Source organism: Cannabis sativa, chromosome 8, assembly GCF_029168945.1.
Source record: "Cannabis sativa cultivar Pink pepper isolate KNU-18-1 chromosome 8, ASM2916894v1, whole genome shotgun sequence".
NCBI lineage: Eukaryota > Viridiplantae > Streptophyta > Magnoliopsida > Rosales > Cannabaceae > Cannabis > Cannabis sativa.
In genome coordinates this window covers 9,181,426-9,244,033 of record NC_083608.1, presented here as the reverse complement: position 1 = coordinate 9,244,033, position 62,608 = coordinate 9,181,426, and the positions used below count along the sequence as shown (strand labels likewise).

The window sequence follows — 62,608 nt, the reverse complement described above, 5'->3', positions numbered from 1 at the left end:
GTCATTTATCAAATTTATTAATTGAACCATACAAAGTATCATAATTAACAAATATGCCCCTAAAACTCTTTCTTTACAATTTCGCACTTACTTAGTGAAAAATTCACAAATAGACATAGTCTAATTTGAGAATTATAATTGATTAATCAAAACCAATTACATGAGTCTTACAAGCAATATTATCTCAACTAGTGCGGGGACCATGGGTCTATATAACCGAGCTTCCAATAAGTAGATCAAGAATTTAGCACTAAAATTCACTAACTTATTAATTCTTCGTTGAATCCACGCATAGAACTTAGAATTGCACTCTCAGTATATAGAATGCTCTATATGTTCCACCATATAGACACATCATTAGTTATCCATTGTTATAATCCTAATTTGATCACTGATCCTCTATATGAATGATCTACACTGTAAAGGGATTAGATTACCGTTACACCCTACAATGTATTTATTCCTTAAAACACTTGACCCCGTATAAATGATATTTCAGCTTATGTGAAATGAGTACTCCACCATTTATGTTCGTTTGGTCAAGCTCGAAGGAGATCATCCTTTGCTTACTATTCGCCAGATAGAAGCTATAGATTCCATGTTTATGTTAGCACTCCCACTCAATTGCACTACCGTGTTCCCAAAATGTACGTATCACCCTGACCTAAAAGTAGGCTTAACTAACAAATCAAAGAACACGAATAGCCTTTCAAGATTGAGCCTAATCATAACAGGATTAAGAACATTTGATCTAGGATCAACTAGGCGATATTGACTTGAATAGATATTACGGTAAGTTTAATAAATCTAAGTCAAAGTTCAATATCGGTCCCTTCCGATGCATACTCCATGCATCCAACCTGAGCTTTACTTTAACCAATGCTCTGGAAAGAACATAGCACTTCTCCAAATGCAAGTAAACTCTGTTGTAGATTATCATATCAGTAAAACCCTGTGTCTGATAAATCTAGGAAACTTTATTCACATAGTCATGTTTACTTTCCAATGTGTTGACGGCACAATAAACAGGATCAAGTATGTGAAAAGGGTTTCAGATGAATTTATACATTATGTACATATAAACATGAAATAAATCATGTGAACCATGCAACATTAAATGTTATTTCTGATATATATTAATAAGTAAATCTGATTATATTGAAATGAGTTTTATTTAGGGCATAAAACCCAACAAACTCCCACTTGCACTAATATAAAACTAAAAGTGCGTTTCAAATAATCTCAACACCTTGATATACAAATCAAGTGTAGTAGTAGTAAACTCCTCGTAATAGGATCTGAAAGGTTGAATTAAACACAACCTTTTCTCCACCATTACTCTTCCTTTAATCACAAAATCATTGATAATGTGAAATTCCTCTCTATATGTCTACTCTCTTGGGATACTGGATTCTATATCTTTGGCAACTACTTTTGGTTAATCAGGAAATTAACACTAGTAGTTTAAGGCAATTTGGAATGATGCCAAAAATGTATAGAACTTTCCTTAGACTGAATAAGTACCTTTCCTGCAACCTTAACATTCAGTCCCTCTCTGGTAGACCTAGAGACTTCAGATAGGTTTTTACACTTCTCCAAAATCACTATTCCACCCCCAGAGTAATCACCATCTTATCAGAAAGATTTACTAGCACAAAGGCAAATTTCGAAATCTGATATGGTGTAGTCTAAGAGTTTTAAACACACCCTTATAGACTAACATATAGTTCCTCTTCTTTATCTTAAGATTTACTTGATTGTCTTCCAATGTTCTTCTCCTGGATTAATCTGATACCTACTCATTACTCCCACTCAACAGCAGGTGTCTGGTCTAAGGCATACAAAAGCATATCTAAGACCTCTCACTGTTGATTTAAGAAATTCTTTCATGGCTTTATCTTTTCTGGAATAGTTGAGACTTTTCCTTAGATAAATAAAATTTTATGTCTAAGAAGTTGTGAAGCTTCTATAGATTGCCATTAGAAAGAAAATGCTTCAGCATCTTACTAAAGTAAGTTGCTTGCATTAGAGTAAGTAATTACCAGGTATACCACAAGCCATAGGTTTAGATAAACTCAAATGTAACACCCTAACTATCTTAGGCGTATTACGTGATTTTTAAACGTACTGTGCAGCTCGTTGCTAATCAACGAGGTTTATGGAAAAACGTGATTAATTAAAATTTTGCTTTTTCATTAAACTTATAAACCATTTTACCAAAAAGTCTCGGGATCCCGATTTATAAAAATATTTACAAACGTTTTCACTGTTTAACTTTTACATCAAAAGAAAGTCGTCTAACGACATTTACAAAATCTCAGCTGTGCTGTCCCGAGGATCGTACGCTCCAGGCCTAACCGCCCCGACATGTACAATCCCATAAGCTCGCTCACGGTCCATCAGCAACTGCCTTGCCTTTACCTACACATGTAACGTAAACTGTGAGTCGACAGACTCAGTAAGAAAAGCATAATAATACTCATACATAATACTAACTGCCGTGTCCAACACGATACTGAGTCCCGCTACTGCCATGTCCAACATGGTACTGAGCCACTACTGCCATGTCCAACATGGTACTGAGTTCTGAACGTTCAGGGGACGGCACTATTGACAAGTATCCTCCTGATCGGTCGAACCGGTCATACTCCGGCTGCTGGTCATACTCCAGCCTGTACCGACGGGATAGGTCAATAGATCGAACCACCAACCAGTGTCAGCCTGATCGGTCGAACCGGTCATACTCCGGCTGCTGGTCATACTCCAGCCTGTACCGACGTGATAGGGTTGGGTGGTTCGAAGCCTAAATACATATCTAATGTAAACTAACAGGCTTCCTACATGCACGCTAAACATGTAAACTACATATGCATACTGTTATACTAATCTTACCTGGATTCCGATTTCGTGTGTGCGTCAACCCGACATTTGGAACCGAAGCCGAACGGCGGACATCGGCTCCTAAACCATAAAAATCACAACGCTATAAGTGACACGCTAAATCACTTCCCGGGGACTAAAAACTCGAAACTAAAAGTTTCCCTATCAATAAAAAGCATGGCAATACCCCTAAAAACCCAAAAACGAGGAAAACTCGGGTTCTGAAAAATCCCCCATCCGGAAGTCCGGTTGCCCAACCGGAATTCCGGTTCTGGGAAAATCTGAACCCCATCCGGAATTCCGGATGCTCAACCGGAATTCCGGTTCCTCGCAGGCAGCAACCAAAAATTCCCATAACTTGACCAATTCGAACCCAATTGATCCCAAACTTTCCAGACCTCCTCAATAGGTCCCAAATAACAATTCTAGAGCATCAAAGCTACCCAGAAATCCCACATGCAAAATCCACCATTGGAGCTCAAGCTTTGAGTTCCAAACTCAAGCTTGAGCAAACCACCAAAACAAGCATGCAAACCAACTAAAATCAACCTAAACTAGCATAATATAACCTCTGAAAACAAACAACAACCTCCAGCAATTCACAGAAACAAAACATGGCAATTTCCCCTCAAAATCACAATTTTCACATATAATTTAAAAGCTTGAACAATCTAGCTACTCATGCTTCACACAACTCATTTAACATCAAAAATCATGCTTTGAACAACATTAATCAACAACAAAACACAGCAGAAACAACTCTCAAAAATCACATGCATTATCATCCATTTTCATCATTTTTCTTCAAGAATTTAAAGAGAAAGTGCCTAGGAAATACATACCACACAAGAGATCAAACAAGTTGCAAGTTAGGGCTAGAATCACCAAAGAAAATCCAGCTTTTTGAACCTCCAAGCCTCAGCCGAAAGAGAGGAAAAAGAAAGAGAGAGTTTTTTCTATTTTCTTTAAAATTTGCCTAAGTGTTGAAATTTTGAGAAAAAGGATTTATAACATATTACTCATTTAATAAATCATATAAGACAAAACATTAATGGGGCAAAAAGACCATTTTGCCCCTCCACCATAAAATCATGCAAAACATACTAAAGGGGTATTTTTGGGACATTCTAAATTCCCGGCCATTCCCGACATTCCCAATGTCTAAAACCCGTCCCCAAAATACTAATATACTAAGTTGTGATTTCTACTGAGCCAAACGCCGCGTTCCAAAATACCGGACACCGGAAATGCGAAATATAAAAACAGCTGATAACATACTCATGCATATCTGAATTCCATAAATATCCATAATCAATTATTTAAATGGCTATAAATAATCTCCTGATTAACATAAATAACTGCTAATTTCCAAATTAACTAAGCGGGCTTTACAACTATCCCCCCCTTAAAAGGATTTCGTCCCCGAAATCTAACCTGAATAACTCTGGATATTGAGCTCGCATATCTGATTCTAGCTCCCAGGTGGCTTCTTCCACCTTACCGTTTTTCTCAGAGAACCTTGACCAACGCTATGGTCTTATTCGAAGGACTTTATCCTTTCTATCCGGGATCCGCACCGTCGTTCCTCATAGGACATATCTGACTGAAGCTGAAGGCTCTCATAACTGATTATATGAGAGGGGTCTGAAACGTATTTTCTCAACATTGAGACATGAAATACGTTGTGCCTTTGTGATAAAGGCTGGAGGCAATGCTAACCGATATGCCACTTGACCTATCTTCTCGAGAATCTCGAAAGGTCCTGTAAATCTAGGGCATAACTTGCCTCTTTTCCCGAAACGTTTAATCCCCTTCATCGGAGATACTCGTAAAAACACATGGTCCCCTACTCGGAACTCAACGTCTCGACGTTTCGGATCTGCGTAACTCTTCTGTCTGCTCTGGGAGGCAAGCATTCTAGCTTTAATCTTCTCTATTGCCTCGTTGGTCCGCTGAACTGACTCCGGACCTAGGTATTTCTTCTCCCCTGTCTCATCCCAGTGGATAGGGGATCTGCACTTCCTACCGTACAACAGTTCATAGGGTGCCATCCCTATCGTACTCTGATAACTGTTGTTGTACGAAAACTCTATTAACGGTAGGTATTTATTCCATGAACCCTCAAAGTCCATAACACAGGCTCTCAGCATATCCTCCAATATCTGAATTGTCCTTTCGGACTGACCATCTGTCTGAGGATGAAATGCTGTACTGAATTTTAGCTTCGTACCCATTGCCCGTTGCAAACTCTGCCAAAATTTGGAGGTGAATTTCGGATCCCTGTCCGAAACAATAGACTTCGGTACCCGTGAAGTCTCACTATTTCCACGACGTACGGCTACGCCAACCGATCCACTTTGAAAATGTTGTTACGGCCGTGAGAAAATGAGCAGATTTCGTAAATCGGTCCACCACTACCCAGATGGAATCATACATACCCGTGGTCCTAGGTAACCCGACCACAAAATCCATCGTAATGTCCTCCCATTTCCACTCTGGTAGGGTTAGAGGCTGCAACAACCCTGCTGGTCTCTGATGTTCAGCCTTAATCTGCTGACAAGTGAGGCATCTCGATACGAATTCTACCAAATTCTTCTTCATACCGTTCCACCAGAAGTACGGTTTCAAATCTTGGTACATCTTGGTGGTGCCGGGATGCAGAGAATACGGGGTAGAATGAGCCTCCTCAAAGATCTCGTTTCTCAAGTCCACACTGCTCGGGACACAAACCCTGGCTTTATACAAAAGCATTCCACTTTCTGACACTGAAAAGTCTTTGGCTTGACCAGCCAATACCTCATCTCGGATCTTCACTAACTCCGGATCTGTCGTCTGAGCAACCTTTATTCTTTCCAACAGATCAGATTGTAGCGTTAAGTTGTGAAGTTGACCTACCACAAACTCAATGCTGGATCTAACCATATCCTCTGCTAGCTGGGGTGAGATCTGAACCATGCTAGCTACCTGCCCGGGACCTTTTCTGCTCAGGGCATCAGCCACTACATTGGCTTTTCCGGGATGATAGAGGATCTCGCAATCGTAATCCTTCACTAATTCCAACCAACGCCTTTGTCTCATGTTCAAATCTTTCTGAGTAAAGAAATACTTGAGACTTTTATGGTCGGTATAGATCTCGCACTTCTCCCCATAAAGGTAATGCCGCCAAATCTTCAGTGCAAAAACTACTGCGGCCAATTCTAAATCATGAGTCGGGTATCGCTGTTCATAATCCTTTAACTGACGGGAGGCATAAGCGATAACCCGATCGGCTTGCATCAATACGCACCCCAAACCCTGTTTGGATGCGTCACAGTAGACTACAAACTTCTCCTTGTCCGAAGGCAAAGCTAGCACCGGAGCAGTAATCAACCTCTGTTTCAGCTCCTGAAAACTAGCTTCGCATTTATCTGACCAGATAAATCGCTGATTCTTCTTTGTAAGCTCGGTTAGGGGCATTGAAATTTTGGAGAACCCCTCCACGAACCTACGGTAGTACCCAGCTAATCCCAAGAAGCTTCTGATCTCTGTCACTGTCTTCGGTCTCGGCCAATCCCTGACGGATTCGATCTTCCCGGGATCCACCTTGATCCCATCTTTACTCACTATGTGCCCTAGGAAGGACACCTGAGACAACCAGAACTCACATTTCTTGAACTTGGCGTAGAGTCTATGTTCTCGATGTCGTTGCAGTACCATCTGAAGATGTAACTCATGCTCCTCTTCTGACTGAGAGTACACGAGGATGTCGTCGATAAACACAATCACACAGATATCGAGGAAATCCTTGAATACTCTATTCATCAGGTCCATGAATGCTGCAGGAGCGTTGGTTAGTCCGAATGACATAACCAGGAACTCGTAGTGTCCATACCTAGTGCGGAAAGCCGTCTTTGGAATGTCCTCCTCTCGGATCCTCAGGCGATGATAACCGAACGGAGATCAATCTTAGAAAAGACCGTCTTCCACGAAGCCGATCGAACAAGTCATCGATCCTAGGTAATGGATATTTATTCTTCACCGTCAACTTGTTCAGCTCTCTGTAGTCGATGCACATCCTCATAGATCCATCCTTCTTCTTGACGAACAAAACCGGGGCTCCCCAGGGTGACACACTGGGCCGAATGAACCCTATGTCAAGCAACCCTTGGAGCTGAATCTTTAGTTCCTTAAGTTCAGCTGGAGCCATCCTATACGGGGCTTTAGAAACCGGATCCACCCCTGGTGCCAAGTCAATCACAAAGTCAATCTCCCGATGAGGTGGTAACCCTGGAAGTTCCTCGGGAAAAACGTCCAAAAATTCCCGAACCACGCTGATGTCCTCTGGCCGAATGGTGTCTGGCCGAGTGGTGTCCACCACCACGGCCAGAAACCCTAAGCACCCACCGTGCAATAATTCTCTCGCTGACATAGCCGAGATCACCGGGATCCGAGATCCCTGAACTGAACCCACAAAAACGAACGGTTCTTCACTTTCTGGTTGGAAGACCACCATCTTCCTCTTGCAATCAATGCTCGCCGAATATTTAGATAGGAAATCCATTCCTAAAATAATATCGAATTCGACTAAGCTCATCTCTATCAGATCAGCGCTTAACTCTCTACCATCTATCCTGATCGGCATAGACCTAATCCACCTATTGGAGATAACCAATTCTCCGCCAGGTAACAGGGTTCCAAACCCTGATTCATATCTATCAAAGGGTCTACCCAACTTACTAAAGACTCTGGCCGCCACATAAGAACGTGTAGCCCCAGAATCAAACAGCACTGAATAAAGCGAGTCGTTAATAAGAATCTGACCTGTAACAACTGATGGGCTGGCATCTGCATCAGCCTGCGTGATCGCGAATACCCTGGCTGGAGTGGGCATCGCTGGAGCTCTCGGTGCCTCCGGCCGGAGCTGGGGACATTCCCTCTTGAAGTGCCCGGGCATGCCACAATGAAAGCATCCCTGCCCCTTGCATTCTCCCCGATGATGCCTCTTGCAGATAGGGCACTCGGGATAGGAGAAGCGAGTCTCATTACCACCAGGACGACTCCCTCTGTTCTGGTTCCCCCGGAACATCTTGTTCTGACTCGAGCCGCCGGAAGCAGTGGGTGCCCTCTTCCTCTGATCAATGGCCGAACCACTACTCCCCCTGCTAAAGCCTGATGCAGGAGGGGTAGGAGCTCCGCCACCAACCGGAGTACTGGCTGAATCTGACATACATCCCACTGCGCCCTCAGCTCGCAGTGCCTTCTCCACCATCTGAGCGTAGGTGGTGCTGTCGTCAGTGGTAATCATCAGGTCATGCCTGATCTTGGGATTCAACCCGTCCAGATACTTCTCCTTTCTGCTGAAGTCGGTCGGCACAATACCCGAGGCTAACCTCGCCAACCGGTCAAACTGAGTAGTATACTCAGTGACACTCATGTTCTCCCGCTGGGTCAGGTGAACGAATTCCTTTCTCTTGGCGCTTCTAACCGCCTCATTGTAGTACTTCGCGTTGAAAAGTTCTTGGAATCTCTCCCAAGTCATGGTGGTGACGTCGTGAATCTGAGACACCATGTCCCACCATACCAGGGCATCCTCCTGGAACTGGAATGTGGCGCACACCACTCTGTCGTTGCCGGTGACACCCATAAAGTTCAGAATTCTGGTGATCACCGTAAGCCACTGCTCGGCTTTCGACACATCTGGACCTCCCAGGAATACCGGAGGTGCTTGCTTCCGGAACCGCTCATATAAAGGTTCCAATCTGTGGGCCGCCACTACCATCTCGGCCTGGGCAGCAGGGGCAGGTGCCGCTGGAACTACCGGCACTGGAACTGCAGGAGCACCCTGCTGTCTCAACCTCTGAATCTCGAGGTCTTGTTCTTCGATCCTGGCTTGCATCTCCGCAAACCGCAACTCCCAGTTCGGGGCTCCCTGATCGGCTGGGGGAGCCTGGGCAGCCTGTGGCGGGTTCTCATCACCCCGACCACGAGCCCTGCCTCGGGGACCTCTGCCTCGGCCCCTAGCAGGTGGGGGAAACTGAGCTCCCTGTCCCTGATTCGACCCTACGGAGTTGCCCTGACTCCTCGTGGTCCGCCTGGCGTCCATCTAGCTAGAACCGCCTGCGAAACCAAGAGTTGGCATATCAGGTCGTATTCAGGGCGAGCTTACTAATGCCGCTTAATTTGGAAATTAGAAATGAAACATGCGCCTATTCTACTATCAGGCTACTAACATGCTTCCTAACAGGCTTTTCTTTTTTCATAACTGAATAAAAATAAACTACTAAAGCAATAAAGGCTTACTGAACCGTGAACCGAGCTAACTGCTGATGATGATTGTACATGTCGTGACGATCTTCGGAAGACAACCTGGCGGCTCTGATACCAAATTGTAACACCCTAACTATCTTAGGCGTATTACGTGATTTTTAAACGTACTGTGCAGCTCGTTGCTAATCAACGAGGTTTATGGAAAAACGTGATTAATTAAAATTTTGCTTTTTCATTAAACTTATAAACCATTTTACCAAAAAGTCTCGGGATCCCGATTTATAAAAATATTTACAAACGTTTTCACTGTTTAACTTTTTACATCAAAAAGAAAGTCGTCTAACGACATTTACAAAATCTCAGCCGTGCTGTCCCGAGGATCGTACGCTCCAGGCCTAACCGCCCCGACATGTACAATCCCATAAGCTCGCTCACGGTCCATCAGCAACTGCCTTGCCTTTACCTACACATGTAACGTAAACTGTGAGTCGACAGACTCAGTAAGAAAAGCATAATAATACTCATACATAATACTAACTGCCGTGTCCAACACGATACTGAGTCCCGCTACTGCCATGTCCAACATGGTACTGAGCCACTACTGCCATGTCCAACATGGTACTGAGTTCTGAACGTTCAGGGGACGGCACTATTGACAAGTATCCTCCTGATCGGTCGAACCGGTCATACTCCGGCTGCTGGTCATACTCCAGCCTGTACCGACGGGATAGGTCAATAGCACTGAACCACCAACCAGTGTCAGCCTGATCGGTCGAACCGGTCATACTCCGGCTGCTGGTCATACTCCAGCCTGTACCGACGTGACAGGGTTGGGTGGTTCGAAGCCTAAATACATATCTAATGTAAACTAACAGGCTTCCTACATGCACGCTAAACATGTAAACTACATATGCATACTGTTATACTAATCTTACCTGGATTCCGATTTCAGGTGTGCCGGTCAACCTGACTGGAACTGAAGCTGAACGGCGGATTACTGGCTCCTAAACCATAAAAATCACAACGCTATAAGTGACACGCTAAATCACTTCCCGGGGACTAAAAACTCGAAACTAAAAGTTTCCCTATCGATAAAAAGCATGGCAATACCCCTAAAAACCCAAAAACGAGGAAAACTCGGGTTCTGAAAAATCCCCCATCCGGAAGTCCGGTTGCCCAACCGGAATTCCGGTTCTGGGAAAAATCTGAACCCCATCCGGAATTCCGGATGCTCAACCGGAATTCCGGTTCCTCGCAGGCAGCAACCAAAAATTCCCATAACTTGACCAATTCGAACCCAATTGATCCCAAACTTTCCAGACCTCCTCAATAGGTCCCAAATAACAATTCTAGAGCATCAAAGCTACCCAGAAATCCCACATGCAAAATCCACCATTGGAGCTCAAGCTTTGAGTTCCAAACTCAAGCTTGAGCAAACCACCAAAACAAGCATGCAAACCAACTAAAATCAACCTAAACTAGCATAATATAACCTCTGAAAACAAACAACAACCTCCAGCAATTCACAGAAACAAAACATGGCAATTTCCCCTCAAAATCACAATTTTCACATATAATTTAAAAGCTTGAACAATCTAGCTACTCATGCTTCACACAACTCATTTAACATCAAAAATCATGCTTTGAACAACATTAATCAACAACAAAACACAGCAGAAACAACTCTCAAAAATCACATGCATTATCATCCATTTTCATCATTTTTCTTCAAGAATTTAAAGAGAAAGTGCCTAGGAAATACATACCACACAAGAGATCAAACAAGTTGCAAGTTAGGGCTAGAATCACCAAAGAAAATCCAGCTTTTTGAACCTCCAAGCCTCAGCCGAAAGAGAGGAAAAAGAAAGAGAGAGTTTTTTCTATTTTCTTTAAAATTTGCCTAAGTGTTGAAATTTTGAGAAAAAGGATTTATAACATATTACTCATTTAATAAATCATATAAGACAAAACATTAATGGGGCAAAAAGACCATTTTGCCCCTCCACCATAAAATCATGCAAAACATACTAAAGGGGTATTTTTGGGACATTCTAAATTCCCGGCCATTCCCGACATTCCCAATGTCTAAAACCCGTCCCCAAAATACTAATATACTAAGTTGTGATTTCTACTGAGCCAAACGCCGCGTTCCAAAATACCGGACACCGGAAATGCGAAATATAAAAACAGCTGATAACATACTCATGCATATCTGAATTCCATAAATATCCATAATCAATTATTTAAATGGCTATAAATAATCTCCTGATTAACATAAATAACTGCTAATTTCCAAATTAACTAAGCGGGCTTTACATCAAACCTATAATACTAGGAACAGGAAGTTTGTTAAGTCCAGTGAATAAACTTATAAACGAAAATTTCCTTTTATGTCCTTGTAATAGAAAACTTTAGGTTATTCCATGTGACTAGATTAAACCATAGTTCTTTTGGCTTTCTTCTTAGTTTCTTATCTTGACAATCCATTATTTGTTTAAACTCACAATGGATTTTAATCACTAGTGTCTCCCAAGTCATAAGAAGGTGAGTTCCTAGAAACTCTCCCACTACGACAAGGTACCGTGAATTATGTCTAAGAAAATGGTATTAACCTCTTTGGTTGTGACAAGACAACAGAGGCAGTGGGATCATCATATGTTATATAAGATGATAGAACACTTTTGGAATCAAGAAAAATATCTCCTTTATTTGCTACTTGTTTTCAGACTTAGTCATTATCTTAGAAAAGTAGTATTTGTTTGAACAAACACTTTCTCATCTATTGATAATGGGATGGTCCACCCCTAATCACTTAGAACAGCTAACAAACCATGGTTAACAGTTCTAGCTTTTCTTAAGATTTTGATTAGGTCATCCATGAATCTAGTAATGATTTACATTAGGCGTTTGGTTGGGAGGAATGAAAATATAGGAATAGGAATGGGAATGGGAATAGGAATAGGAATGGAATGGAATAAAATTTAAAATGCATAAAAAAAATGATAAAAAAATAATTAATTTTTTTTTTCTTGTTACATTGGAATGGTCATTCCTTCCTTTTTAAAATGGAATAGCCATTCCACCAAAATGGTGGAAAGAGCATTCCATTGGAATGTCATTCCAATACTTTAAAATGCAACCAAACAAAGGAATGGAATGAAAATTGTTTCCTTTCCATTCCATTCCATTTCATTACCTCCAACCAAACGCCACCTAAGTACCCAACCATTACATCATTCTGAAATTGTATTACCATAGAAGGAATTAGGCAACGACTAGTAACTAATCATCAACATGCAACTCGAAATTTCTGGGGAGGTAAGTTTGGATATAATTCAAAAATCAATTTAATGATCTTTGAACTGCATATCTACTAACTATTTTTCCACCCCTATCAGTTCGCAAGATCTTTAACCACTTACCTTAATGGTTTTAACCATTGCTAGAAATTAATGAAATTTTTAAACATTTCAAATTTCTTTGCTTAAGGTATAATCTAGAGTTATCGTTTTAAGAATACAACGAAAAACTCATATCCACCCCTGAATGTACATCCATCTGTGAATGAGATGAACTTACTTTCACTGGATATAGGCATATTAACTCTTTGCAGAGATTGATCTTGTCAAATCCACTATGAACAAGATACAAATGCCATAGATTAAAAAAATGGTAGTGTCTTTTGATGACATAGGTTTAGTTACATCAAAGAGTTCTTAGAATATTGCAAGTGGATCCTGGTCACAGAATACCTAACTCATATTCCATACAGTTTTAATCCATTAATAGAAGATGGATATTAAACACTTGAGAAAGTGTAACTGTATTGTATTCTGGAATTAGAAATATAAGAAAATTTCTATTTGGAATCTAAAATTAAAGTCAAAGACTTAAATTTATACCAAATATAATGAGTAATTCTATCTTGGACCACCACTACAAATTTAAACTCTAAGTCAGATTTGCCCATACAAGTAGGAGATTTCTAAGATTGAGGATTTATATCAATTGGGAATAGAATTTCGGGATTATAATCATATACGTCATTTAATTTCTTAAGAGAAAATATAGAATGACATGAAATGATTTATAGACCATTCATCCAATGATATGTTATTGAGCTAATTCGAAATGAATAAGCTAAGAGGAATTAGGATAATTTTGTTTAAAATAAGAATCCAACGATGCTTCGATTAGCGAAAGTCAAAGTAATCTTATTTATACAATCTTCTTGTTTCATATCGTAAAAATACTAGTCTAAGGTGTCATCAATTGATGAACAGCTAGATGTCGCATATACAATATTTATCTTTCGAGATCTAACACTATTATGTATGTCTAATGGTGAAAATCCACTAGGGATTTATCTCATTAGATAAACAAGCCAAGTTAGACCAACAATGAAGATTCGAAATTAAACTACAACTTAATAACAGAAAATAACATGGTTCAATATAAATTCATACACAATTCAGAAATTATAAACATATAGCAAGTAGGAATGACAAGTGAAAATACTAAAACTTACAATCCTAAATAATTTCCAAGGTTTTCAACAAACTGATATCAGTGTCCCGTTTAGGCGAGAGTCAAAGCTACCATCCGTTGAATAGAGTTGTCAGCTCGTCTAAAATGTTAAACATTCTAGCAACCTTTTATTCGATCAAGATTGGAATTCAGCGTTGTCCCGTTTAGGCGAGAGTCAAGGCAATTCTATCTTATGAGCTTCCACCATTGTTTCATAATTTGCAAGTCAAGTATGGTCGCCACCATTAGGGTGATCCATACCATACAAAACACTTACAAACTACTTATCATGCGAGGTTAAACGGTGCGAAATTGCTAATGAACGTTCCTCCATTAGGGAGGATTACTCACTAAAACAAACGCTGTGTAAAACCCACAATGGAGATCGAATATCTTAATAATAATCAAGCTCATTATTTAAAGTGAGTTGTATTTTCTTTGATTCTCTTTATTTAATTTATTTATTTTAAATATATATTTATTTAAAATTTCCAATTTAGAATGAAAAATTCTAAATATAAATTTTAATTTAATATTTATAAATTTTACTTAGATGGATATGAAAATAACATGAATTATTTCCATCTTAGTAATAATTTCCAATAAATATTTAGAAAAATATTCAATTTAAGTTGTTACAAAATTAATTTAAATTAATTTACAACTCAAATTTAATTTTCTATAAATATATATTGCATTTCGAAAATTAAAGTATTCTAGGACACAATTTTCAAAAATGCATGTTAAAATAAAAAATTAATCTTGGAAAAATTATTCTAATTTAATGTTGGCCCAAAATTAATTAATAAAATTAATTTACAACAAAAAATATAATTTTCCTATTTAATTAAATATATAAGAAAAATTTCAAATATTTAAGTATGATGATAAAAATCAACTTAAATATTAATTTTCTATTTAATTATATACACTAGAAAAATACTTCAAGCAAAAATATCATCTATCTAGATTTTCCTTTGACTAATTAATTCAATTTCTAATAATATACTTTAATTAAATTTATTTTAATTAATCATTAAATGAAAAAATTATTGATTTAAGTTGGTCCAAAATTAAATAATAAATAATTTACAACTTTAATCTATTTTTCAAATAATATTCGAAATTCCAGCATTTAAGAAATGCAATTTCGAAATTTGATTAATAAAATAAAGAAAAAATATATTTTGAAAATTATTTAAATTTAGTTGAAAAAATAAATTTCAACTAAAAATAATTTTCTATTTAATTAAATGTCATGAAAAAGAAATATTTAAGTATGATGATAAAAATCAACTTAGATATTTAATTTTCAAATTAATTAAATGTATTAAATTCAAGAAATAAATAATTAAGTGTAGAGAAGGCTTAATTATTAATCTCTAGTTTAATACTAGGAAAAAATATACTTAAAATAAATTGTACCAAAATTAATTATTTAAATAATTAATTTCACAATTTATAATATTTTCCTATTTAATATTAGAAATAATAAGTAGTCTAGAAATAATTATTTAGAAAATATCTTATTTGACTAAGTATCTTTTCCACAAAATTTGAAAAAATATCTAATTTAAGTCTAATTAGAAAAAATCTAGAACTTAAATATTTTCAAATTTAAATTTAATTAAATATCAAAAATTAAGTTGTAACCACTTAATTCAAAAATATTCCATTTTAAGTTAATATTCGAAAAGATATTAACCTAAAAAATATCTAAAGAATCTTAATAACCAATGCCTAAAATTCCTCAACTTAATTTTGAAATTTGAAATTCAAAAGATATTCAGATTTAAGTTGGCTAGTTGTAGATAACTAAATATCAACTTTAATAGGAATATTTAATGAAAAATTTAAATTAAGCTCCAGAAAGAATCTAGATGGTTATAATTCTATATTTAATTAAATACAAGAAAATACATATAGTTTAGCTTAGAATAAAGAATTCTTTAAACTATAATTTTCTTAAATTAATTTCAAAATAAATGAAATTAATTACGTTGCTAATCAATTTTATTAGGTTAAACTAGTGTAATTAACCTAGTACAGTTGTTCAAATCAGGCAAATGGGCCTTCACAATTGGGGTGGTTCATGTGAGGGGGTGCTGGGTTCAGTATGTCGTACCCACTTCTATGGCTCCCAACTCTCACACAAGGCCCAAAAGAGAGGAATTTAACCTTAATAAGAACAACTGTTATTAATTGAATAGGCCCAAAAACTAAATGGGCCTAAATAAATTCTATCAAAAACTATGATAATTTATTTTAGCAACAACAACCTATATGCATCTATAATAAAATTAAACACATAGGCTCACACAGGCACACTTTGGATGGGTCCTATCATGTTGCTAGGTCATACACAGATGAAAGAAGATTGTAAATATACCTGTTACAAATTATTATCTTGACCAAGGGAGCCATCAGATCATTAGATCTGGCAAAAAGTAACCATGGCTATTTGCAATCAAGTAATAATAGGTTTTGAAAACTTACACACAAGCTAAAACACATACTCCTGCAACAAGGTTAGTTGGATAGTTGGATGTAGGATTTATGTAATTTTAAATTAAATAATTAATTTCGAAAATAATTAATTAAAAGAAAAAAATCGATTTTTTTTTAAAAAAAAATTTGAAAAATTAAAAAAAAAATTCGAAATTTAATTAAATATTTAAATTTAAAATTAAACCTACAATTTTGAAAAATTAGGTTTCAACCAACCTAAATATCATTTCAAAAAAAATTTGCTAACAACTTTTAAATTTTAAATTTATTTTATAAATAAAAAATTAGAAAAGATAAATGAAAATCTTTTTCAAATTTTAAATGTAATTTAAATAAATAAAATAACAAAATTTAAAAAATTAGCAAAATATTTTATATCATTTAAAAATTACATGATTATAATTATCTTATTTTAAATTTAAAATAAGATAAGATATAATCAAATTTTAAAATAAGATAGATTTTTAAGCAAGAAGATAGATACTAATTTTATTCAAATTCAAATTACACTAATATCTTGAATTAAATTTAAAAAATATTAAATTAATTTAAAATGATAATTAGAATTGAATTAGGAATAGTAATAGTATATATATAGAACTACACAAAAAATCGGAAGTTAATTCCATGAAAAAGCATGACAAATCGAAGAAAAAAAAATTGTGAGCTGTACGGACAGTTTTCGCGATCGCAGGAAAATTTCAGCACAGCCCCGATTTTTTCAAATCTTCAAAAATTCATAACTAATTCAAATTAAATCGAAATTGAGTTCTGTAAAAAAGTAACTTGCTTAATTTTTTCCATAATATCCAATAAAAATAATTCCAAAAACAGAATCAAAATTATTTTTTACGAAAATTCACAAACATCAATCAATCATCAAATAACACTCAATACAACATGATACCATCCAAAAACAAACAAACAATCGTTTTAAAGTCCAAATTTCTTGCAAGTAAATCAATTACCATGGCTCTGATACCAGTTGTTGGAAATTATTTTACCAAGATCTTAGATCTACTCACAAGTATGTTGATTAACACCCTAAATATGAACTTTCTAAAACGATGAAATAAACACATATAAAGTTTAGGAAACCTTACATTGGGTGCAGCGGAATAATATGACTCCTTCCGTTCAGATATCTAGCCCTTGATTCCTTTACGTAGCGAGCATTATCAATATCCGAACCTGGATCTCTTTCTCTCGAATCTTTGATCTTTGAAACTCCTTCTTGCTGAAAGTCTTTCTTCACGATCTTCCTCACTATGATTGAGGTATCACTTGCTGTGTGTGGGCACTACTCATACACTAAGGATTTCGAAATTCAAGAGGGAAGAGAAAGAAGAAGTGGCAGCTAAAGATAGGGAGAGAGAAAGGCTCAGGTTTTTCTTTGAAGGAAAAATAGAAAATTTAAGTGTAATTTTCCTGAAGCCTTCACTATCTATTTATAGCATTCCACTAGGGTTAGGTTTGAATTATTTGGCATTAAAATAATGAAAAAATCAGTTTAAATTTCCTACAAAAGTGGCTGGCCCTATACAAGTGGATTTGGGCCTCACTTTTTGTAATTTTGCAGTTTTATCTTTTCTGCATCTAATTTTCTCAAAAACGCCAATTTTCTAATTCAACCATTTAAATGCCAATTCTAATTATTTAATAACTATAAATAATTATTAAATAATATTTTCATTTATCATATTTATTAATTGAACCATACAAAGTATCATAATTAACAAATATGCCCCTAAAACTCTTTCTTTACAATTTCGCCCTTACTTAGTGAAAAATTCACAAATAGACATAGTCTAATTTGAGAATTATAATTGATTAATCAAAACCAATTACATGAGTCTTAAAAGCAATATTATCTCAACTAGTGCGGGGACCATGGGTCTATATAACCGAGCTTCCAATAAGTAGATCAAGAATTTAGCACTAAAATTCACTAACTTATTAATTCTTCGTTGAATCCACGCATAGAACTTAGAATTGCACTCTCAGTATATAGAATGCTCTATATGTTCCACCATATAGACACATCATTAGTTATCCATTGTTATAATCCTAATTTGATCACTGATCCTCTATATGAATGATCTACACTGTAAAGGGATTAGATTACCGTTACACCCTACAATGTATTTATTCCTTAAAACACTTGACCCTGTATAAATGATATTTCAGCTTATGTGAAATGAGTACTCCACCATTTATGTTCGTTTGGTCAAGCTCGAAGGAGATCATCCTTTGCTTACTATTCGCCAGATAGAAGCTATAGATTCCATGTTTATGTTAGCGCTCCCACTCAATTGCACTACCGTGTTCCCAAAATGTACGTATCACCCTGACCTAAAAGTAGGCTTAACTAACAAATCAAAGAACACGAATAGCCTTTCAAGATTGAGCCTAATCATAACAGGATTAAGAACATTTGATCTAGGATCAACTAGGCGATATTGACTTGAATAGATATTACGGTAAGTTTAATAAATCTAAGTCAAAGTTCAATATCGGTCCCTTCCGATGCATACTCCATGCATCCAACCTGAGCTTTACTTTAACCAATGCTCTGGAAAGAACATAGCACTTCTCCAAATGCAAGTGAACTGCATTTGTAGATTATCATATCGCAAAAACCCTGTGTCTGATAAATCTAGGAAACTTTATTCACATAGTCATGTTTACTTTCCAATGTGTTGACGGCACAATAAACAGGATCAAGTATGTGAAAAGGGTTTCAGATGAATTTATACATTATGTACATATAAACATGAAATAAATCATGTGAACCATGCAACATTAAATGTTATTTCTGATCTATATTAATAAGTAAATCTGATTATATTGAAATGAGTTTTATTTAGGGCATAAAACCCAACACTCCCTTCAATACCACTCTGATTACCTTGATCCCAAAGGTTAAAAAACCTATTTCCCTGAAAGACTATCGCCCTATTAGCCTCTGTACAACTATTTATAAAATCATTTCGAAAGTCTTGGCTAATAGGCTTAAGCTTATCCTCAGCCCTTTGATTTCCCTAAATCAAAGTGCTTTCCTCAAAGGCCGCCTCATCTCTGACAACATTCTTATGGCACAGGAAATCCTGCATTCCATAAACAATAAAAAGCAAGGCAGAGTAAGTTGGATGGCTGTCAAGCTTGACATGGCCAAGGCTTTTGATCGAGTGGAATGGAAATTTCTTCATAAAATTATGGAAAAATTTCAGTTTCCCAGCCGGTTTATCAAGCTGATCATGGCTTGCATCACCACAGCCACTTTCAAATTCAACATTAATGGCCAAGCTTTGGGGCTTGTTACCCCATCTCGGGGAATCAGGCAAGGTGATCCACTCTCCCCATATCTCTTTCTCATGTGTGCTGAGGGCCTTTCATCTATACTTAAGCGTGCTGAGAGACAGGATGAGGCTTTCGGTATAAAAATTGCACGCTCAGCCCCAAAGATTTCCCATCTCCTATTTGCGGATGACAGCATTCTGTTCTGTAGGTCAAACATCCAAGCGTGTAATGCCATTAAAGAAGCCCTTGACCAGTACCAAAACATCTCTGGCCAGCAAGTAAATTTTCAGAAATCCTCTCTGTTTTTCTCCCCAAACACAAGTCTCACATATCAAACCCTTATTCAAGACTATATGCAAATCCCCATGACAAACCACCTTGACAAATACCTTGGGCTGCCTCAGTGTTTTGGTAGTTCCAAGAGTTCTTCTTTCAACTCCCTTAAAGATCGCATCTGGTCATATTTGTCTAAATGGCATGGCAAATTTTTATCTAAGGGAGGGAAGGAAGTTCTTCTTAAGGCGGTGGTCCAAACTATTCCTAGCTATGCCATGTCGGTGTTCAAACTTCATGATTCTTTTTGCAATTTCGTGGAGAAAGAAATGGCAAACTTTTAGTGGGGAGTGGCTGATGGTAAACACAAACTTCACTGGAAGAATTGGAAGTCTTTGTGTAATTCCAAAAGTATTGGGGGCTTAGGCTTTCGATCTCTCAAGCCCTTTAATCAAGCGATGCTTGCCAAGCAGGCTTGGAGAATTCAAACAAACCAGTCACCTCTTCTCACCCAGCTCTTTCAGGCCAAGTATTTCCCCAGAACATCTTTCTTAGACTCATCCCTGGGACATTCTCCCTCTTATGTCTGGCGCAGCATTCATTGGGGTAAATCTCTTCTCAAATTGGGCCTTCGCAAAAGAACCGGGAATGGGGCCAACACCAATATCTTTGATCCTTGGATTCCTAACCATCGATTCATTCCTTCTCAAATCCCATCTTCCCTGACTCATGTATCCGCCCTCCTTCTCCCCAATGGGGATTGGAATATTCCCCTACTTCAAGCTCATTTTCAGCAGGACACCATTAATGACATTTTGTCCCTCCCTCCTCCTGATCCTTCCCATCCAGACGCCTACTTCTGGCAACATTCCAATTCAGGACACTATTCGGTCAAAACTGGTTACCATGTCGCAAAACAAGCCACCAACTTGACTCAACCTTCCTCCTCAAACATGGAAACCCTCACCCGATGGTGGAAATCCCTCTGGAGTCTCCCAATACCCCCTAAAATTAGACACTTTGTTTATAGGTTGGCTCAAAACTCCATTCCTACTGCTGAAAAGCTTTATCATAGGCACTGCATTAGTTCCCCTATTTGTCCTAGATGTACTCTCTGTTATGAGTCGGTGCAGCATGCTTTGTTTGAGTGCAGGGTTACGAAGAAGGCTTGGTCAGGTACGGTTTTTAATTTTGCCATTAAAGACACCAAACACTTGAACATATTAGACATCATCTTATACATACAACTTAATTTTTCCAAAGATGCTTTTAACCTATTCCTTTGTATGTTATGGAAGTGTTGGAATGCAAGAAATGCAGCTGTTTTCAGGAACCAAGACTCAAGACCAATGTCCATTGAACAAGAAGCTCAAGACTATTTGGATTTTTATCAAGCAGCTCAAGACAAGCGGGGGGTGCAGACCCAGTCTACCACAGACATAAACCTCTTGGCTTGGGAACCACCACCGGTGGGAACACTCAAGCTCAATACGGATGCTGCAGTATCTTCTCACCAGAATAGAACAGGAGGTGGGGCTCTAGTTCGTGATCACACAGGAAAAGTTCTAGCAGCAACAGCCTTCAATCGAATTGGACAAATGCAACCTCAAGTAGCAGAAGGCTGGGTTTTGTTGGAAGGTCTTAAATAGTGCCGTGATAACGGATTCAACATTCACCATGTAGAAGTGGATTGTAAAAACCTCCTCACGGATTTGCAATCAACTAACGAAAATCTTACAAGTTTTGGAAACATAATCGAAGCTATTCGACGGCTGTTATCTTTGTTCCCCACTGTAACCCTTCACCACACTCGACGGCAAGGGAATACAGCAGCTCATAATTTGGCACAAATGTCCATAGGGTTAGATAACACTTGGAGTTGGAATAGCCAAGACCCCTACCCCTTCCTTTTGTAACTTTTAGGTCTTTACTTTCAAAAAAAAAATATTATTTACTCTATAATTTTGTCTTTTATATTATTTGTCATTGAGTTGTATTTTGTTGGTTTGATATTTCTATTGGACCACAACAATTTTCTAGTCTAGCATATATACCCCTACTTTACATGAGTGTATACTCACCCTTGGATACCATAAATTTATTTCCTCCGTAAATCCAATGGCTCACATGCTTTTCAGGTGTTAAATAATACCTCCGAGTTACATAATTTAATAATAATAATAATAATAATAATAAGAAGAAGTGTTCTATTAGTATTTAGCCTGTTTCTCGTCAATTTTTCATTTTTTTTTTTGTTTTTCCCTTTCTCGGGGAAATTGGAAAATTTTCTTTACTGTTCAAAACTTGTACTTCTGACTCTGTAGTTGAAGCCGTTCGCACCGTTCCTTTTAGGTATGGCCTTTGAGCTGCGATTTTTGTTTATTGTTCTGTTACAATTTGATTCTGAAATGAATGAGGTTGTTTGTGTGTTAGTTGTTTAGCTACGTAGAAACCCTAAATTTCTCTTTCTCCGTGGGTTTTCGGGTTTTGCTAGTTTAAATATCTTTTGGATTGTATGGTGGATCTTGGATTCTGTTCTTGGATAAAGGTTGCGGTAAAATTTATTGTGCTGACCCAGTCACCTTGGTGAGTTATAATTAAGAGCCTTGATTCTCTTCTTGCGATCTGCGGTTCAATTGGTTTTTCACATAGCCTAAGTATCTTAGTTATATGCAAAACATGCGATGCGAATCATATCTAAAACATGTGATCTAGATGAATAAAGAGGTGTACCAAATCCATCTCACAATTCATGATTTTATTTCTTGTGTGCCTTTTCGGGGAAACACTGAATTGGATTTCCGTCAACTGGCTAAGTATAAATTCATTTTATATTGCTGTTTGGTTACGAGGATCATTTGAGAAAAGAGTATGCCAATATTGGCTCAAACTCAATTGCTTATATTTGCGTTCTTTAAACTTCTACACTGTACACTTCGATTCACAGTTCAACTTTGTGTTTGCAATTGCATGCGGACTTTTTGTGTGTTGTCTGGAACTCATACTAAGTGAATTTAGTTTTGGGTATCTTTTTATTGATGATATAAGCGGTGAGAATGTCGACTCCTGCAAGGAAGAGACTAATGAGGGATTTCAAGAGGTTGCAACATGATCCACCTGCGGGAATAAGCGGTGCTCCTCAAGATAATAATATTATGCTATGGAATGCTGTTATATTTGGGTATGTCTACAATCAAAACAGTCACGTCTTTCCCTTATCTTCGCTTTGATGATTTAGTTGTAATTGTATCCTGTATTCTTACTTGTTGCTGTGATTGCAGACCTGATGACACACCATGGGATGGAGGTGAGAGCTTAAAGTCTTGTACCATCTAGGATCTGAGGAGGATTCTAGTTTATTTTATAATTTTCTTTCAAGAATTTATTTTGTCATCTACGACTGTGCTTATTATGAAGAATTTTTTTATATATTTATTTGGTGGTATTGCATCTTCTAGGTACGTTCAAATTGACTCTTCAATTTACAGAGGATTATCCAAATAAGCCACCAACAGTGCGGTTTGTTTCTCGAATGTTCCATCCTAACAGTAAGTAGAAAAAGCATCTAACACATGCATTAATCTTTTATCTTTTTACAGATTTAATGCAGGTGATCACTCTATTAATCAACAAACACCCACATAGTGTATCTTTAATTTTGTACTCTGTCTGTTATGTCAGTGCAGTGTTAGATTGTACTTGTACGTCAATTTATTGTTTACCTTGTGCTAGAGATAGTTTTCCTTCTTGTCCTGTTATCTAATTTTGCATATCTGTTCTGCCTTAACGTTATATGATTTGAAATTGTTTTTTTGAATACATAAAAATGATGCAAATTCTTGCTTTTTAAGCGAATGAAAATTAGGCAATCTCTTTCTAGTTCAAATTGAACCTATGCTAAAGTCAAATAAACCTGTTTACTATAATTTGCTTTAGCTTTGGGCCTCTCTAAAGTTGCCCAAGCTAGAGGCTACTTAGTGAAAATACATATGAATATGGGAAGAAATGTGGCGCTGTGTTTGTTCATTCGTTTGCTATTCATATTTTATTTACATATAAATATGTAAATATATATTTACATATTTACATATAAATATGTAAATATATATTTATATTTATACCTTTTTGTTTCTTGCTCTTTTGCAGTTTATGCAGATGGAAGTATTTGTCTGGATATTCTACAGAATCAGTGGAGCCCTATTTATGATGTGGCAGCTATACTTACCTCTATCCAGGTATAAATAAATTACTCTTACTTGGTTTAGATATTCTGTTACAGTCTAGCTAAGGTCTCCCAAATTGTCTGGGGTTAAAGCTATCTTAGGGAAAGTATGTTCCGGCTACACTTGCATAGCATACCCTCATTGAGTCATTAATAGAGGCCTTACCATGTCTATGATACTGATTTATTAACGTAGGCCGTTGGGCTCTTTACAGTCCAATTTTTGTTTTTGGTCCTGGCATGCTCGTATAGTGTACCATCATTCAGTCATTAATTTAAGTTTTTGGCTCTAGTAAGTCCCAACTTTTTTGCTTCTAATAATTAATGGCACCTACCAAACCTTTCTTTATACACTACGATCTACTAGGAACTAGGCAAGGCAAGGTGGGTGGGTGGGTGTGTGGGTGTGTGGTGGGATGTGTTAGGGTGGGGACTCTAGATTTTGGAGGAAGCATGTTTTAAGTTTTATCTTTTGACCATCTTACTAATATTAAGTGGTGGGATGTGAAAGTTTTAGTTTCCTTTTTAGAGTCTGGTTTTAGGACACAGCTTCATGTCCATCTTTTGTATTTGTATTTATGAATATCATTTTAAGCCTTATCTGCTGTCATTGCAGTCATTGCTCTGTGATCCCAACCCAAACTCTCCTGCAAATTCTGAAGCGGCACGGATGTTCAGTGAAAACAAGCGTGAATACAATAGGAGAGTTCGTGAGATTGTCGAGCAGAGTTGGACTGCTGATTAATTGTTCTTGCTTAAATGCTTCAAAACCTTTTAAGATTCAGTCGAATGGCCTGTTTAAATTACATTTTAGATTCTGAAAATGAATTTGCTCCAACTACATTTTCTCTCTGATTACATGAAATGTTTGCTTGGTGTTCACGAACGCATGTTTGGCCTATCGGTCATCTGTATCCAGTGTCCATTTTATTTGCCTCTATATTTTTTAGTTTTCCTGACATAGAATGAAATGAAGCCTCTCGTTCTCAATGTTTTTTTTTTGTTTTACTATTATTATTTGATCAAATGTGGGTGAAAATGAAGGTTGGGGAGTAAAACGTCATTGTCTGAATCCTAAATAAATGAACTAGGAGGATCAAACATCAAAGGTAAACACTGGATGCATTTACATTTATTTATTTATTAGGCGTGGATGTAACAAACATTGAAGTCTAGGCAATGATACAAGCTGAAATGATAAGGCTTTTTACAAGTTGAAATGATGAGGATTTTTACATCTGTGAACTGAGATTACCACTGCTGGTCCATCCCTCTTGTACTTGCATGGCGTATTGTAAATGCCAGAGGACATCTTCTATTGAAGGACGCCTGTTTGGGTCTTTGCCTAAGCAATTTAGTGTAATTTCAACTGCAGTCTTCAGTGACTGGTATGCGTACGAGCCCTGAATCGATTGTTCTACGGCATCCTTTAATTTTGAATCTGCTAAGCCTCGTTCGAGCTGTGACAAGAAAAGCAACAAGAGGAAAAAATAAAATTGATATCAGTTTTAACACCAAAAGTTTTGTAAATTAAAAGATTTACCTTCTTACTAATATGAATGATTATCATAATGAAAAAATCGAATACCTGGAGCTTTGTATCATTCAGATCACTAGCTGATATCATTAGTCTCCCGGTGATAACTTCTAGTAGTATAATACCCAGTTGATAAATATCTTCCTTCTCCTCATTTTCCTTACTGCATTTGAAATTTTTGCTAGAGAATGTGAACTCGGCAACCAAAAGAAGAAGATGAAACAGGAGAAAGAGAAGAGTAATACCTGTCTAGATGAACACCTCCGTGTAGAGGGCTCTCCAAACCAACCTGGAACATTTAAATTGCAACACTAAAATACCAACAATGATACCTTCAAATTTCTGAGTTTTAAGATACATTTTTTTTTTTCGAATTCTAACCTTAGATGGCAAGGGGATACTATAGCTACTAATTTTTGCAGAGAGACTTTCATCCAATAATATGTTGTTTATCTTCAATTTGTTTCCATAAATGCCTGGTGCAACTCCTGTGTGCAAGAACTGGACCCCCCTTGCTAATCCAATTGTAATTGCCATCCTTTGCGGCCATTTCAGCATTTCTTTCTTTCTCCAATCTGCCATGGAAAAAGGTATCACAAAATTTCTTTTGAGCATTCTGAGACTTGCAACTTTAAGCACAATCAAAGTTCCTCTTGGTTCACTATGCTATCCATACCTGTGACATATTCGCTTAGCGATTTTGTCATGCTTTCAAGGACAACAAAGACTGTTGTAGTTGTATGGGAATGGTCTGGATAGGTGACAGTGCAGTGTCCAAGAACGCTGACCAAATGTCGATGCCTTAGCTTCGACAACGAATCTTCAATGCCTTGAATCATGCTCTGAGCTAAGTGTTTCTGCTTCAGTTTCATGCATTTCACATGAACAACAGAACCATCTGAAAGCCGACCTTTATAAACCTGCAGAAATATCAAATTTATGTGCTTAAATTCAATTACCATATTAATCTAGTTAACTAACATAGCAAATAAACAAGAAAAAACTATCAGTAATTATTTAATTACCTTCCCCTGAGATGCTTCCCCAATCAAGTTTGAAGCGTCGAAGCTATTTGTTGCGTCTTCAATTTCCTCTAATGAGAAAACGCGGTACGATGGTAATCCAATAGATGCTAACCTCATTGGCTGAGGCACACGCCCTGTGGAGAAACACTAATCCGATCAATACAAGTTTTGCAAGGCAAACAAACCATGTTCAAATGAATAATGCATAGCAGAGAAGATCAGAAGAAAGAAAAAGGTGGTCTTACTTGGTTCGATGTTTTGTTTTGGTAAACTACGCAATGATATTTTGTCGAACTGGTCATGTTCATTTGTTGTATCTGATTTCCTAACGATGATCAATATGAATATCCCCATAACTGCAGCAATCCCCACAACCCCACCAACTATACCAAGTATTAGGCCTAATTTGGAGCCCGATTCCTTTCTTTTTCTTTTAGCCGGGGGCTTAACGGCTAAAGCTTCTTTATGACAAAACGCATATGGTCGTTGATATCTCGAGTTCCCACTTGACAAACAGTTGAATGAATAGAGAACCGTCCGATTAACAGATTTCGATCCAATGCATGGTGGCAATTTTCCAATCAAAAGGTTGCGAGAAAGGTCCACAAGTTTGAGCTTTGCATTACAAGTGATGTTCAAGGAAATTGCTCCACTCAATTGGTTTCCAGCCAAATTGAGAGACTGAATTGAAGGCAATGAAAACAAAAATGTAGGAATAGGCCCCACAAAATAATTGACAGAGATGTCAAGCTGCTGAAGCTTATCAAAGTTGATGAGATTTGAAGGAATCTGAGATCTCAGGGAGTTATTCCTCAAAACAATATTTACAAGGCTCTTCCCCAAGGAAGGAAAACCAGGTCCAAGGTGGTTGTTACCCAAGTTGAGTTCTGCTAGTAATGCTAAGCCTTTAAGATCTGGGGCACTCCCATTGAACATATTATCAGCCAAAACAAGGCTTTTAAGAGTTTTAATACTAGAAATCGAAGATGGTATCTCCCCATATATGAAATTTGAGCTAATGTTTAACACCTCAAGTGACCTCAACCTGTTGATCTTTAAAGGTAAAGGACCCCACAAGCCCAAGGATACCAACGATAAAACTCTCAAGTTTGAGAGCTTTGTTACAACAGTGAACAGAGAATCAATGGAGAAGCTTTTAGATAAGCTTTCCTGAGAAGCAACAAAGTTCCCTGAACCAAGTTTTGGGGTATGAGAAGGGGAGCTTTTGTTTCCAACTATGGTTAGTTCTATGATCCGATTGTTGTAGCAGACAATCTTGAGAGAAGGAGAAGAAGGAAGGTAACAAAAGCTAGTCCAATTAGTCCATCCCCGTAAGACTTGAGGGTACTCGAGAAGCTTTTGGACTTGGAATAGAAGACGGGTCTCACTTGGAGTCAATTGAGCAGTAGAAGTTTGAGTAAGCAGAGCAAAAATGATAGGAAAAGAGCAGAAGAAGAAAACCCAGAAATTCTTCATATTCTATTCTATTCTATTCGATAAAGGAGTGCAAACTAAAATACTCAAAGTTCACTCATTTAGATTTCAGAGACAAAGATTCCAATGAAATAAGGCGGAAAAAACAAAAAGAATCAAAACCTGCAGCTCAACATTCCATTACATAAGAGCAAAAATGGGTTCCACCATAATAGTTTCATGTATAAATATTATCAATGGCCTTGATTTCACAACATAAAGCAGAGACTTTTTCTCAATGGGCCAAGGGAAAGAAGCACAGTGTAAAAGATCTAGGCCAGCCTAGCGAGGTTACAGTACAATAATTTGTTTCCCTTCTCTTTCTTTCTGGGAAAGTAACCAAAGAAAAGGTGATAAATGATTAAGTGGGAGAATTTGTAAAAGAACCACTAACTTAAATTAAAGAAAGAACAACCCATTATTGGGAATGGAATGAAGCAAAAATCTGCAAAGAAAGAAGTTTCAGAGCAAGACAAGAAGCACTGAGGCCATATGAAATGAAATAATAGTAACGAAGTGACCAAACTTGATAGTACAAAAGTTAAGCAAGCAATCCTTATCGTACGTTAGGAGTATAAACCCAATTATAAATTGGGCAGAGACCATTCTACACCGTTGATCTTTCTGACTTTTAACTATAGTTTAGTGAAAGTCAACAGTGGCTCTGATTCAAAGGGTGCAATATATTGCGCTAACCTCGATGCTTGACCAGACCACGTTAGCTCCTGCAAGACAACAAGGCTGATCCCAGGGTCACGCGCCACGGCACGTGGGTGTTGTGATTTGCTACCACCTTTTCCATAGATCAAGAACTCACGAGGTAGGTTTCGTTCTCCAATTACGGTATTGACCCTTCCCTTGGACGTCGAATGACTAAAATGCCCCCATCCATGTATGTGTCAACTGAAAATAACGGCCGAAATGATCATTAAAGTTACATATATGCCCTTTGGTGTTTGTGCTAATTCGAGGTTTGTCGGTGAGAGAGGCTCTATGGGGAGGTTTAATCCATGGTGGCATGTAAATAATTTAATTCATAAATAAAAATTATACTTATACAACCAAAAAAACACTTCTAGATACCCGGAATTTATATATAATTAACAGATACTATGTGTACTTGACGACACGTCTAATAATAAATTGTTTTTGGACGAAAGCTATTTTTCAAATTGTTACTGTTACTTACTTTCTAAAAAGCTAGATTTAATAATAAACTGCATCACATTCGATGGCCAGTCTGCAAATATTCTACACTCAAAATCGTATGTAGAAAAGTATTCAAAGTAAGAAAACAAAAAAACCTTCTGCGGCCATTCAAATCTGATCCTGATACTATTGTGTTAATATAATTAATTTCGGCCTAAATTAAATATGATCATGCATCATATATAGTTTAAGCAATTATTATTATTATTATTGGGTTTCACCTAATCGTTCGTCAGCTTATGCTAATACAGTTCCTTTTAAAGGTGGAGACTGCCTTTTTCCAGCTATATATATTTGTTTGTATGTACCTGTAAGAACTCCATTTAGGGGACAATGTTTCCTGCAAAACAAGACAATTGATTGTGATATCCAACCAGCATTAAAAAAATACATGCATAAAAAAAAAACACAACCATTTCATTTTAATTCATTTCTCTCTTTTATTAAATTCACTTTATATTAATTTAACAATCATTTTATTAGCTTGGCAAAACTACTGTACACTTTTATATATTTAAAAGTCTCTACTCATGAAAGACATGATGAAGAACTATATGTCTCTGTCTTAGATGTAAAACTCTTATTATTATTCCTTGATACTGAAACATCTACAGATATTTATATAGATTAAGAATATGAACGACTTTTTGTGCAAAGGCATTTATTAGGGACCAAATATGATGTTTGCCAAAGTAACTGCATAACATTAATTATTTATAGAAAATTGCTAAGAAAGTACTATTGTACCTAGCATCTCATATAATTTAAAAAAATAAATTTTAAAAAGTATCGCTAACTAAGTGTCATTTATAGAAAGTACTGAACAACACAACTACCCAATAACAATGCTCTTATTTATATATCTTATAAGCATATTGGCACCTTAAGTTCTCAACACCACCCATGTGTCATCCTATAATTGAGTCATTGACGAGCTATTTTTATATTATTTATGTGTCATGTTTTGCCCCTATAGTATAGAATTATAGTATCAGTTCTCTGCCCCACCGGGCTGGTGTTATATTCATTTATTCTTCTGATCGTAACCCGGCCGAGGAGAAACTCATATGATAGAATAAATGTAAATTTTAAATCTCTTGGCAAGTCTTAATTTGTCTCTCATGAATAAGAAGAAAATTAAATGTTAAACAAAATAAATAAATTAATGTTTTGCACAACCCTTAAAAAAAAAGTTTAGGACAATGGTGTGCTCTCTCTCGTGACATTATTAGTTTAAAAGTATCAAAAATTAAACTTTACAAGTGAAATGGCCCAATCCATCATCGATAAATCATGTTACTCAAGAGTAAGTGATCCATATATTTGATAAGGGATAATTACACCACATTCAAATTTTTAACTTTTTTATTTTTATATTGTGGGGTTGAATTTTTGTAAAAAATAATGTGTTTTATACTATGTACTATATTAAATTTTTACTGTTGTTTTTTAGTTGTTCCATTGTTGTTTTTAGTTGTTCTGTTTTGTGTTCCAATGTTATTTTATAAAAATACAGTATTTTTTTAAAAAAATTTGTGTGACAATATTTTTATAAAAATTAATTCAAATTCTAGTATTTTTGTAAATTTTCGTTTGATTTAAATAACGTATCCATAACAGGTATTTATTGTGGTATATATGTTAAATATATTAGAATATAGAAATGTTGATAAGACAGAGGCGCAAAGTACTACAAAATATGAGCATTGCTATTAGGTACTAGTGGTGCCTAGCACCTTATCGACATGTCGCGTTGTGATTGGTTAGAGATACTTTCTAAAAGCTATTATATTAAATTATATGAGACCTGATACTTAGTTGATGCAATAGCAATATTGACACATAAGAAGGTGTTAGATACCACTAGTGTCCTTTAGCATTTCTCACAAAATATAGTATACCGCGTTTAGTACATTTTGATACTGAATTCTACATTGACGTGGTACTGAATACTTTAAGATGCATTGGTGTAATATTAGGTATTTTAAGGTGTAAAATGGCAATGCTTAATAAAATAATATGTATAATGTATCCTCTAAGAAAGAGATTAGGCTATATTAAATATACATATGCATGTGCATGTGCTAGCTAATGTAATTATTCTCATGGCACTCAATCACTCATGACTTGGCATGAAGCATTCTGTTGACTTAAATCTAGTGCTGGGGCTAGGAAATGTTTAATAATAATAATATTTCTTGTATTGTATTGTATATTAGCCCAGAGATGTATATTTTCTCTCTGTATATATTAGCGTCTAGTGTTAAAAAGATGCTATATGTGTTGGTCAATATCATAATCAATTGGCTATAGCCAGGACCGGCCCTGAAATTTAATTGGCCATAGAGAAAAAAATATTTTTGGACTCTCATTTAGAAAAAATATGATATTTTTCAAAATTGATAAAAAAAAATGTATAATTTTAAAAGGGGTAAATTTTTTTTGAGCCCCTGGGCTAGGTGGGCCTTAGGCCCAGGCCTAGCCCGCCTATGCTCAGGGCCGGCCCTGACTATAGCCCTTTGAAGTTTGGATATGTCTTATGGCTTATGGTCATGTATATATACATGTGAAACTAAAGCGCAAGGTTGCTTTTATATTGATTTTAGGGCCCGTTTGATGCACAAGATTGTACTGGACTATGTGAACAAGATTGGATAGGATTATGCTGTATACAATATTGTGTTTGGTAAACTGTCGGATTAAGTACTGGATAAATAATACTGTGTTTGGTATATGGCTTGACTGGGCTAAATATTTTTTTTCTAATTTTTTTAAAAAAATATTAATCAAACTATTAAAAAAAATATACATCATGAAATAAAATATATTTTTTGAATTATTAATTTTTTAAAATTATTGTTTTAATAATTTAACAAGTTAAAAAAAAAAAAAAACAAGAAAACAACAATTTGACAACAAAATATTTTTTAAATAATATATAATATTTGACACACATATATAAACAAAATAGTAATAACATAACTAAAATTCCGTATTTTAATATTCACAATTTTATTATTTAATTAAATACTTAAGTAAATGCGGAATAATGAAACTAGTACCGAAACAGTTTTTCTGTAGCTACAGAAGACAACTCTGTAACTCCAGAAGAAACCAGAAAACAAACAGTGCAAAAAAGTAAAAACACACAAGGTTTTTGTGCGTGGTTTCAACAATCCTTTCAGATTGTTACTAGTCCACTGGGCCACGCCCAGAGATAAGATTCATTAGATGGGTCTCAAAAATACAAAGTAATTAACTTATGCATAAATAGACTCCCTCTTATTATATGTCGCAATCTTGATGTATTCCACCTTCTACCCGAACCTTGTTGAAACTTCAAGAGCTTGAACTCCCTTCGATCTCCTTGAAGAGTGCTTGCTTCCACCCGATGCAAGATTTAAAAAGCAATCTCTCAGAAGCTTTGTAAGACCTTCTCCCAAAGGTAGCACTGTTGTTCTTCTTCTTTGTAGACTTGAAGACAAGCTCTAGACAATACAAAATATAAATAAATAGAGTAAGAGTCGAACAAGCTCTTCTCTACAAAACAAAGACACTCTTTTCTTAAGATATGAATACAATTCAAAGTGTATGAAAGAGATACTAAACCTAGCTGCTATAAGGTGTATTTATAATCAATATACACCTTATTGACAACTCATACACGGTCTGAACAAGACCACAACCCACTAGAAAATTTCCTAAAATAAAACTTCAATCAGCCTAAGAATTTCAATTTTTGTACCTGCAGAACCGTGAGCAGTAAGTACGACTTTCCTATTATAGAAAAGAAAAGTTTAGCTCCGGTTTTCTCCTCAAGAAATCTGATAAAAAATGGAAAATGCACACAAGATCAGAATATAACAGTTGGTTAGGTAGAAAAGAAATGAGTAACCAAACTTACCCTTTTTACCTTATATTGCATAACTAGGAGAGCAGACAATTTTTCTTCCAAAGATAGATTAAATTCACATACAAAATATGGAAACCAATATTTACACCACAATCGAAATTAATAAAATATTTTTGTCAATTAAATATATCAAAAATGGAATTAACAATCTCCCCCTTTGGCACATAATTGATTGACAAAACATTTTATTTGGAGAAAACCTACATCAAGTGTTAGAAACAAAAACAATAGAGTATAGAAAAAACTCCCCTGCATGAACGCACTCTAACACATAAAACATAATAACTTTTTAAACGGAAAAGATTACAAACCACAAAAAAGACAACTTTTTTAAACAGAAAAGTTCACAAACTACAAACAAGACAACTTTTTAAATGGAAAAGTTCACAAACCACAAACAAAACAACTTTTTAAACAGAAAAGTGCACAAACCACAAACAAAGAAACTCCCCCTAAAACAAGGGTCCAGAGTTGTAACAAGCAATCCAAAAAATAAATACTACGCTATAGCAATGCCAGTCAGCAATAAGCCTTTTTCTGCTCCTTTTTCTCCTTGTCCCAAACATTTCCAAATACCTATTTTTGCATTTTTTTTGCTTAATACACATAAAAATAACAACATAAGTCTATTTAACACTTACTAACACACACACACTTCCATTTATTACAATGACACAACAAACTAAACACAATTACACAATTATAGACACTAATTACTCCACAGTTTAGCTTAAAATTCAAGCTTAAAGATATCAAAATAACTCTAAATCCTAGAGTTATCAGTTATACACCACTTAACTACATGGTACCAAGTCAGCGAGCTGGAGCCTCATCTTTTTATATATTGATTTGAAAAGAATATTGAAGGAGGCTCCATTGTGCACAATGTATCTTTCCATAGTCAAATTCCCGATATGTGCAAAAACGACCAGGGAGTCGTTGCATGGGAATTGACTTGGGGAATATCTCCTTTTGAGAAAGAGATCGTGGGCCCTCCAAGCTTTGGTTGCTTAGAGTCTTGTTCATTGTCTGCCATGAAGTCACTTTTAGGCTCGTGACGGAGTGTCTGAGCATAGTGCTCTGTAGCTTTGCTGGTGTCGCCTTCTATATGGGGTCTGCCAATGACGACCCCTATGTGTCCTGCCACTGGAGGTTTGGGCAGAGTTGTTGACACCTGCCTGTGCCCCTGACAAAAGATGGAGGCCAGCCTTGAATTATTGACTTGCCCTACTGGGATGTCAGGGCATGATATGCTTTGGGAGTTTGGTAGGAGAGAGAAGCATGCACCCTTCCCCTCCGTCTCCCTTAGGCTTCATGGCATTAGGGAATCATTGAATTTCCCTCTTTTGCCATTATGTTGGTTAGAACCGTCAATGTTGTGCTTTCCTCCACTATTCTCATTGTTTGAGAATCGACAGAGATTGTCTGCACTGGTCGGCATGTTGGAAAGTGCTTGGGGCACTATAAGGCTCTACGTTTGTTCGTTATTGTGCTGCCCTCTCGTGTGGGCTTGCTGGATATCTTCTTCTAACTCTATGAAGCCACCAGCTCGCTCAAGGAACTCCTCCATATTGTTTGTTGAGATCCTCCTAATATCTTTCCAGAAGTATAGCCGTGTATCAGCCTTTTTCTGTCAGGCCTTTGACCTTGGTGACCTCAGTCATGAACCGTTGAATGTAGTCCTTCAAAGGTTCATCTTGTGTTTGCATTATTCTGACAAGATCCTCCAGTTGGGCAGGTATTTATCTTGAAGTAGAGAATTGAATGCAGAATTCCCAAGAGAATTCTTCCCAATAGTTAAGTCATCCTGGGGCCAGCTTAAAATACCATTGTTGGGCTATTTCAGCTAGAGTTGTTGGGAAGATTCAACATCACACATCTCTGGATATTTGTTGGAGATCTATTTGGATCTCAAAGTATTTTAGGTGTACTAGGGGACCTTCTTTCCCCGAGTACATCTTCCAAGTCGGCATCTTGAATTTGGGCAGGTATTTATCTTGAAGTAGAGAATTGAATGCAGAATTCCCAAGAGAATTCTTCCCAATAGTTAAGTCATCCTGGGGCCGGCTTAAAATACCATTGTTGGGCTATTTCAGCTAGAGTTGTTGGGAAGATTCAACATCGCACATCTCTGGATATTTGTTGGAGATCTATTTGGATCTCAAAGTATTTTAGGTGTACTAAGGGACCTTCTTTCCCCGAGTACATCTTCCAAGTCGGCATCTTGAATTTGGGCAAGAGCAAGGCATTGATGTATGCCGAGAATGGTGATCCCCTTGACTTGTCTAGCTCAAGTTCTGAAGGTTTTGGACCAGTGAGGCCCTTGATCATGTCTCGTATTTGATCTAACTGTGCTTGCACAGAAGGATCTGTTGTTGTAGGAGCCTGGTTGATTAACCTTCTTTGATTGAGTTGCAGCCTCACATTGGCAAGAGCCTGGCTGGCAATACCATGGGAAAGGGTGCACTCAAGGTCGGCCACAACCTGAGTCTGGTACTTGTACATGGCCGGCCAACCCTAAGTTTGGCAGGGCCTGGCCGCCCACACTTTTTTGCCTGGATGGTGGAGTTTGTGCGTTGACATGGGGTAGATCACACCAATTCCTGAAGTTTAGTGGATCCAATTGTTTGAAGTGATTAATTTCACTTCTCAAATTGTTGTTTTGGGTGTTTCCACCCGCTCCCCTCAGGGAGGGAGTGCTCTTCTCTGGTCAGCCATGAGGACTTCTAAAGATATTTGGCCAGCCAAGGTGACTTCTCTAGGGGGCTAGTCGGCCACAGGGACTCCTACTGGTGGTTGGTCGGTCATAGGAAAGATAGCGGGGGCTACTGTTGAGCATGAGATCCCTGGCCTACCCCTCATGCCGTTGGTTGTCGGGATCTGGCTATTCTCACCGTTAGACCTTTGAGGTAAGGTATGTCCTCCCTCTTGTAAGGGAAGATCTGTCCTAGTCCTTGGTGGGCCAGATTGGTTAGCTTGTTGATATACCCTCTTTGATCTATCAACTAGTCTTCCTTGAAGTGGATCTCTGATGAGATCCTGGCCTCTTATACCAGTTCTCTGGTTGAACCGCCTATCTGCCTTCTCTGTTGCGGTGATCTAACTTTGCCTGGTGAGATCAAAAAATATACTCTTGGTCATCCATCCATCTCAGGAATTCACGTCTCTACTGAGTGAATATATCGAAATCAGTAGCATGTGGTTCTTCAAGGAATTCACATCTCTACTGAGCAAATATATCACAATCAGCAGTGTGTGGTTCTTCAATTAGGTTGGCTTGGTAGACGGTCTCTCTAAGTCTTCCTAACTCAAGATCTTCTCCCAAGTCCACGTGGGGCTCACCAATTCCTAGTCTTGTCTCTCTTGTATAGTACCGGGGATGAAACCTGGATGTTGTTCCCGGGGGGGTGCCCCAGGGATTCTTCCTTCAGATAGATGCACCTATGGAAAGTCCTCCCTTAAAGGTAGGGGCAAATTCCTCAGATCCAGCGGGAGGCTTATATCAGTTTTGCTAGCTGTTGTGGCCAGACTTGTGGCACATATTGTGGTGACAAGATTGACCACATCTATTGTGTTCATGGGAATTCCAATTGTGGCTAGAACATGAACATTAGGATCTACCATCTGTGGGTCTTGAGGGGAACCTAAAGATGCAGATGGTGCGGCTGGGGTTCTTCTCGTGTTAACCATGGCATTTTATCAAATACGATGTCCACACTCTCAATGAAAGTACCAAACTATTGACCCTGAAAAGTGATCAACCAACAGCAGGGTCGTATTAATTTGATGCTTGCAACGTGTTACACAACAAGAATAATAAAGTAAATAAGACAAGAATTTTTATAGAGGTTCGACTCCCTTAGTTAGCGAGTAATGACCTACTCCCCTTTTAGTTATATTGATACCTAAAGATAATACTATTCAGATCACTATAGGTGGGATCTGATATAGCTCTCTATAAGGATACAAAACATGGATCAAGTAGGTAAATCTCTAATGAGAGAGATGAATAGCCTTAGAGGCATGAGAGAGAGAGAGAGAGAGAGAGAGAGAGAGAGAGAGAGAGAGAGAGAGAGAGAGAGAGAGAGAGAGAGAGAGAGAGAGAGAGAGAGAGAGAGAGAGAGAGAGAGAGAGAGAGAGAGAGAGAGAGAGAGAGAGAGAGAGAGAGAGAGCCCTTGGGGCGTGTAGCAGAGGGAGAGAAAGAGAGACTAAGGTTTCTGACTTAGAATAATTTGGAGGCTAAGGATTAGGCTTACTAACTTAGGTTTTTTAGATTAGAGTTAAGACTTTTATATAGGAAGCCTAAAATCCTAATTTACAATGAAACCCTTAGATATTTACATATTAAACTAATTAAACAAAAAAGACTAAACTACCCCTAAAAAGTAGATATTTTCCATCAATTTATTGGGCCATTAAGGGCCCAATTCCCAAGTAGCTTGTTGTCCACATTTTAAGCTGTATATAGAATCCAACTAGGTTAATCCTCGCCGCCCATAGACCTGTAGGGGAGGTTTGGTCGGCCATGGTCCTGCTAGGACCTGGTAGGTCATGTGTCTGTCAGGATCATGCAGGTCACCATAGCTCTACCAAGAGAAGGCCAGCCTTTTGATACTAGAGGATAACTTTGTACACTGTTTCCTTGTAGAGCTCAGGTTCCTTTGGTCGAACGGAAGCTCCCTTGGTCCGGAAGTCACTTTTTGGCCGGCCAAGTTATGCCCAGATCCTGGCCGGCCTATATGCTCACCTTGGCCGCCCTATAAGCTTTCCTTGGCCAGCCAGACATATTGGTACAACTCCTTGATGGCTCGCTTCACTCCTTTCAGTTACTACTTGACGATTTTGCCATACCTTGTATGGAGGGTCTGTCTTGCTATTAGCAAGGTTGTATTCTACCTGTACTCTGTCTTTGGCTTACTTAGCCATGCCATGTTAGGTGAACAAAAATTTGAGATAACGTTTATATATATAAAAAAATATAATAATATTTAAAATTTATTGTTAATTATAATTTTAGTTTAATTACTGGAATACTTTTAATTATTTTGAAATATTATACATTTTTCTTTTATTTTTTTTAAATAATTAATATAGAAATTGTTATAAATATTAATAATTATGTGGATGTCTAAATCTTTTATTTATTACCATTAATTGTAATCAATATTCCTCTTTTCCTTAGTTTCCCTTTTTCTTAGTTTCTTAATATCTCACTCTTGTATTTGTATAAATAGGGGTTCACCCCATTGGAATAAACAACTCAGAAATTCTCATTCACTTTCTCTTTCTCTCTTCATCTTCTACTTCTTTCTTCTCATCTACTTTATATTATTTTATATTATTTTATAACACGTTATCAACGCGAGTCTCTGCCCAAGCTTCAAGCATGAGTCTCTGCCCAAGTCCCAATGTAAGTATCTTGTTAAAGTTCTTGAATTGTTTCAAAGTCAAAATACACTAAATATATATTTATATATATACTCCTCTGACTGAAACAATTTCAAGAATCATTTGTTTTTTTTTTCTTTTTATCTATATATCTATATATTATATATGTATGTATATATTTTTATATATTTATTATTGATTTCATATATATATATATAATGTTCTTATCATTCATAATATTTACAGTATATGTGTGCCTATGATATGATAGAGAAAATCTATATAAATTATACATATATCCAGAAGATTATGTATCATCGATAAAATATTGCATATATCCTAAAGATTATGCATCATCGATAAAATATTGCATATATCCTGAAGATTATGCATCATCGATAAAATATTGCATATATCCTGAAGATTATGCATCATCGATAAAATATTGCATATATCCTGAAGATTATGCATCCTCGATAAAATATTGCATATATCCTGATGATTATGCGTCCTCAATAAAATCTTGCATATATCCTGAAGATTATGCAAACGTAATATTCATTATATAGTTGATGGATATATAATGAAAGAGATGAATACATATTTATATATATGTTCTTGTATTCTTTGAGGACAATGAAAAGTAATCTAATATCGATATACATTTTGACAAATATTTCCTGAAGTAAATGTTTTATATTTGTCAAAAAAAAATGATTGTATTTATGTGAATACAACTAAAGAATCATTAAAAATGATTATTATTGATGCAATTTTATAGTGGGTTTTGAATACCTAAAAAGAATATTAAGAAAATTGCATTGAAACATCAAAGTATAAGAATAACAGTGAGCATGACTAATATTATTTAAATACATGAGACATGTATTTATTGTTCATCATTCCCTGCAGAGAATGATACAAATTGAATTCAACTACTTTTAAAGATTGTTTGTATTAGTCATGTTACTATACATTGTTATTACTTGCAATGTTGAAAATTATTGCATGTGACATATATTAAAGATCAAATTTTGCATACATCTTGGAGATTATGCAAAAATTGTATTCATATATTCTTTGAAATATTGTTAAAGAAATTGTTGAGTAATTCCTTTTTATATATGAACAAGTAATAAATTTTTAAGAAATTTATAATAATGTTCTACTTGTTCAACGTCATTCCCCGAAGTGAATGTAAAGATTTTAAATAATCAATGGCATTGTTTGCTACTCAAATATTTCCAGAAGAAATTGGAAACAACCAAAAGATGAAATACCACACACAATCAAAGTGCATGAAATCTATATATCATGTATGGGATTAAATAATAGTAGTCGCGTACCTGTAGTACGGACACACTTATAATCAAGATAAGAGTATACTTGATTATTTAATAGAATGTGAATTGTACATTTAGAATATTTAAATATCATTACCTAAAGAGAATGAATAGGCATGAAATTCTATTTCAAAGAATATAGATTTCACATATATTGGTAATGCCAGAAGCAAATTAATATATACATATTTTATTATTTCTTAAAATCAATAGTTTCAAACTATTGTTGGTACATGATATGTAAATATATAATTACTATATAATTCAGTTTGCATATTCCCAAAAGTGGATATATAATTTACTAATATTTGTTAGTGATCCAATATAATCAAAGTGATAAAGAATCACAAAATGATTAGTTGAAAAGCTTCCTGAAGAAGTCTTACATACAATTGCTACTTTGAGTAGTAAAATGTCTTTGTATGTACCTAGATGTGTAACTTTTATCTAGTTATGAAAGTGATAATAAATAACTTATTATATGTACTTGTTGTACATTTTAATATATAATATATCAAGTCATGATAATTAGACTGATGAATAGTCTATAAATAAATTAGACGACTTGTTAAAAAGATATCAGGAAAAATGAATGATATGTTATGGTTATATCTATTTGACCATTACAATAACATGATGAAGTTGTCATGTATCTTTTAAATTATACACATCATTGAATTGATGATAGTGATTCCTGAAGAGTGTATATGTTTTGGAGAATAATATAATTATATTATTCGTGTATGTAAAAATGAAACTTGTAATGATTATGTTGTAATGAATTTACATAACATTTTGAAAGTTTCATTGAAATACAAATTATAGTGAACCTGAAGTTCATGAATTGAATTATTTTGACATGATCAATCATATGCAATAAATTGTCAAAGAATTTGACTAAATTTTGTTGAAGAACCAGAAGATTCTTCTCATTGTTAATTTATAAGGCTCAAAAGAAGAATGTGCATATATTTGCACATAGAAAATATTTAAATTATATTTCCTTAACAATCTTGAGCTATTGTTAGATTTTTATTGCATAGTTTCTTATCGATGTGATAAGATTATATAATCATGCATTTACAAAATGTGTAAATTTATGTATTTCTAATTATACACGTATGACTCATTCTTAGAATAATGAATTAAGTTCATAAGGATTGAACTTGAAACTGTAGTTTATTGAACCTGAAGTTCAATGTCATATAGTATATATGAGTTTAAATAAATATTGATGCATTGTGATATACTGAAATCCCTACAGGTATATTAATATTATTAGATATCACAATTTCTTAAAATTCTCTCGATCAGGGGGAGAGAAGCAGTTGTGATCGATGATAATTTTTGAAAAATGATCCTTGCACAAAGTATATAAGAACGATATTGAAAAACCGTGTTTTTGCAAATGTCAGTTGTATATAAGAAAATAAAAACTGTGAGCGTTTGCAGAAGCAGAAAGTAATTCTGCTACAGCAAAACTGAACAGGCAGAATATAAAATATTTTGCAGAAAAATAAATAACTTGACACAAGAGATTTATACGTGGTATCAGTGTTCTCACGAACACTCCTAGTCCACGGGGCCACGCCCAGAGAATGAAATCAATTAATAAAGTATCAAAATTACAAAGACAATTGACTTAAACAAGTTTAGACTCCCTCTAAAGTATTGCCGCAATCCTTTGTAATCCACTTTATGAATCTGACTTCTTGAAACACCTTCAAGCCCGAACTCCCTTCGTCTTTGAAGTGTGAGTGCTTACTTCCTCCCGAAGTAAGGCTTCAACAAGTCTTCTCCCGAAGACCAAGTGCTTACTTCCTCCCGAAGTAAGGCTTCAACAAGTCTTCTCCTGAAGACCAAGTGCTTACTTCTTCCCGAAGTAAGGCTTTATCAAGTCTTCTCCCGAAGACCAATCTCTTGTTCAGTCAAGTAGTTCTTCACAACCTCTAGGATAGAGTAAGAACAGAAATAGAAGAACTAGAACCTAGATGAACAACTAGGCTCTCACAAAACAAAGAAAGACTCTCTTCTCTCAAAAGATAAATTTAGAAAATGAATAATGGAAGAGGTAATTCGAATGGTTGCTCTCTAGGCTCTATTTATAGAACATAGAAACCAAAGAGGCAACCACAAGTTCGAATTAGCAGCTGTACAAAAACTTTCCTAAGAAAACACGATCTGCTACATCAGATTCAGATGCTGACGCAGCAGATCTGACCAGAAACGGGAAACTTGCTAAAATCGGGTCCGATCCTCTATCAATGCTTGATTCCTGCCAAAAATAGATTACATATTCTGATTGTATCAAGATACAATCGAAATTAATAAGGAAAAGACAATAATCAAAGTTTCCCTAAAAAAGACAACTTTCCAAAAGAGAATTCCTTCTCTTTTGAGAAGTTTTCAACAAAGGAAAGTTCAGCTGAAAGTGCAACTTTCCAAACAAGGAAAATGGCAACTACAATCCGAATTTATAAGGCAAGAAATCAAATATGAATGCATAGCAATCTTACCATAAATGGAAAAATTATTTTGTCACCTAACTTGCCAAAAAAGGACTTTACAATCTCCCCCTTTGGCACTTTAGATGAACAAAATAATTTTTAACATAAAGTACCTGCAAGGCAAAGTTAGCAAGAGCAAAAGATACTACTCCCCCTGAGTAACACAATCGAATTTCACAAAGAAACCAAAAACATGCTAACTTTAAACGATATGTTCACAAGTACTAACCAACCACAACTCCCCCTGAAAAAAGGGTCCAGAGTTGGGCAACAAACAAATTCAAATTAAAAATAAATATCTCTCCCCCTTTTTGTTTATCGGAGTGCCAAAGTAAACAAAGAAAGAAAAATAGATATAAGTTCAATCAAAAAACAAAGGAGAAACAACTTAATCTCGGTAGAGTTTAATCAAAGACGATAATTGCCTGGACATCTCATGCTGGACTTCTTCCATTGCTCCAAGGCGAGTATACACATTCTGAAGTTCAGACTTGACTTCCAGGATTTCTGCGGCAGCAGAACCTGAACTTGCAGCAGCAGAAGCAGCAGCAACACCAGCCTTGGGTCGTTTTTGGAACACACCATCAAAGTATTCAGAGGGCTGGAATGTAGGGCCACTGATGGGAGGCTCAAGTGTTTCATGTGATTGAGCCACATTCTTCTGAGAAGATAAAACCTTATAAATTAGATTAGGAAACACAAGTTTAAAGGTTGGCTTTTTACCTCTTCGGAAGGAGACAATTTGGTTCAGCATGTGTGAGGCCAAATTAATGGAAGTTCCAGAAGTGATTCGGTAAAGGAGAGAAGCCAAATCTTGAGATACCACAGTTTTGTTAGATTTGGAACCCAATTGCTTAAGGCAAACCGCATAAGAAAAGCATGAGCAAAAGTGAGGTGAGTGATTCGAAGACTCTCCCCTGGTTTCAATTCTGAACGAGCCCCTGTGAGTTCAGAGTGCATCAACTCACGATCCATGGACATCACAGCATTGGATACATTCTTGGGCAATTGCAAAGCTTGAGCAATATCCTTTTCAGAAAAAGAGAACCAATGACCCCTAACATAAACTCTTCGATAAAGTCTAGAATTCTCATCAAGGAAATCATCAGTGAGATTAGCATAAAAATCCTTAACAATGTTTGCAATGTATCCAATGAAACCAATAAGAGTGTTTTCCCATTGATGAAATTGAATGAACTTTACAATACCATAAACACGATGGGCATGCAAATCATAATTCCTCTCACTTTCAAACTTACGGTTTGCATATAAATTCCAGTCACACTCATTGTCTCGATAATAAAAACGAGGACAGCAAGAAAGAGAGGAAGGGATATTACCAGATGAAGGATCTTCCATGGGCTACTTGCCTTTGGCAGCAACAGAGGCCTTTGCTGCAGAAGCAGATTTTGGTCGAGGAGGCTCGGGCTCGAGTTCTGTGTCCTCACTGTCCTTCTCAGAGTGAAGAGACACTGATTTGTCTGAAGAAACTTTCATGGGATCCTCTTCTTCTGAACTGGAACTTGATGAGGTCGAGGGTGGATTAGTCTTGAGTTTCTTCCTGGCTGGAGGGACTGACTTTTCACGAGATTGAGAGGCTCGAAGTTCCTTCTCAGCAGAGGCTTGCTGGGCTCGATTTTGAGTGGAAGGGCCTGTTGGAGTGGAGCCAGGCATTGATGCAGCAGGAGGTGGAACTGCCAAGGGAGGAGGAGATTCCTTTGAAGATTCAGACGAGGAAGTTCAGGTGCGATAGGGCCTTACCGATTTGCGAGCAACTTGCTTGGGTGGACGTTTTAGCTTCTCGGTTTGAGATTCACGCTGGGGAAGCGATGAATCTCCAGGCTTTGCAACAGCAGGAGGATGAACTGAGGCAGCAGGGGGTGCATTGGAAGGGGTTGGAACGGTTTCTTCTAACTTTTTAGTGTGCCCTAGATTCTTGGTTCTCACCATTTTGGAACTGAAAGAGAAGATGAACAGAGACAATACAAGAACCAAGAAAAAGTGTTCGGGTAGGTGGTGAGATAAATGACAAAGATTGGTTTATATAACCTTGGAATCAAAACAAGAAAAAGAAACCAATTTTGAAAATTTAAATGGTAACCGCCAGCCCATGAACACATAAAAGGAAACCGCCCACTTCTCAACTCCTTTCCCCCTTTTTTTTAAAAAAAAAAAATAAAAGGAAACTAGAATTACCAACAATATTTCCAAAAATAAGTCAATCTTTCAAGATTAAAGACACATTACCATATAAAAGATCAATCTTTAAATGGAAACATATCAAAAATAAATCAATGAAGAATGAATGTTGATACTTACCATTTAGGCACAAGATTCCCTTAACCCATGAAGCAAGTCACACGCCTCCCTCTTTTTTTTTATTATTTTTTTTTAAATTGAACCCGAAAATAAAATGCAATGTGTACAATAAATATATGTGATTCGAATCAAGCAAAGAAATCAAATATCATTGACAATTAACAAAATAAAATACATGTTATGCTTTTAAGGAAAATAACTAATTAGTATCTCAGGAAATACTCATACTTAATTGATGTTGAGGAAAAAGATAAGATGTTACTAAAAATTGTGAACCAGGATTATCAATTTAATTTTAATAGAGGAGACTTACAGATTTGAACACACTTGTCAGACATAAGTGTGTGCAGTGAAAATAGGATCATTGTCCTTGGCAAGATTTTTCATTTTCGCCTTTTTCAATTTGATCCCGCAACTGGATGCTTTCACACCATACTGAAGGTAGCCCTTTTCTATGGTAGTGCATCCTCATCATAGTTGCTAATTACAATGTTCCAGCTTACTAAACAGATGGCTTTTACACCTCAGTATGGGTAGCTCTATTCCAGCAAGGGGCCTGACAAGACTGAAACAAAAATTGCTCAACTCTGTATAAGTACATTATTTAATCCTAGACACAAATAAAGAGTAACATGAACCTTTTAACACAACATCACAAAGTATGATCAGAATGAGATCCTAACTGATTATAATCCAAAAGCATAAATATGATTTGTCAATATACAATGATAGGAGATTAAAAGCTAGAGAAGAATCACATAACACTATTGTACAAACATTATGAACATGATAAAATTAAACAATGCAAACTCCCAAAGACTTTCTGAGGGAGTCAAAGCGACTTGCATCTAGGGCCTTAGTGAAAATATCAGCTAATTGTTTTTCAGTATCAACATATTCTAATTGCAATGATTTATTTTCAACAAGTTCCCTGATAAAGTGATGTCTTATATCAATGTGCTTTGTTCTAGAATGTTGAACAGGATTTTTGGAAATATTTATGGCACTAGTATTATCACAAAAAATAGTCAAAACACCCAATTCAAATCCATAATCAATCAACATTTGTTTCAACCACAATAGTTGAGTACAACAACTGCCAGCAGCTATGTACTCAGCTTCGGCAGTGGACAAGGAGATGGAATTCTGTTTCTTGCTATGCCAAGATACTAGATTATTCCCAAGAAAGAAACACCCTCCACTTGTGCTCTTTCGATCATCAGCATTGCCTGCCCAATCTGCATCATTAAAACAAGCAAGTTTTGAATTAGTATCTTTTGAGTACCAAATTCCATAATCAGGGGTGCTATTAACATATCTAATAATCCTTTTTACAGTTGATACATGAGATTCCATAGGATTACTTTGATATCTAGCACACACTCCCACACTGTAACAGATATCAGGACGACTAGCAGTTAAATACAAAAGACTTCCAATCATGCTACGATAGAGTGTAGTGTCTACCTTTACTCCATTCTCATCTTTTGTTAATTTCAGTGTGGTGCTCATTGGAGTACTTACCTGTTGGTATTATATTTATCCAGGATCTTAGATCTATTTGCAAGTATGTTGATTTAACAACCTAATATTGAACTTCTAAAACGATGAACTAAACACATAAAAGTTATGAATAACTTACAGTGATTGCAGCGGAATTAATGTCTCCTTCCACTCAGATCTCTAACCCTTGATTCCTATCTGTAGCAGAGTATAATCAAGATCTGAGCCCGAAAGTTCTTCAGTTGGATGTGATCCTTCACAGTCTTCCAAACTATGATGAGATACTGAATGATGTGTGTGGGCACTTCTCTCTCACTAGGGATTTCAAAATTTCTCTCTTGTTTTTCTCTCTTGATTTCGTGTGACACACTTTGCAAAGCAAAGTTTTCTCAAGCAAACACATGCATACAAAGAGAGGTGAGGGGCTGCTATAAATAGGAAAAGGGAAGATCACAACTTTCCAAATAAACAGTTTCCTCTTTTACTGTGTAATTGAATAACTGCCTTATTTAGTGTGATTCACCACTTTCCTATTTAGGCTAGGCTTTGATTAGCAATTAAATGACAAATTAAATTGAAAATAATAATTGGGAAAAAGCAATGATGTGGCCGGCCATGGTGTGAATGGGCCTCACATGGATTTTGCAGTTTCCTCAATTTTATTTCTATTTCTCCAAAAATGCCATTTTTCCAATTCTAATCATTTAAATGCCAAAACCAATTATTTAATAACTAAAATAGATTATTAAATAATATTGCCATTTAAAATTAATTATTAATTCAGACATGCAAAGTCTCATAATTAATAATTAAACCTAGAAACCCTCTTATTTACAATTTCATCCCTAAACTGTGAGAATTCACAAATTAGACATAGTCTAACTTTTAGAATTATAATTGATTAATCATAAATCAATTATAGAGTCTTACAAATAGTATAGTCTCAACTAGAATGGGGACCATGGATCTATATTCTGAGCTTCCAATAAGTTGAACCGATTTACCAAGTAAATCCCTAACTTATTAATTCCTCGTTGAATCCACTCTTAGAACTTGGAATTACACTCTCAGACTTATATAGAGCATATCATATGTTTCACGATATCAATATGCTATCTCATTTAACCATTGTTATAATCTTAATGTGATTGAGAGATCCTCTATATAGATGATTTACATCGAGACGGGACCAATTTACCGTTTACACCCCTCAATGTATTTTGCCCATTTGAACACTTAGTTACCTGTAAATGATGTTTTAGTGATCTAATATATAGTCACTGAAACAAGAGCTCATCCATTTACTTCTATTTAACTAAGCTCAAAAGGAATCATCACTTTACTTCTATACACCAGTAGAAGCTATAGATTTCCATATTTATGTTTAGCACTCCCATTCAGTTATGCTATCATGTTCCCAAAATATATGTATTATCCTGACTCAAAGCAGGCTTTAACTAATAAATCAAAGAACAAGAATAGCACTCCTGAGATTGAGCCTAAGCATATCAGGATTTAGATTCTCTTAATCTAAGATCAACTTCTGACATTGACTTGGAAAGATACAACGGTAAGTTTACAATATCTTTAACCAAGTTCAATATCGGTCCAGTCCAATGCATACTCCATGCATTCGAAACCAGTATACTTTGCCAATGTTCTGGAAAGAACATAACACTTACTCCAAGTGTAAGTATACTTCATCGCTGATTATCACATCAGTGTAAATCCAAAACACTGATGAACAGGGACCAAATCTTTTGAATCATATAATCACAATCACATTCCACTGTATTGACGATACTGTAATTGTGAATAACTATATGTTCTGGATTTAACTGATTTTGTGCATATATCAAGTATATGTATTAAACCATAAACATGTAACATACATGTAAACATACTTCACTTCTTAATTGATAACTAATCAGATTGTAATGAGTTTTATTTAGGGCATAAACCTAACAAACTCCCACTTGCACTAACATAAAACAAGTTGTGCATTACAATCAATCTTTTGTCTTGATCCTCTGATCAAGTGTAGTATCTTTGAATCCACCCATATATCTGGAATCTGGTTCATGAGACACATGAAACCTTCCTAACTTATGCTTTACTCATCAAGGGATACTGAAATCCTTACTGCCCATTAAGTACATCTGAACAACCAGAAGACATATCTCTCAAATTTTAAAATTTGGAATTGAGATAATGCAGTGTAGAATTTTCTTCAGTAAAATAACTTTCTGGTAATTTTGAATTTACAAAGTTATATCTTCTCTGATGAAGCTTGAATTATTATAGATGGGTTTTAACACTCTTCTATAATGATTCCTCCACCCCCAGAGTAACCACCATCTCACAATGAGTCTGTGTGCATATCAGGATCACTAATACATAGTTCCTTATATAACATATATGTCACTTTTGTAAATCTTTCTTGATTGTCCCCTAATGTTCCCCATTTGATTACATCTCAGATGGCTCCCACTCAATAGCAGATGTCTGGTTAGAAACTTTTAACCTTTTACTATTGTTTCTGGGAACATCTCATTGTGACTTATTATCTTAAGCTGAAACTGTAAGTTTCTTTAAGATTAGTTCAACAACATAGCAGTCTAGTATTTGAAGTGAAAAATACTTGCTAGAGATTTAAGCAATCAAATCAAGATACCATAAAATGTTATGAGAAATAGACATCTTGAATCAGTCTTTCGAATAGACTATGCAAGAATTCTTCTATCTTATAATTCTGATAAGTTATTTCTATCCATGTGAATGGTTAGACTTGTTTTTATCAGAGGTGTTCTTAAGTTCCTATCACAATTATCAACCAACCGAAGATGGGTAAAGAATTTTAATATTCTCCCACTCAACCAAGGTAATGTGAAACATTATCAAAGAACTTTAATGGTATCAATAACTAGTAAATCTAAACTGGAACATATAATCAAGATCAAGGATTTAAATAACTAATTTATTATATTATTTCCATGTTTAAAATTATGTGTCACAAAGGGTACTGTAGAATAAAGTCCACCCCTAAGTTTATAGAGATTATGGTCCACCCCTAAAGGTTGTAAATCTCTAAGTGTGATAGAGAGTCTGTGGAGTTGAATATAATCCAGAGTTCATTAGATATAAAAAATCGTTTTAACTGCATATTATTCTTAACTTTTCTCCACCCCTATCAGATCAAAAGATCTTTTTATTAAACAAATTCTCAAATAATTGTTTTGGAACCAACAATTATTCATAAACATAGAAATAATTTCTAGTGTTTATGCAGTAATTACTCTGTAAAGAGTTTAAATACTTTTTGAATTTGCATCAATAATAAAAACACATACACATTCAAACATAATAAATATAATAATCGGTAATAGATAAAATAAAGAACTGAAGCTCAACTCATAAATTGCAATATAATTGAAAAAGATATTTTATTATAAACCAAAAAAAAATTGTTTGCAATATTTATGAGAACCAAACAGGGAATTAAGATCCCAAACTTGAAATCCAAATTGTTTGAAAAACTAAACAATTAATTCAAATGAAAGAGCTTCTTCTTTATTGTAGACAATCTCCATCCACCATCCAGCTTTCTAATCCAACTCGTTAAGACAGCACCCGAGTTTAAGAAGCTTTAGCTATAAGAAGAGTAATAAACAGGGTTAGTAGTCCAAAATTAATAATCCAAAAGGATAATAATTCACTAAAAACTCATCAGTTTATAAAGAAAATACCTTGTTTCTTTGCGAGATACTTAGGACATTGGGATTTCCAATGGCCTTTCTCATTGCAGTAGAAACATTTTCCTTTTTGTGTATTGCCAGAAGCTCCAGCATTTTTGTTCCTAGCTGCATTCGCAGCTTGAGCTCGCTTCTTGGCATTTTTCCACTTCTTCTTATGATGGGATTTGGAAGTAGAAGCAACAAGTGCTTCAGGACTACTTGTCTTATTACCATTTCCAGAATTCTGAGGTTTATTCCCTCTTTTCTTGGGACCTCCAATCAAATTTTCATATGTCTAAAGGTCATTGACTAAAGTATGAAAGTCTTGTTCCTTCTTAATCATGACATAATTTGATGTGTAGGGCAGAAAATCTGGAGTCAGGCTATTCAAGATGAGACTCACTTGAGTAGTCTGATCCATTTCAGCACCATGATTCTGGGCTTCCTGGAAATAACTAGCCATCTGGAGAAGGTGATCACGCACATTCTGATGGGGTTCCATCCGTGCGTTGATGAATTTCTTAGTCGCGTCGAAACGAGACTGAATAGATGCCATACCGAATAGCTCAGCTAACTGCGTCATGATTTCTGCAGCCGTGACAGTGTTTGCAAACCTTGTTTTCAAGGTGTCAACCATGCTGGAAAGCATGAAGTAACGAGCTTTATTGTTAGCATTATGCCAACGCTCGAACTTCTCCTTTACAGCTTTGGTTGCATTGTCACTTGGCTGCTCAGGGGACGGCTCAGTCAACACAAACGAGGCACTTTCACCTATGAGAGCAATATGAATGTTCTCTCTCCACTTTGGGAAGTTAGACCCATTTAGCTTATTTTCAGTTAAGAGTGACAACATGGGATTTGACATTTCAATTCAGGATACTACAAGATTATACATAGATATCAGTTATGGTTTATCACAAAATCTCATTTAGAAATTATCAGCATACAGCAAGTAGGAATGACTAGAGAAAATACACAAAAAAAATTCAATCCTAAATAATTTCCAAGGTTTTCAATAAACTGATATCAGTGTCCCGTTTAGGCGAGAGTCAAAGCAATCATTCATTGAATAGAGTTGTCAGCTCATCTAGAATAGCAAACATTCTAGCAACCTTTTATTCGATCGAAAGGAGAATCCAACGTTGTCCCGTTTAGGCGAGAGTCAAGGTCATTCTTATTTCATGAGCTTCTACCATTGTTTCATATGTTTGTAAGTCTTATACAGTACCCACCATTAGGGTGATTAATACCAATATAAAACACTTACAAACATACTTATCTTTCGAGATTAAACGGCGCTAACTTGCTAATGAACGTTCCTCCATTAGGGAGGATTACTCACTAAAACAATAGCTATGTAAAACCAACAATGGAGATCGAATATCTCAAAATAATAAAGCTCATTATTTAAATTGTATTTTCTTCTATTATTTATTTATTTTAAATCTATATATATATTTATTAAATTTTAAATTTAGAATAGAATCTAAATAAAATTTAATTTAATATTTGTAAAATTAAACTTAGATGGTTAAGAAAATAAAATGAATTATTTCCATCTTAGTGTTAATTTTCCAACAAATATTAAGAAAATTACTTAATTTAAGTTGTATTAATTTAAATTAATTTGCAACTCAAATTAAAATTTTCTACAAATATATATATATAGTATTTCCAAAAATACACAATTTTTGAAATACATTTAAAATAAATCAAACTTTACTTAGAAAAAATACCTCAAGCAAAAATATTATCTATCTAGATTTTCTTGACTAATTAATCCAATTTCTAATAATATATTTCAGTTTCTTTATTTTAAATTAATCATTAAATGAAAAAAATCATTGATTTAAGTTGATTCAAAATTAATTAAAATAATTAATTTACAACTTCAATCTATCTTTCAAGATAAATTCAAAATCATCTTGCATAATTAAATGCTATTTTGAAAAATTATTAATAAAATAAATAGAATATATTATGAAAATTATTCAAATTTAAGTTGTTATGGAAATACCCAACTTAAAATAATTTTCTCATTCAATTAAATATCATGAAAATAACAATATCTAAGTATCATTATGAAAATCAACTTACACATTTAATTTTTAATTTAATTAAATGTATTAAATTCAGGAAACAAATAATTAAGTATAGAGAAGGCTTAATCATTAATTTCCAATTTAATACAAGGAAAAATATCCTTAATTGAATTGTACCAAAATTAATTATTAACCAATTAATTTCACAATCAATGATATTTTCCTAGATTAGAAATAATAATTAGTATGGAAATAACTATCTAGAAAATATCTCAATTCTACTAAGTATCTTTTCAAGATCTGGAAAATATCTGATTTAAGTTATTATAGAAAGAATCTATAATTTACAAACTTAAAATTTTCCAAACATCATTTAATTAAATATCAAAATTAGGTGGTAACTACCTAATTTAAAGATATTCCCTTTTTAAGTTTAAAACCAACTTAAAATAATATCTTCTAAGAATCTTCAATAACTAATTCCTAGAATTCCTCAACTTAATATTATTATCAAAATATATTCAAATTTAAGTTATTAAAAAATTAGTAATTACTAATTCATAACTTAAATAAGAATATTTAATGAAATAATAAAAGTAAGTTTCAGAAAGAATCTAGTTAGTTAAAATTCTTTTATTTAATTAAATACAAGAAAAATACAAATAGTTTATCTAGAAATGAAATTCATTAAACTATGTTTTTCTTAAATTAATTTCAAAGAAATTAATTATGTTGCTATTCAATTTTATTAGGTCAAACTAATATAATTAACCTAGCACAGTTATCCAAATCAGGCAAATGGGCCTTCACAATTGGGGTTGTTCATGTGAGGGGGGGCTGGGTCCAGTATGTCGCACCCACTTCTAAGGCTCCCAACTCTCACACAAGGCCCAAAAGAGACGAATTTAACCTTGAAATGAACAACTGTTATTAATTGAATAGGCCCATAAACTAAATGAGCCTAAATAAAATCCAGCAGGTTATGACATTTTATTTAGCAACAACAACCTATATGTATCTATAATAGAAATTAAACATATAGGCTCACACAGGCACACAGATTTGGATGGATCCTATCATGTTACTAGGACATACACAGATGAAAGAAGTTTGTAAAAGTTACCTGTTACAAATTATCTACTTGATCTATCATCAATTGAACCATGGGTTAAAGTCAGATCAATTGATCTGTCAACAAGTTAACCCTGGCAATTTAGATCAAGTAATAATAGGTTTTAGAAAAACTTACAAACAATCTAAAACACATACTCCTGCAACAAGGTTAGATCTGGATAGTTGGATGTAGGATTTATTTAATTTTAAATCTGTATTTCGAAAAATAAAATTAAAATTAAACCTACCATTTTGAAAAATTAGGTTTTGGGTAACCTAAATGTCATTTCAAAAATAAATTGCTAACTTTCCTTTTAAATTTCATGTTATTTAATAAATTAAATAATAAAATAGAAAATGGTAAATACATACCCTTTTCTTATTTTACAATTTAATTTAATTGAAAAATAACAAAATTTAAAAGTTAACAAAAATACATTATTTCCTCTTTTAAAATTATCATGATTATTATGATCTTATTTTAATTAAGGTCAAGTTACCAAAAAAAATTAATATCTGACCTTAAAAAAAATAAAATAATCAAATTTTAAAGGAAATAAGAAAAAGGTAAGTAAAACTTGATTTTTTCCTATTTTCAAAATCAAATTACACTAATATCTAAAATTAATTTTAAAAAATAAAATTAATTTATTTCTGATAATTAGATTTAAAATTTGAAAAACAAAAATCAACATACAAAACTACACAAAAAATCGAATTTAATCCCATGAAATAGCATGAAAAATCGAAGAAAACGAAGGAAAAAGCAGGTGGTACGGACAGCATGCAAAGCATGCTGTCCCCGCGCGTGGGAGGGGAGACACAGCCCAGAAATCTGGGCGCAAGCACCCCTGCGCATGATTTCCGCGCGCGTAGGGAAGGTGCTCACCACCTAGGTTTTTCCCGATTTTCAAAAATTCATAACTAATTCAAATTAAATCGAAATCGAGTTCTGTAAAAAAGTAAATTGCTTAGAATTTTCCAAACTATCCAATAAAAATAATTCCAGATACAGACAATCAATTATTTTTCCCAGAATTCACAAACATCAATCAAACATCAATATGACACAACATGAAACCATCCAAATCACAAGCAAATCATTTTAAGTCCAAATTTCTTGCAAGCAAATCAATTACCATGGCTCTGATACCAGTTGTTGGTATTATATTTATCCAGGATCTTAGATCTATTTGCAAGTATGTTGATTTAACAACCTAATATTGAACTTCTAAAACGATGAACTAAACACATAAAAGTTAAGAATAACTTACAGTGATTGCAGCGGAATTAATGTCTCCTTCCACTCAGATCTCTAACCCTTGATTCCCCGTACGTAGCAGAGTATAATCAAGATCTGAGCCCGAAAGTTCTTCAGTTGGATGTGATCCTTCACAGTCTTCCAAACTATGATGAGATACTGAATGATGTGTGTGGGCACTTCTCTCTCACTAGGGATTTCGAAATTTCTCTCTTGATTTCGTGTGACACACTTTGCAAAGCAAAGTTTTCTCAAGCAAACACATGCATACAAAGAGAGGTGAGGGGCTGCTATAAATAGGAAAAGGGAAGATCACAACTTTCCAAATAAACAGTTTCCTCTTTTACTGTGTAATTGAATAACTGCCTTATTTAGTGTGATTCACCACTTTCCTATTTAGGCTAGGCTTTGATTAGCAATTAAATGACAAATTAAATTGAAAATAATAATTGGGAAAAAGCAATGATGTGGCCGGCCATGGTGTGAATGGGCCTCACATGGATTTTGCAGTTTCCTCAATTTTATTTCTATTTCTCCAAAAATGCCATTTTTCCAATTCTAATCATTTAAATGCCAAAACCAATTATTTAATAACTAAAATAGATTATTAAATAATATTGCCATTTAAAATTAATTATTAATTCAGACATGCAAAGTCTCATAATTAATAATTAAACCTAGAAACCCTCTTATTTACAATTTCATCCCTAAACTGTGAGAATTCACAAATTAGACATAGTCTAACTTTTAGAATTATAATTGATTAATCATAAATCAATTATAGAGTCTTACAAACAGTATAGTCTCAACTAGAATGGGGACCATGGATCTATATTCTGAGCTTCCAATAAGTTGAACCGATTTACCAAGTAAATCCCTAACTTATTAATTCCTCGTTGAATCCACTCTTAGAACTTGGAATTACACTCTCAGACTTATATAGAGCATATCATATGTTTCACGATATCAATATGCTATCTCATTTAACCATTGTTATAATCTTAATGTGATTGAGAGATCCTCTATATAGATGATTTACATCGAGACGGGACCAATTTACCGTTTACACCCCTCAATGTATTTTGCCCATTTGAACACTTAGTTACCTGTAAATGATGTTTTAGTGATCTAATATATAGTCACTGAAACAAGAGCTCATCCATTTACTTCTATTTAACTAAGCTCAAAAGGAATCATCACTTTACTTCTATACACCAGTAGAAGCTATAGATTTCCATATTTATGTTTAGCACTCCCATTCAGTTATGCTATCATGTTCCCAAAATATATGTATTATCCTGACTCAAAGCAGGCTTTAACTAATAAATCAAAGAACAAGAATAGCACTCCTGAGATTGAGCCTAAGCATATCAGGATTTAGATTCTCTTAATCTAAGATCAACTTCTGACATTGACTTGGAAAGATACAACGGTAAGTTTACAATATCTTTAACCAAGTTCAATATCGGTCCAGTCCAATGCATACTCCATGCATTCGAAACCAGTATACTTTGCCAATGTTCTGGAAAGAACATAACACTTACTCCAAGTGTAAGTATACTTCATCGCTGATTATCACATCAGTGTAAATCCAAAACACTGATGAACAGGGACCAAATCTTTTGAATCATATAATCACAATCACATTCCACTGTATTGACGATACTGTAATTGTGAATAACTATATGTTTTGGATTTAACTGATTTTGTGCATATATCAAGTATATGTATTAAACCATAAACATGTAACATACATGTAAACATACTTCACTTCTTAATTGATAACTAATCAGATTGTAATGAGTTTTATTTAGGGCATAAAACCCAACATTACCTGCTTAGCCGATTCAAGGCCAAATTTCTTGACAAGGTTCTTAGCATACTTACTTTGAGATACAAATGTACCTCCTTCCATTTGTCTCACTTGAAGACCCAGAAAGAAATTAAGCTCACCAACCATGCTCATTTCAAATTCACTTTTCATTTGATCAACAAATACATGCACTTCATGGTTAGATGTAGAACCAAAAACTATATCATCAACATAAATTTGAGCAATGATAAAATCAGATTTTATATGCTTGATGAAAAGAGTTTTATCCACACTGCCTCTGTGATAGTCATGAGAAAGTAAAAATTGAGTCAACCTTTCATACCAAGCTCGAGGAGCTTGTTTCAGACCATACAAAGCTTTTTCAAGCTTGTATACATGGTCTGGAAATTGAGGATCTTCGAATCCTTTTGGTTGCTCAACATAAACTTCCTCATTCAAAATACCATTTAGGAAGGCAGATTTCACATCCATTTGAAACAATTTAATATTAAAAATACAAGCAATACACAAAAGTAAACGAATTGATTCTAATCTTGCAATAGGAGCAAAAGTTTCATCAAAATCAATACCTTCTACCTGTGTGTACCCTTGTGCCACCAAACGAGCCTTGTTTCTCACAATTGTACCGAACTCATCACTTTTATTTTTAAATAACCACTTTGTTCCAATTACATTAATACCTTTTGGTCTTCGGACCAAAATCCATACCTTGTTGCGAACAAATTGGTTGAGTTCCTCTTGCATTGCATTGAGCCATTCCTCAAAGGTCATGGCTTCCTTCACATTTTTTGGTTCATATTGAGAAACAAAACACAGAAAGCTGATTAAATTAACATACCTTCTCCGAGTTACCATGCTTTCTTCAGGATTTCCAAGAATGAGATCTTTTGGATGATTCAATTTGACTCTGGTGCTAGGTTCTTTCTGAATAGAATCAGTGATGATGTTTGGATGAGTCGAGATAGATGGTTCTGGTTCTCCAGTTTCAGTTGTAGTAGCAGATTCGTCATTTGCAGCATCAGAAATGGGTTCTCGCCGCATCGGGATCCGCTTTGCTTTCGGAGGAACATCCATGAGACTATCTATCTTGGCTTCTGTGGAAAACTCTGAAAAATCTCTAAAATCATCAACAACCACATTAGCTGATTCCAAAACAGTTTGAGTTCTCATGTTATAAACACGATAAGCTCTACTGTTTAAAGAATATCCAATAAACACACCAACATCACTTTTAGCATCAAATTTACCAATATGCTCACGATCTCTATAGACATAACACACACATCCAAAAACATGAAAGTGACTTACATTGGGGCGCTTACCTTTCCAGATTTCATAAGATGTTTTTGAAGTACCTGGACGAATAAACACTCTGTTTATTATGTAGCAAGCTGTGTTAATAGCTTCAGGCCATAGGCGCTTTGTCAACTTCTTGCTATTTAACATCACTCTTGCCATTTCCTGCAATGTTCGATTCTTCCTCTCAACAACTCCAATTTGTTGGGGAGTTTTGGGAGCTGAAAATTCATAAGTTATACCTGTAGACTTGCAAAAATCATCATACACAGAATTTTCAAACTCCTTACCATGATCACTTCGAATTCGAACAATTTTCCCAATATTACAACCTTTCTCAACTCTTAATCTCAGACAAAGAGTTTTAAAGGCATCAAAAATGTCAGATTTTTCTCTTAAGAAATCTACCCAAGTAAAACGAGAGAAATCATCAACACACACAAAGATATATCGTTTACCATTCAAACTTTCAACTTGGATTGGACCCATAAGATCCATGTGAAGCAATTCCAATACTTTTGAGGTATTGATATCAGACACAGGCTTGTGAGTGATTTTTAATTGCTTCCCAAGTTGACACGGTTCACACTTACCAACACTTTCCTTACCAAGCTTGGGAAGTCCTCGAACAATACCTGCATTTGACAATTTTTTCAGGTTTTTAAAATTTATATGCCCAAGCTTGGCATGCCACAGATCTGTGGTGTTGTTGATAGCTGAATGACAAGTAAACACAGGGGTTAGCGTGTAACAGTTATCATTGGATCGAAATACTTGCAAGATACATTCATTGTCATCATTCAGAACATAACAATGATCACTATCAAAAGAAACAGTAAACCCTTGATCAAAAATTTGACTGATGCTAAGTAAATTAGCCCTCAGTCCTTCAACTAACATCACATTTTTCAGTCTAGGTAACCCATCAAAATTTAGAGTTCCCATACCAACAACTTTTCCAGATAGGCCATTACCAAAAGTGACTTCTCCACATTGCATAGGCCGAATGTTAGTCAAAAAGTCCTTGTCACCTGTCATATGTCTAGAGCAACCACTGTCAAAATACCACATTTGAGATGCAGCAGTTTTATCAGAAAAACCAGCTAAACAATTATTTTTCACCCATATTTGTTTCAAACCTTTATGTTTCTTTTGAGATTTTTCCAAATTATCAAAATAATATGTTTTAAACAGATTTTTCAACGTGAAACATTTAGGTCTGATATGTCCTTTTCTACCACAAAAATGACAAGTGGGAACAAATCTTTTTACCTGAGATCGTACTCTTTTCGAAAATCCTGGAGATTTTGCAGCATCAGAAACTGCTCTTGCTGCGACAGGCTGTGAAACTGTTACATCAGACTTTGTAGCCTCAGAGTGATTCGTTGGAACACTGGATTTTACAAACTTCGTGACTCCAGACCTCTCCATTCCATTTGAACCAAGACCTGCGAAACCTCTTTGACCTGCATTCTGAGCTTCTTCAAAAATAGAAGATCCAGGGTTAAGCATTTGAACATTTTTCTTAAAATTTTCAAGTTCCTTCTTTAAGAGAGTAATTTTTTCATCTTTATCAAAAACACTTGTCTCATACTCTTTTATTTTCAATTCACACATTTCAATTTGATGAGACAATTTTTTATTCAATTTCTTCAACTCTCTTTTTTCAGAAGCAACCTGAATCCATTTTTCATACATGACTTTGTATGATTCAGCAAGAGATTCTTCACAGATTTCAGACTCATCTGAATCTGATTCCTCTTGTTCGGTGGTATTATTCAGACATACCAATTTAGCTTTCACCTGTGAATCACACAACACATTAGTCATAACAGAGGTTAGGGCAACATTTTCAGCATTATCTTCATCACTTTCGGTTTCATCATCACTCCAAGTGACATTGAAACTTTTCTTATTCTTTTTCAAAGTGTTTGCACACTCAGCTTGAATATGCCCAAAACCTTCACATTCCCTGCACTGAATTCCCTTTTTGTTAGAGACAGATGGTTTAATAAAAGTATTACCTTTTGAACCTTTCGAAATATTCTTTTTATTTCCCATCTTTTTCATATATTTCTGAAAATTCTTAGTTAATAAAGCGATCTCATCATCACATTCACTATCAGAATTTTCAATATCAGCAGCTTTCAAAGCAATACTTTTACCTTTATCGGTAATGGATTTGGGTTTGTCCTTTTGTTTAATCTGTTGATTTAATTCAAAAGTACGTAAGGAACCCATCAATTCTTCCACCTTCATAGTGCTAAAATCTTTAGCTTCCTCCATTGCCAAAAGTTTAGTATCAAACCTTTCTGGAAGTACTCTAACAATTTTTCTCACAAGAACAGAATCATCAAGCTTTTCTCCAAGAGCAAAATATTCGTTAGCAATGTCAGATAATTTTTCATAAAATTCAGTTAAAGTTTCATTATCAGAGATTCTAAGCTCATCAAATTTAGTTTGAAGCATGATAAATCTAGATCTTTTCACATCAGAAGTTCCTTCAAACTGAGTTTGAAGGATCTCCCAAGCTTCCTTAGCAGAAACACAAGATGATATAAGTTTAATGTAACCATCACCTACACCATTAAAGATAGCATGCAAGGCTTGGCTATTGTAGGCAGAAAGTTTATCATCTTCAATAGACCATTCCAGTTCAGATTTTATAGTAGTATTACCTGAAGAATCTGTCTCAACTGGAAGAGACCAACCTGAAAGAACCATTCTCCAAGCTTTCTCATCTTGAAATTTGATGAAGGCCCTCATTCTAACTTTCCAATAAGGATAGTTAGAGTCATTAAGCAAAGGTGGTCTAGAAATAGAACTTCCTTCTGCAAAAAATGACATTTTAACACAAAAACGTAATAGGACCACACTAAGAGTTTAGTGTCCCGCTCTGATACCAATTGAAAAACCGTGTTTTTGCAAATGTCAGTTGTATATAAGACAATAAAAACTGTGAGCGTTTGCAGAAGCAGAAAGTAATTCTGCTACAGCAAAACTGAACAAGCAGAATACAAAATATTTTGCAGAAAAATAAATAACTTGACACAAGAGATTTATACGTGGTATCAGTGTTCTCACGAACACTCCTAGTCCACGGGGCCACGCCCAGAGAATGAAATCAATTAATAAAGTATCAAAATTACAAAGACAATTGACTTAAACAAGTTTAGACTCCCTCTAAAGTATTGCCGCAATCCTTTGTAATCCACTTTATGAATCTGACTTCTTGAAACACCTTCAAGCCCGAACTCCCTTCGTCTTTGAAGTGTGAGTGCTTACTTCCTCCCGAAGTAAGGCCTCAACAAGTCTTCTCCCGAAGACCAAGTGCTTACTTCCTCCCGAAGTAAGGCTTCAACAAGTCTTCTCCTGAAGACCAAGTGCTTACTTCCTCCCGAAGTAAGGCTTTATCAAGTCTTCTCCCAAAGACCAATCTCTTGTTTAGTCAAGTAGTTCTTCACAACCTCTAGGATAGAGTAAGAACAAAAATAGAACAACTAGAACCTAGATGAACAACTAGGCTCTCACAAAACAAAGAAAGACTCTCTTCTCTCAAAAGATAAATTTAGAAAATGAATAATGGAAGATGTAATTCGAATGGTTGCTCTCTAGGCTCTATTTATAGAACATAGAAACCAAAGAGGCAACCACAAGTTCGAATTAGCAGCTGTACAAAAACTTTCCTAAGAAAACACGATCTGCTACATCAGATTCAGATGCTGACGCAGCAGATCTGACCAGAAACGGTAAACTTGCTAAAATCGGGTCCGATCCTCTATCAATGCTTGATTCCTGGCAAAAACAGATTAGATATTCTGATTGTATCAAGATACAATCGAAATTAATAAGGAAAAGGCAATAATCAAAGTTTCCCTAAAAAAGACAACTTTCCAAAAGAGAATTCTTTCTCTTTTGAGAAGTTTTCAACAAAGGAAAGTTCAGCTGAAAGTGCAACTTTCCAAACAAGGAAAATGACAACTACAATCCGAATTTATAAGGCAAGAAATCGAATATGAATGCATAGCAATCTTACCATAAATGGAAAAATTATTTTGTCACATAACTTGCCAAAAAAGGACTTTACAGATATAGTTCAAAATGATATATACCAACTGCAAATCAATATTACTCAAAGTTGAGATAGAATGAGTTGAAAACGCCTGAAGCGTAAATGAACAATATAGAAATTATTAGTAAATGTTCATTTGATTTTCCCTGAAGTTGTTAAATCTAGAGGTACTCATGGAGATACCTTAATGTTATAAAGTATTAAAATGATAACCGTGATGAAAACGGTACTCGAAGAGACTCCCAAGAGAAGTTAGACATAACACATTTAATCATAATTGAATCCCTGAAGTGATTCGTTATAGGTACCTATAAATGATAAACATATTTAAAAATATGTAATTTAAAGAGATCTCTATAAGTTATGTCAATATGGGAGGAAATTATCATTTATTGAAATTTTTGTCGACAATAAATATTGAATGTGTGCATATACAATAAACTAACATGAGATAGCAAGGATCATTGTATTAGATTTGTTGAGAATTATCGACATACATTTTGATTTTTGGCCAAAATATTATGACGCAGTCCAGGCAAATTTACTCACATAAAGTGAAGTAAGACCTGTAGGGTGTGCAAATAAATATTTCTAATGAGAAATTTGCATATGTGTATTTGTACATAATGAATTGTTGTACAAAGTTTGCATAGACATGAGATTGATTGAAGTAAGGCTTAAATATTGAGAAAATATAATCATGATTTAATTATAGCCTGAAATATATTTTATAAGGATTTATAAGCGTCACATAAAAGTTGCAACAAAAGATTATTTATTTGGAGCTCCTAATATAGTGAGAATTTGAAATAAGCCTTATCTAAAAATTCTAGAAGAATTTAATACATGTCTTAAGTGATATAAATTCTAAGTCGCGCGCACTATATGACAAAGATCTTTGTATGAAATAAAGACATGTAAGTAAATTATTGTTTGAAAAATACGTATGGTTGTCTATGCAGTATAAATACGTAAATTATACGTTGTGATAGACTCTTGAAGAGTTTTTGATTAATTGCAAAACAAACTTTTATTTCTTTTGTATATCGAGAAATATTAAATGTATAAAGTTTGTTCATTAGT

At 35.3% G+C, this 62,608-nt stretch overlaps 3 protein-coding genes across 4 annotated transcripts; 2 read left to right on the top strand and 1 right to left on the bottom strand.

The window, feature by feature from the left end:
• Positions 1-20,192: 20,192 nt before the first annotated feature.
• LOC133030381 (uncharacterized) lies at positions 20,193-21,383 on the top strand. Its single transcript, XM_061103116.1, has one exon. It carries the CDS (start codon positions 20,193-20,195, stop codon positions 21,381-21,383), a length of 1,191 nt encoding a protein of 396 aa, XP_060959099.1.
• A 570-nt stretch (positions 21,384-21,953) lies between these two features.
• On the top strand, positions 21,954-24,946 carry LOC115700512 (ubiquitin-conjugating enzyme E2 2). 2 transcript variants are annotated; one of them, XM_061102360.1, is made up of 7 exons: positions 21,954-22,086; positions 22,229-22,320; positions 22,783-22,915; positions 23,016-23,041; positions 23,193-23,282; positions 23,881-23,969; positions 24,573-24,946. In XM_061102360.1, exons 3-7 carry the CDS (start codon positions 22,791-22,793, stop codon positions 24,699-24,701), a joined length of 459 nt encoding a protein of 152 aa, XP_060958343.1. In that variant the 5' UTR covers positions 21,954-22,086; positions 22,229-22,320; positions 22,783-22,790; the 3' UTR covers positions 24,702-24,946. The 2 variants fall into 2 exon arrangements, with proteins under 2 accessions (XP_060958343.1, XP_030483918.1); XM_030628058.2 differs by lacking the exon at positions 22,229-22,320 and having other exon boundaries at positions 22,076-22,086.
• Positions 24,947-25,056: 110 nt separating this feature from the next.
• Positions 25,057-29,061, bottom strand: LOC133030137 (probable LRR receptor-like serine/threonine-protein kinase At1g14390). Its single transcript, XM_061102358.1, has 7 exons — positions 26,764-29,061; positions 26,519-26,652; positions 26,170-26,413; positions 25,875-26,068; positions 25,739-25,782; positions 25,545-25,656; positions 25,057-25,416 (listed from the first exon to the last, which is right to left on the bottom strand). The coding sequence occupies exons 1-7, from the start codon at positions 27,992-27,994 to the stop codon at positions 25,189-25,191; spliced, it is 2,187 nt and encodes a 728-aa protein (XP_060958341.1). The 5' UTR covers positions 27,995-29,061; the 3' UTR covers positions 25,057-25,188.
• Positions 29,062-62,608: the final 33,547 nt, after the last annotated feature.

Excerpts from the sequence above, each read along its gene's own strand:
- LOC115700512 (XM_061102360.1), top strand. The coding sequence starts at position 22,791 with ATGTCGACTCCTGCAAGGAAGAGACTAATGAGGGATTTCAAGAGGTTG. Across the intron at positions 22,916-23,015 it reads TGGAATGCTGTTATATTTGG|ACCTGATGACACACCATGGG; the intron begins GTATGTCTACAA and ends CTGTGATTGCAG. Across the intron at positions 23,042-23,192 it reads TGACACACCATGGGATGGAG|GTACGTTCAAATTGACTCTT; the intron begins GTGAGAGCTTAA and ends TGCATCTTCTAG.
- LOC133030381 (XM_061103116.1), top strand. The coding sequence starts at position 20,193 with ATGCTTGCCAAGCAGGCTTGGAGAATTCAAACAAACCAGTCACCTCTT.
- LOC133030137 (XM_061102358.1), bottom strand. The coding sequence starts at position 27,994 with ATGAAGAATTTCTGGGTTTTCTTCTTCTGCTCTTTTCCTATCATTTTT. Across the intron at positions 26,653-26,763 it reads AAAACAAAACATCGAACCAA|GGCGTGTGCCTCAGCCAATG; the intron begins GTAAGACCACCT and ends GTTTCTCCACAG. Across the intron at positions 26,414-26,518 it reads GGGAAGCATCTCAGGGGAAG|GTTTATAAAGGTCGGCTTTC; the intron begins GTAATTAAATAA and ends ATATTTCTGCAG.